At 35.9% G+C, this 58,273-nt stretch overlaps 2 protein-coding genes across 4 annotated transcripts in view; one reads left to right on the top strand and one right to left on the bottom strand.

Moving 5' to 3' along the window:
- Positions 1 to 1,003: 1,003 nt before the first annotated feature.
- pfkmb (phosphofructokinase, muscle b) lies at positions 1,004 to 20,610 on the bottom strand. Its single transcript, XM_051113124.1, has 25 exons — positions 20,370 to 20,610; positions 18,439 to 18,489; positions 16,242 to 16,319; positions 15,690 to 15,788; positions 13,215 to 13,288; positions 12,961 to 13,038; positions 10,143 to 10,332; positions 9,169 to 9,334; positions 9,038 to 9,082; positions 8,451 to 8,559; positions 8,258 to 8,353; positions 8,062 to 8,154; positions 7,841 to 7,966; positions 6,311 to 6,375; positions 6,172 to 6,235; positions 5,893 to 6,039; positions 5,734 to 5,804; positions 5,494 to 5,581; positions 5,230 to 5,382; positions 4,579 to 4,743; positions 4,421 to 4,482; positions 4,193 to 4,304; positions 3,979 to 4,078; positions 2,632 to 2,737; positions 1,004 to 2,524 (listed from the first exon to the last, which is right to left on the bottom strand). Exons 1-25 carry the CDS (start codon positions 20,593 to 20,595, stop codon positions 2,389 to 2,391), a joined length of 2,700 nt encoding a protein of 899 aa, XP_050969081.1. The 5' UTR covers positions 20,596 to 20,610; the 3' UTR covers positions 1,004 to 2,388.
- Positions 20,611 to 44,685: 24,075 nt separating this feature from the next.
- c1ql4b (complement component 1, q subcomponent-like 4b) overlaps positions 44,686 to 58,273 on the top strand; it is a 13,639-nt gene continuing 51 nt past the window's right edge. The window contains exons 1-4 of one of the 3 annotated variants that reach the window (XM_051111393.1): positions 44,686 to 45,134; positions 45,639 to 46,142; positions 46,497 to 47,152; positions 56,105 to 58,273. The exon at positions 56,105 to 58,273 is cut by the window's right edge and continues 51 nt beyond it. In XM_051111393.1, the coding sequence (XP_050967350.1) occupies positions 46,610 to 47,152; positions 56,105 to 56,284 (723 nt within the window). In that variant the 5' untranslated portion in view covers positions 44,686 to 45,134; positions 45,639 to 46,142; positions 46,497 to 46,609 and the 3' untranslated portion in view covers positions 56,285 to 58,273. Of the gene's footprint in view, positions 45,135 to 45,638; positions 47,153 to 56,104 lie in introns of all 3 variants that reach the window. The other 2 variants (XM_051111394.1, XM_051111392.1) reach the window with 2 other exon arrangements.

Below are 58,273 nucleotides of genomic sequence, written 5' to 3' on the forward strand. Positions count from 1 at the left end.
GCTGCACGTTGTTATTCTTCTCTTTTCACAAGCGTCATCAATCGGCCATATTGGCGGCACTGAACATAATGCCACTGAACCGAACGGAACTAGCTAATTTTGCTGATTATTAATGTTTTCGGCTCTACTAATTAGTCAGACCAGGAAAAACATTTCGAGTACTATAGACTGCCAAAAGTTATAACAGATCTGGGAGAAGAGTGCAAAAAACTGTTTGAGGAACTAGCAATGTCTGTGGTTGGTCAAACTGAACCAGGATTTCCAGGGCAAGAATCTTGACAACATTCGTGTTTGTTCTTATTTCTGGTCAGGTAGGTGAAATATTAGGCTAATTTCTTAATTTATACTACTCAGATGTATCTTTACCACCTGTTAACTTATAGTTTGTCAAAATATTGCACCCTTTCCTGCTAAGTCATTTTCTATATGATTTAGCAGCTTCCACACGTTTTTTTCTGTTGTTTTGACAGCATAAATAAGCATAACAACGTATTCAGTAGTACATTAAAGGTGTGCTATTATGCTTTTTCACTTTTTTAACTTTAGTCAGTGTGTGGTGTGTATCTTTGGACATAAAAAAAGATCTACAGAGTTTCAAATCTCAAAGTCCACTCCAAAAGGAGATGTTTCGTTTTTAAAAAATCCCTTTTCAAGAACTACAACGAACGGCTCCTTTGGACTACAAGTTTGTTTTCCGCATGCAATGATGTCACAAAACGGTCTATTATAATATCATTAAATTAAATCCCGCCCACGGAAATTCGAATTGTTGGAGGGAGGGTAGGGACAAGGTGAGGGATTAGCCTAACATTAGCGATGCAGCGTTGAGAACCGCTTCAATGAGCCACAGCGCGGTGGGTATAAACACAAGCATTGACTAAAGTGTCCGCTTCAGGGCACCAACGCGCCGCAGACGCGTGCAGTACAGGGCGTCGAAACACGTGCCGAAGCTGTGGTCTACTCCGCTTGACACCTCAGAGCCATAACGCGCCACAGACGTGTGCAGTGTGTGGTAATTGATTTATTCATCATACAATGTAGATAACATTAGCTTCACTTATAACACAAGTGTTTTTTAAAATGCATAAACTTGCACTAGAATAGGCTAGGCTGATCAGTGATGATGTTCTTTGATAATGTTAGGCTGCTTTTAGCCTTATGCTGGAGCTGGTATCTGGCGATTAAAATAATTATGTAAATAATTAAATATATTAGCATGATAATATTGTGTATTGCCCATCTCCCAAGCTGATGATAGGACCCAACACTACTGTAGCGTATTATTTACTCACCCTCCATGCATCCTAGGTGTATATGATTTCCTTCTTTCAGACGAATGCAATCGGAGTTATATTGAAATTTATCCTAGCACTCCCAAGATTTAGAATGGCATAGACGGGTGTTTCCCCTTAGCAGTCCAAAACAAGTCCAATAAAATGCATCCATCCATAATAAAAAGTACCTCACACGGCTCTGGTGGGTTAATAAAGGCCTCCTGTAATGAATCTATGCATTTTTGTAAGAAAAATATCCATAATTAAAACGTAAGAATCATTTCAATCTAGCTTGCGCTAACAGTTGTACACAGAACTTGCTTCTTTGACAAGGGGCGTGGCAGTACTGAAATATGTCTAAGCTGTTCGCCAATCACAATGCAGTGGGGCAGCTAACCAATCACAACACATTTCGTTTTTTGGAAGGCGGGCCTTCATTAAACCTGGAACTAATCGAGCCTTATGTGCCAGGCTGGGAGAGATGTATTGTAATAATGTAAATTACGTTAAAAATAATGCGTTCTTCAAACCACCAAGCATGAAAGCATGTTCTAATACACCCCCAAAACAAAATCAAGACTTTGTAAAATAGCATAATAGGACCTCTTTAACTGTGCAGTCAATGCTGTTGTTTACATCCAAGAATATGGCTGTGCATCTGGTTAACTTAGTGTAAACCATCTACAGGGGCTAATGAACCGGAAGTCTCACCCGTAGGCTTACTTCCACATTAAAAAAATGTTTTTCTTCAGCAATTGATATTAATATGACTGTTCAAGTATCTCTTTTCTGTGTTCAGTGAATATGCAGGTTGCATTTAGTCGGTTTTATTTATTTTCAAACAATAGTACATTTTAGTGATGACAGAATTCAAAATTAAAAATCCAATTGATACTGAAAAAATGTCTATTAGTGGGGTTTTGTTCTTGAAGGCATAGTTCACCCAAAAATTAAAATTCTGTCATTATTTGCTCACTCATGTTATCCATATTTCCTTTTGTGTTCATACTGTTTTGGAAGAACATGAGGGTGATCAACTGAATGTTCTTTTATACTAAGATCATATGGCTCATAAACCTTTCTATCTCACTGTAATTGTGTATGTGTGTGTTGTCTAGACTGCTCCTCGCTTCTTGATAACGTGCTCCATCGTAGCTGTCTCTGAGGTGTCCAAATTGATCTTGTATTTGGCCAGAATCTTAAGAATGGGCCTGAGCTTCAGCCACCACTGAGTCTTCGGTATACGATGTCTGGAACAGAAACAGGCAGCGTGAGCACATGAGGATGCAGTGATAAGGTAGGATTCACTCAGTGAATGACAATGTGTACAATGAAATGAAACAGAGGGATCACTCACTCAAAGTCAGTGTCCTCTTTGAGATCAGAGAGAGGCTGGAAGATCATGGCTCTCTTCTTCATTCCCAGAACACAGGCAGAGTCCGGTGTGTTAGCAAATATACGGCCTGCTCATATGATGATATGAGTGAAAGACATTTAAGGAAAGACAAAAAGAGAACATTATTCACACAAACAGGTCAGGTTCATATGTAATGTATTTTAAATGAATACGGTATACTTTGGTGCCCCGTTGGTTTTACGTGCATTAAAGGGATAGTTCACCCAAAAATGAAAAGCCATTCTAGGTGTATATGACTTTCTTCTTTCAGACGAATACAACTGGAGTTATATTTAAAAAAAAAAAAGCTTTATAATGGCAGTGAATGGGTGTTGGAATTTTGAATTCCAATAAAGTGTATTCATCCATCATAAAAAGTGCTCCACACAGCACCAGTGATTTAATAAAGGCCTTCTGAAGTGAATCCATGCAGTTGTGTGACAAAAATATCCACAATTAAAACTTTATAAATTTTAATCTCTAGCTTCATCAGTTTACAGAGTTTTAAATAAGGATATTTTTCTTATACAAACACATCGATTCACTTGAGAAAGCATTTATTCACCCCTGGAGCCAAATGGAGCACTTTTTATGATGGATAGGCACACTTTATTGGACTCCAAAACCTCAACAGCCATTCACTGCCAATATATAGCTTGGAAAAGCCAGGACATTTTTTTTATATAACTCCGACTGTATTCGTCTGAAAGAAGAAAGTCATATACAACTGGGTTACCATGGCTTGAGGGTGAATAAATCACTGGGTAATATTCATTTTTGGGTGAACCATCATTTTAAAGGTTGTGAGAACTATTAGATGTGTTACACTATTTTCTAAGATAAAATTAACCTAATATGAAAATTAGATAGTTAAAACACATTAAATGTCATTTTGGCCTTTAAACCCTTCTTAACTATAACCATCAATTAAAACCCAGTTAAACCATAATTTTGGCACTAATATTCAATTCATTATAGTTAAACATGTTATTTGTATATTTTCTCATAATTTAAAATATTTATATTTAAGATAAAAATGTTTAACGTTTAAAAAATAGTTCATAAAATGAATACAAAATAACACTTGAATCTACAAACATCTCATATAATATTTATTTCAACCTCCTAAAGTTGACTGTTAAAATTTAATATACATTTTATGACATTTTTATCAAATCTTATAATTCTCTCTCTCTGTTCAGTTACTATTTTTACATGGCCAGTGGTAATTTAAATTTAAACACAATTCAAATCCGGTTAAAATCCCTTTCCTCAGCTGTCCACTTACTGAAATGACTGTTCACTCACCATGTCTGTAACACTCCTTCAGTTTATCAGTCAACCATAACACTGCTTTAGCACCCATCTTTGTGCCAAAGTTCCTATCAAATGGTGTAGGGGTTCCACCCTTAAAAAAATACCATGAGAAAAATTAGTAATTGAGCCCAGAGATAATGACAGAAATCTCTTCTCAGTTTTAATGTTAAAAACAAAGAACACTATCAATAGTATAAACACACACCTGCTGCATGTGGCCAAGCACATTCTTGCGGCAGTCGAAAACACCTTTGCCCTCTTCCGAGTACAAGTTGAAGAGAAAATCTGTGGTGTAGTTTGCATTACATTTCTCATTCCTGAGGGAATGACAGAAAAAAAACAGTTTGATGTTATTTATGCTGGTACAAGTTGTTTGTCTAGATTACTGGAGAAGTAAAGATGTAAAAACAGATTATGTGACAGAATGACCAACCTAAGGATGAGGCCTCTTTTCACTGTGGTCTTCATCTTCTCCAATAAGTGCTCCACATTTGTCTACCAACCAGACATTTAATAGTTAAAAACAAGCAAAATTATATTATATATATACACACATTCAATCAAGCATAAATCTAACCAAACATGTTTTACCTCCAGGTCATGAATGCCAAATGGGTCTTCATAGATATAAGCAGCATCAGCGCCTGCAGCCAGTCCTGCCATGGTTGCCAGATATCCACAGTATCCCCCCATTGTTTCAATGATGAAAACTCTACGCTTTGTTCCAGCAGCAGATTGCTTGATCCTATCGCATGTCTTAAAAGACACAAAACAGATACATATGTGACCCTGAACCACAAAACCAGTCATAAGTAGCATGTTTGTATATTTATAGCAATATCCAACAATACATTGTATGGGTCAAAATTATCGATTTTTCTTTTATGCCAAAAATCATTAGAATATTAAGTAAAGATCATGTTCCATTAAGACATTTTGTAAATTTCCTATGATAAATATATCAAAACCTAATTTTTGATTAGTAATATACATTGCTAAGAACTTCAGTTGGACGGCTTTAAAGGTAATTTTCTCAATATTTAGATTTTTTTGCACCGTCAGACTGCACATTTTCAAATAGTTGTATCTTAGCCATCATTGTCTTATCCTAGCTTTCAGATGATGTATAAATCTCAATTTCAAAAAAACTGACCCCTATGACTGGTTTTGTGGTCCAGGGTCACATAAAGTTAGTGAGAAGCATGTCTGTGAATTGTATATTAATTTTTTATAGTTTCTCACAGTTGTGATAGTATTGAGAGCAGTATCAGCACCGATGCTGAAGTCTGATCCAGGAACGTTATTAGACACAGTAGCTGGAATAACAACAAGGGGAATACACAACTCCTCATATTTTTCTCTGGCAGTCACCAATTCCAAACCTCCAACAAAAGCCTAAACAAAAGAAAGAGCATGTAAGAAGGAAACAGAAAGACGAGATAGCAGATGGACAAATAAAAAATAATGTTTTTCTTCATATTGGAAGTAGAATTAGATTTTTTTCACCTCAAACCCTCCAATGATAACAAGGGCATGAATGTTAAACTTGGCTATATTCAGACTGATCTCTTCTATCATACTAGCTGGCAGTGACCTGCAGGGAGAAACAAAAACAACAACCAAGAAAAAACCCTTACTAATCTATTACTAATGCCCAAACCCTAATGTGGTTAGGTTGCAATATTAAAGCACTCTACAGAGCTATAAAATGAATTAATATGAATTAAATGAACAGCTCTGTTGTACCGCTTGGTTCCTAAATTAGAACCGCCTTTGCCTGTCCAGCCTCCCACGCATCCCCATGTCATTGGTTCAATCTGTGAAAAGCAGGAGACAGATGAAATCACATAGACTGAAGTTCTTTATATGGATTCATGGATTCTTCATTTATGTTAAATACTTTACAGTTCCGTTTGCAAGTCCATCGAACCCGTCATGTACGGCAAGCATGTTGTGTCCTTGAAGGATACCGATCCTGACTGCTGAACGGACTGCTGCGTTCATTCCTGCACACGGAGCTCCCACGTTCAGGATAGCTATGTTTATATTACTCTAAACAAGGAGAGAAAGATAGAAAGAGAAAGCTAATGAAATTACAAATATATATAGATAAAAGGTATTGAAATCTGGAGTAAAGCCTAACAAAGGGATAAACTGCATAATAAATTGATGCTTGTTACACACCTTAACGTCTCGGGCGGTCACATGGGCCAAGAGTTTATATGTGTTCCAATTGTTCTCAAAACTCCTGCAGAAGAGAAACAGCAAATAAATCATAAGATTCATTTGTTATATTAGAAAGAAAGAAAGATAAAGAACTCACTTTCCCCTGAGCTTAACAGCTTCCTCAAATCTGCCCTCTGCCATCGCTTTGGTCACTTCTTTTGTCTAAAAACAAGAACAGGAAGATATTACATATTAAATTGCTTAACAATGGTATAAACCGACAAAAAAAAAACCCATTTGCATCAAATACCGTATGCCTCTGTAAAAAGGATAATACATTAAAACCAATATATAATTATACTACATTTTTACCATAAATGTTTTGGAGTCAGTAAGGTTTTTTAAAACAAATTAATACTTTTATTCAGCAAGGATGCCTTAAACTGGATTCCACAAGAATATTAAGCAGCATAAGTGTTTTTTAACATTGATAATAATAAGAAATGTTTCTTAAACACCAAATCAGCATATTAAAATGATTTCTGAAGGATCATGGGACATTGAAGAATAAAGTAATGATGCTGAAAATTCAGCTTAGCATCACAGAAAAAATTTTCAAATATTAAAAAAGAAAAAAAGTCATTTTAAACTGTATTAATATTTCACAAAATTACTGTTCTTTTTATTTTGTTGGCTGTTTGGCTGTATTTTTGCTCAAATAAAAGCAGTATTGGTAAGTATAGGAGACTTTTTTCAAAAACATTTTTATATAAACTGTTGACTGTAGTTGATATAAAATTATATAGAAAAATAACTTATGAACTATGAAGTATGTAAATAAATTTACATTCAAATAATATTTGAATAGAAAATAGGCATATACTGCCGTTCAAAAGTTTGGGATCATTAAGGTATTTTTTGTTTTTAAATAAGTCTTTTTTGCTCATCAAGGCTGTGTTTATTTGATTAAAAACACAGTAAAAAAACTGTAATATTGTGAAATATTATTGCAATTTAAAATAGTTATTTTCTATTTGAATATACTTTAAAATAGAATTTATTCCTGTGATGCAAAGCTGAATTTTCAGCATCATTACTTTAATCTTTAGTGTCACATGATCCTTCAGAAACCATTCTAATATGCTGATTTATATACTTTTCAGGATTCTTTGATGAATAAAATGTTAAAAAGAACAGCATTATACTGTATATTGTTACAAAAGATTTCTATTTTAAACAAATGCTGTTCTTTTTAATGTTTTATTTATCAAACAATCATGAAAAAAGTATCCCAGGTTCAAAAAATATATTAAGCAGTACAACTGTTTTCAACACTGATAATAAATCAGCATATCAGAATGATTTCTGAAAGATCATGTGACACTGAAAACTGGAGTAATGATGCTGAAAATTCAGCTTTGCATCACAGGAATAAATTCTATTTGAAAGTATTTTAAAATATAAAACCAGTATTTTAAATTACAATAATATTTCACAATTATTTTAATCAAATAAATGCTGTCTTTTGAAAACATTAAAAATCTTACCGATCATAAACTTTTGAACGGCAGTATATACTGTTCATTTCTAGTTTGGGAGAACAGCATGCTGATTTGGATGACCACAACAAAACAAATCAAATAAGAAAGTTATGCAGCCAAATCAGGATGTGTCTATGCCTGCTCACCACTTGCACACACTCCATGAGGGGCAGTCGAACAGCCATGTTTCCAGAGAGACTGACCACACATGCAGGGGTGTCAGGAGTGGCCTCTAGCAATGCCATCACAGCTTCCACTCCCATCCTACTGCCCTGTGAACAAGACAGAAAGACAGACGAGGGAAGACCTTGTTACAGATGCATCAAATAAACAAAAAATACTTTCCAAATCTGAGTTCTGATCATACCAAGATTCTGTCGAAGGCCGAAGGTGTTCCTCCTCTCTGCACATGACCCAGAATAGTGGCACGTGTGTCAAAGCCGAGCTTTTTAGTGACCAGCTAAAGAAACGGACAAATGTGAAGAATTAGTCAATGTCACGTTAAGCACCATCTGATAAAAAATGACAATGATCATATTTATATGCAGCAATGAGGGGCTTACGTGCTTGATAATATCACAAGTGATAGGTTTGCCGTGGCGATCCAAAGCACCCTCTGCCACAATGATGACATTCAAACGATTCCCAATGCTTCTTTGCTGCACAATGAAGACAGCATATTAGCAAAGACATTAGACAGATGATGATGTTGACTATGATGATAAATAAGGCAGTTATAATGTGTATAGATGTTACATAGGTAAGTCTCCTGCACAGATGATCCTCCCATCCTTCATCTGGAGGCATTTCAGGAATAAAAACCCAATCAGCACCACATGACAGGGCAGTGACTAAGGCCAAATATCTATATACACACATAAACATATACTCTTGGTTAATGGCAGAACATAAGAGAAATATTGCATTAAAAAAAGTTTAAAAAATTGTTTACATAAAAAATAAATTATACAAAAAATTATTTATTCTACTTTCCAAACCAGAACTATAACTTAATGTACTGAAAGAGCAAACTAATAAAATAATAACTAATAAAATAAACAAAATAGTAACTAATAAAAATGACACAAACACACCTAAACTTTAAAAAATTAAACTGAAACTAAAACTCAAAATATTTAAAGAAAAAAAAATAACTTAATGATACTAAAATAACACTGGCTGTATCCTTGTGTATAAACAATATTACTGCAACTAATTCATGATCAATCAAGTCAAATTACAAAACACTGATTGGCATGAGATATGGATTTTGTTGTAAAAAAGATAATATGGAAACATACAATAACAAAATGACATGTCCATGCATCCATACTGCAACATACCCACAATGCCTCCCCATCACTTCCAGAATGAAGGCTCTTTGATGACTGCAAAAGGTGAGATAAGTACAGACAAATCAATGTGTTGCCAACTGTGTAGTGCCATATGCACATGCATGTGTGTTTGTATGTACCTCTGAGCTGTTGTTGTGATGGCATCCACTACTTCCATGATCCTGTGCAGAGCTGAATCAGTGCCAATGGTCATGTCTGTGCCACAGAAATCATTGTCGATGGAGCCAACCATCCCGACGATGTTCAGATGAGATGAACGTTTAGCCTCTTCTGCTGTGATTTTACCTGTGAGCAAAGCCAAACAAACATGTGTTTCTCTCTAAATCTCTATGAGAAACTGACAATAATATATACAGTTGAAACTAGAAGTGTACATACACCTTGCAGAATCTGCAAAATGTTAATTATTTTGCCAAAATAAGATGCAACTATTACAGAAGGTTCAAACACTCACTGATGCTCCAGAAGGAAAAACAATGCATTGAGAGCCGGGGGGGTGAAAACTTTTGAACAGAATGAATCTGTGTGCATTTTTCTTATTTTGCATAAATATCTTTTTTTTATTATTAAGTACTGCCCTTCAGAAGCTACAGAAGATACTTACATGTTTTCCAGAAGACAAAGTAAGTTAAATTTACCCTGATCTTCAAATTCAGAAAGTTTTCACCCCCCGGCTCTTAATGCATTGTGTTTCCTTCTGGAGCATCAGTGATAGTTTGAAAGAATCTGTGGGACCTGAAGGACTTTTCTGAAGAACAGCAGGCAGTTTAACAGTTCATGAGCAACTATTACTAAACAAAAAAAAAAAAAAAACATCATTCAGGTAACAACACAGTAGCAGAAATCAAGTGTATGTAAACTTTTGAACAGGATCATTTTTATAAATTCAACTATTATTTTCTCTTGTGGACTATATGTAAATGTCTTTTTTGTGAAATATCTTATTCAGGTCAGTACTAAATAAAAAATAACATAAGCATTTTGTATGATCCCTCTTATTTCGCTAAAATAATTAACATACTGCAGATTCTGCAAACTGTATGTAAACTTCTGGTTTCAACTGTATATATATAACTGTGTAATGTAGTCCTACCTGCTTTCAGCAAGATTTGGAGCAGTTCACTCCACTCATTGCGAAACTCATTGGCGCCTGTCAGGCTTCCATCTCCACCAATAACACACAGATTAGTGATACCCAACTTTACCAGGTTACACGCTGCTTTAGCTCTACCCTCCTTAGAGCGAAAGTCCTGACAGCGAGCACTGCCAATCACTGTGCCACCCTGACAAAATAATCAGAGATAAATAAGAAAGAAACACAAACAACAAAAATGGCAAACATTAAAATAACCTAAGATGTTGGCAGAGAAACATACGTGTGGTGGATGGTTACTGTGGTTGAGACAGTACTACTCGGGCTACTGCATTAGGGTTAAGGTTTGGCTGGTTAGCAAGAGACTGCTCATGCTCTTGTGGTGCCATTAGCCAATCAGCATTGTCATGATGTCATTTGGTCATTTGTCTGCAGCTCATGTGATTTCTCACTTGGAATATGTGGTGTGGGCAGTAGCGCGTGTGTGTATGTAACATTACCCTAAGTCTCAGGGTGAACTCTGGCATTTTGTGCTAGACCATAGTGGTTAGACCATGTAACATGATCGCTTACATGTGTACACAAATAACCTGATGCACTCATCCGTTATTATGTTGATGTGTACGCGATAATAAACACAATGGGCCTCATTCTTGAAACATGAGCAAAATGAAATTTTGTGTAGAAAGCCCCTCTGATGTAAAGTTTCGAATTCATGAAAATGTTTGCCATTCTGTTTGCCATATTTTTTTTAAAAAAAATATTAGTTTGTATGAAAGTAATGTACACGTGCTCCCTGTCACGTGTAAATGGTGCATTAAATATTCTGTGCTCTTTTTGGCAAACTAATGACACAAAATTTTGATGCACTACCATAATAATAAGTTCATTTGCCCCAGGGTTGCCATGCTTTCACAACAAAACCAGACCCAACTGCTAATCAAAACTAGCCTAATCGTGTTTTGGAGAAGGTCGGGGGTAAAATACACATTTTTTGATGGGGTTCCACTTGTACTGCGGGGCTTAATATCACGTTATTGGGGTCAATTCAACCCGTGTACATAAAAAACAACTGCAACAGTGTTAAAGTAGCCAAGTTCCAAGGGAAAACTGCGGACTTGGCAACACTGATTTGTCACGTTTTACCCAGCTGTGCAATTAATGGAGGAGGGGACAATACCAATACTACACCTACCAACCATTACCATTCTATTTGCACAACGACCGAACAACAATTGAGTTGAGAAGTTGAGAAGCGCCACCAGCTGGCCATTCTCAGAAGGCATTTTTTCAGCTGGCTAAAAAGGCTTTGGTGGACAGACACGGTAATTGAATATTATTTTTAGGTATATGGCCTATTAGTCTTTTTTGCAATATACTGGAGCCAAACTTGAGGAGATTCCACTGTGTTTTCGGGACACATGAATTACGTAGTTGTATAGGCAGGGATTATGCTAACTGTAAATGAGTGAACGTGAATGATTCGAATTCATTAACATACATGTTTAACTACCAAATGGGCAAAATACTTTGAATTTACTCATATAAATCAGCTAAAAGCCATCTCTGTCAGAAATTAGAAAATGATACTGAGTAAATGCTCCTGACAAGTAGTATACGTCCATCAAATATTTTTACTTCAAACTCACTAAATTCCAGCCTCAGACCAATCAGAAGTACCAGTACTTCTTTGTATAGAAACCTATACAAAGTAGTCAGAAAGAAATGCTAATTTTAAATAAATACGTCAGATGGATCTAGAGGCTTTTGCATCTGAACTCTTCATATATATATATATATATATATATACACGCCAGTTTCATGAATGAGGCCCATTGAGCAAAAATGTTTGTTGAAAGCAGAAGTGTTTCTAGCCTTCCATTAACAGTTTTTTTACGACGCGTCAACAATTGTCCATATTGGCGGCCCTAAACATAAACAATGCCACTGAACTGAACAGAACTCGCAATTTTTGCTGATTATTACTGCTGAAGATGGTCAATTATTGTCATGTTTTGGGTTATACTAATCGGTTGGATCGAGAAAAAACATTTAAAGTACTATTAACTGCCAAAAGTTAAAACAAATCAAGGAGAAGAGTGCAAAAAACTGTCTGAAAAGGTGTTTTTGGTTGGCCAAACTGAACCAAGATTTCCAAGGCAAGAATCTTGACAGCATTCGTGTTTGTTTTTGTCATTTCTGGTCATGTAGGTGAAATATTAGGCTAATATCTTAATTAATACTACTCGTATGTATCTTTACCACCTATTAACTTTAGTTTGTCAAAATATTACACGCTTTCCTGCTTAGAAAGTCATTCTCTATATGATTTAGCAGCTTTAGCAGTTTTTTCCATGGTTTAGACAACATAAATTAGCAGAACAACATATTCAGTAGTACATTAACCATACAATCAATGCTGATGTTTACATCCGAGTATCTCTGATATGGCCGCACATCCAAGTAACTGACCAAAAACGTGGCGTAAGTGCAAACCCTCTATACTGGGACACAGGCATTCAATCAATAAGTGTTCTAATATTGTGAAACTTTTCTATAATGCTGTTTTATGGATATAAATTGTCTCATGTTCACAAGCAATAAAGAGCAGCTTCATCCCTGACACATGAATTATATTAGACATTTGTGAGTTTTGTGTCCTACAATTGACTGCGGGTAAATTTGCCCTCATCCAGTGCTATTTTTGTGTTCTCTTTTATAAAGCATGAGTGAACTGTTTGAACTGTTTTGTGCCCCAGTAAAAAAGGGTGTAGTTATGCCCCAGGCTGAAGGTGAAGGAAGGTGATGAGTTGAATACCAGCTGCAGCATCATTGACACGCTCTCCCAAGTTGCTTGTCGGATGTTATCTCCTCCATCGACTAGGCCCTGATAACCCTAGATGCACACAAAGATTGGAGGATGTGTAATTGAACGCACACGCTTTACATAAGACACCAGTTTTTGAAAAGAATGAGTGGATTTAGAATTGAGCAAGAGTGAATTAGAAAGCGGGAGTGTGCAGCGAATGCCATTCTTTCACTTTTAATTTGTGTGTGCTTAGATGTACAAACCTCATGTACAAAATAGACTTTCGCACCGGTGTAGATCCCAACCCTCACCGTGGCTCGGACAGCAGCATTCATACCTGAAATATAATAATTAAAGATTCATAATTATTGCACATAGACTTGATTTGCTAGACATTTACATATCAGAACTAGAGGTCTAAGGTTGTCTTTAATTTGTCACAAGCATTACTTTAATTAAGATTTGATGACTGCTTGTGAAACATATCAAGAAAGCTACTAATTAACTGGAATGTGTGTGAGAAAAACTGCTTTTGGTTTTATTCTAAACCTGTTATCTTGTCATCTGGACACACAAACACACATGGTGGTTAAGTCCCATTGAAAAGGGCAATCTAAGTGGCTCGGGTTTCATTTAAGATTGAACCGGAGAGGACAACAGGCAAGCTTCATTGCCCAGCTCTCTAAAGCAACCACATTTCCCCAAAGGTCACCGGCTAAATATAACACCCCTCAGACAGAGAGAGAGACAGAGAGATCATGGGGAGGAATTGAGTGAGAGGGAGAGGGAATGATGGGACGACCATAGTTAAGGTTCTTATAGGACTAGTTGACATTACACAGTTATTTGACTTATTCTCCAGCTGGTACCAGATAAGGTTAAAGGTTGCTTCTTTTTCCTACTGCTAAAGGTTGGATAAAAGGTCAGTGTGAAAGCTTTAGCACCTCTCATGACCTCTCTGATATACGATTCCTGTTGCTCATTCAACATGGCTGCTATAGTAAATGAGAAGGTGGTAGTTCAATCAGGTAATCAAGCATCCAACAAAACCACTTCAAATTGTCATCTATCAAGTCATGCCCGAATTCAATACCACACACATGTGACTGTACGCCTTGCATTTTAATGCAAAAGAGGAGGAAACTGCATATCGCTCTTGATAATACAGACAAAAACCTTCCCAAATGACAAACACTGCTATTCTTCTCACTCTGCAAAATCGAAACTCTATTTCAAAGGTATAGTTCTTCCAAAACTGAAATGATGTCATAATTTGCTTACTCTCATGTCATTCTGAACACATAATCCTTCATACTGTGACATACAAGAGATGTTCAGAGGAATGTCCCTGCTGCTCTTTTCCATATAACAAAAGTGGACAGTGATTTTACGCAACAACGAGGAGGAACAGAAGAACGCGCACCAATTTTGTAATGCACAAAAGCATGAAGAAGATTTGTATCAAACATTTTTATGTGAAATTTTATAGTGTTTTGTTGGACCTTGATGATATAAACATCTCTTTTAGCATTCCAAAAATATATAGGTTTTGAATACATACTGTATATGGGAAAGTATATTTCAGCCTCAGCTTGCATCAATAAAAAAAAAATTATATATATATATATTTTTTTTATTGATGCAATATATATATATATATATATATATACATTTCTTTTCTTTTTTTTTAAATTGATGTAATTTATAGATTTTACCTATTAAATACTGATGCATCTTTAATATACTCATAAACATGTTATGCATCAACTACCCAAAAACAGCTACACTTCTAGTCAGCAGTTTGGGGTCAGTAAGATTTTTTTGTAATAAATGAATATTTTTATTAAACAAGGATGTGATAAATTGATCGAAAGTGACAGTAAAGACATGTATAATGCTATAAAAAGATTATTTTAAATATATTAATAAAAGAATCTTAAAAACGTCACTATATTACAATTAAATCCCAGTCTAATCATGACAAACTATATATTGTTGGAAAGGTCTAAGACTCCTAAATAGATATTTTACCACTGTTTTTCTTACAAATAATTTAGGAAAAATAATAGATTAATTTATAACAAGAGTGCACCTTAAAAATCTACATCATAACAGGAGTCCTGACCTTTTTCATTGCCTTTTTCCCTATCATGTTTTAGAAATGATCATAAATTATATATCAATTGAAAGTTAAAAACCTCATTCATCCTTTGAAACCCGTTTTAAAATCTGACATTGCATTACCACTGAAATGGTAATTCATATTACTTCATATTATATTAGTACTTCAAATCATATTAGAAAATGTATTTGTTCATGGATTATAACAATTTAAGTTTGGATAGTGCACTTTTATGTCTATATTCAAAAATGGGGGTGACAGTTAAAGGGTTAACTGTGCTAATGCTAAGATCTGTTTCCTGAGAAACAAATCAGCATATTAGAATGATTCCTGAAGGATCATGTGATACTAAAAATTTAAAAAACTTACCAACCCTAAATTGTTGAATGGGTGTGTACATACACAGAAACTTAATAACCAATGGCAGATTATTTAAGTTGTCACATCATAAAAATGTGGAAAATGTTCTAAGGCACAAAATTTGGTAGTTACACTATTAGAAATTACGATAAAGAAACAGTGCACCCCAAAACTTTTTAAAGCCCTGAGGTGAGTATCTGCCTTCAGAGTTGGTCTCCATAAAGGCCCATACATAAAAAAATACACACTTCCTCACCTTGTGCATCTCCTCCAGAGGTGAGGACGGCGATGGCCTTTCCAATGCCCATCTTCGTGGGGTCCACAGGTGCTGAACGTTGCATATTGATGAGATGGCCTGGGAATTACAAGAGAAACTGTAACCGTCACCTTTCTCTATCAGACCACACACTTCAAGACTGATTGAGAAAGTGGAGTGGAAACGTGACAGCAGTATGAACTCCCTCTACTCTGGCATGCAGTGTCACAGACAGTGTCCACCCCCTTCATAACTAAATTTAAAATTATCTGCAGTGGCACCACTTGCTGCTAGTGTTCGGACTAAAACAAACACACATAGACATTTACTGTCAGTTGAATCCCATGTCATGTGATCTTTATGCACAAACAAAACCAGATACAAACACAAAACACTCACACAGACAAACAAAAGCATACGGTCATGGTTAGACATGCATACACCAACACACAGCAACATGACCTTTATGCTATCTTTTCCCATAGGACATACTAAGAATATGCGGTGCAACAAAATACTCACACATGCACATACACACGCACACAGACTTACAGCCATTGTGTAGGGTGTTGGAACAGCTGAGGACGTTCGGGGATCTGTCTAAATACTTTGTAGAAGTGGGCTTCCCATCTACAACACAAGGGCATTGAAAAAAGCTTAATTTACTTCTTCATCCTTGAATAATCAATGCAGCTCTGGCATGAATAAATTATTTATAGTACACTTCCATCTGATCTTTCTAAGAAAACACTCAATGTTATGAACACAATATCATGATTATATGGAGAAGAGGTGTGTGCGTTTGTCTTTGTGTGTTTAGTGCTGTAACTAGTACAGATGACCCTTACTATAAAGGGCACAAGGAAGGACTTTTATCAAGCTCAAGGCTTGATAAATCACAGCTGTTTTGCACCACATACCATTGTTATCCAACAACACATTAATATGGATTCATTCAATTTTATGGTCTTAAATAATAATTGTGTAATTAAATTATGTAATTAATCAAATAAATGATATCCAGATTTAAATCTATCGATCTATAAATATAGTAAAAACTCATTATCCACCCAGTTCAGTAAATACTGTATATCTTATGTTTCTCCATTTACAAACAGGAAGGCTTCTAGTCACCAAGATTAGTGTCTTAATGAGATTATAGTAAAATCCGGGTTAAACTCTATGACTCTAGAGTCCCAGTGTGCAACAGCTGCTGGTTGTTGGATGACTTTGTTGTTAGATGTCCAGACGTATGTTACTGTCCACTGATCGAATGCTGCTGTGGATCAGGGTCAGCAGACTAATCAGAGTTGTTGTTGTTTTTGCTTACACTCAGCCAGTCACGTCTCAATTAGTTGTTACAGGTTAGAGAAGCTGACCACTATGAACCTGCCAATCCTGTTTTGAACAAGTTATTTACAGTGTTGAGTTAAACCTCCTTAACACCAGATAATTCTCTTCAGCAACATTAAATGTAGTACGATCAGTTCTCTATAAAACGTCTGATTATTTTGACCACAATTTAGAAAAATTCTTTTTTAATCCTTTAAGATACTGTAATAGGAGACGTAATGTAATACGATGTGATCTCAAGGCAGATTGTGCAATGTGTACAGTGTTTTATGCCAAATGAAATCCTTTACGGTCACAGAAAATTGTCTCAGATGGCAAAGTCAAGGCTAAAGTGTACAGCATACACAGGGCTTTATTCAGAATAATAATTTGCTTCATATACACCACCAATCAAAAGTTTTTGAACGGTTAGATTTTTATTGTTTTTAAGGAAGTTTCATCTGCTCAACATGCCTGCATTTATTTGATCCAAAGTACAGCAAAAACATTTTGAAATGTTTTTACTATTTAAAAATAATTATTTCTGTTTAAATATATTTTAAATTGCAATTTATTCCTGTGATTTCAAAGCTGAATTTTTATAATCATTATTCCAGTCACAATTCTTCAGAAATCATTTTAATATTCTGACTTGCTGTTCAAAAAACATTTATTATTATGTTGAAAACAGATTTTTTTTTCAGGTTTCTTTGATGAATAGAATGTTCAGACAAACAGCATTTATCTGAAATCTTTTGTAACATTATAAATGTCTTTATCATCACTTTTGATCAGTTTAAAAGGTATTAATTTCTGTAATTTCTTTCCAAAAAAACAAAAAAACAAACTTATACTGTGTAATGTTACAGAAGCTTTTTATTTCAGACAAATACTGAACTTACTGATCTTTGTATTCATCAAAGAATCCTAAAAACATACTCAACTGTTTTAAATATTGATAATATTAATGAAAAGTAATGATGCAGAGTAATGAAGAGTAATGATGCTGAAAATCTAACTTTGATCACAGAAATAAATCACAATATATTCAACTAGAAAGCAGTTATTTTAAATAGTACAAATATTTCACATATTACTGCTTTTGCTGTATTTTGGATTAAATAAATGCAGGCTTCGTGAGCAGAAGAGACTTACTTAAAACCATTAAAAATCTTACTGTTCAAAAAGTTTTGACTGGTAGTGTATTTATTTATGTATGTATAAGTTTTTTAAAACTAAAATGGTCTAAAAATTTTGTCTCCTTAATTTTTAAATCTAGTCTCTGATAAAGAATGCAGGGCTGGCGGGCAATCCCAAAACTTAGGTGAAATGACTTCTTAGAAGAACTTGACCTAACTACATTATGTTTGTGAAATTAATTACCAAAATACTACTACACTTTCTAGAGAAGCCTTACCAGCACATAGTTGGGACTTTGATTCAACACTGCTACTTGAAATTTTTGCTCCTGTTTACAAAAAAGAATAAATAAAAAAAAACACTTTTAAATTAATTCATTTACGACTCTTTCTTTGTGTTACATCATTACACCAGTTGGTGGCAACTTTTTTGAGTATTAGGAGTCTTTGAATCACTGTTTCTTAATAGATTAATTAAATTCAGATTCATAACAATGCTACTTTTAAAAATAGATTTTTAGGGGATAGTTCACCCAAAAATGAAAATTCTGTCATATATTACTCAATTACTCATATTTTTTATGAAATGCTTTCTGACCCTACATGGACAGTAACGCAACTACCACATTCAAGGCCCAGAAAGGTAGTAAGGACATTGATAAAACTGCCCATGTGACAGTGGTTCAACCATAATGTTATGAAACTTTTGTGGATAAAGATAATAAAAATAATGTCTTTATTTAATAATTCATTCTCTCCCATGACAGTCTTTGATGTACGTGCATAAGAGTACCACAAAGTATGCGTGTGCATTCCTTTCATCCGGGTTCGACTGAACACATGGCGAAGATATTTGAGTATGCTTGTAGCTTCATAAGAGTACGTTTAACTGTTTCCACCTCAGCTGACATAGTCTTCTCTGAGTTTTCTAAAATAAGATATTTTGAGGAATTGGTAACCAAACAGTTTCGGGTCCTGTTGATTTTATTTGTATTCATAGAACTTTCAATGAAAGTCAATGGGAACTAAAACTGTCTGGTTACCAACAATCTTCAAAATGTTTTCTTCTTGTTTTCAACATCCCTCTTTTATGTTTCACTGAAGAAAGAAAGTCACAAATGTCTGGAACAAAATTATGTTCGAATTTTTTTTTTGGGTAAACTATGCCTTTAAGCTAAGCGACTGTGCGTTTACAAAGAATATACCTATGTAATTTTAAAAGGAAATGTCAAGATATTGTGCCATTCATACTATCAATCATGTTACTGTAAAATATACTATACACAGCAGACAGTTTATTGCAAGACACTGCCAATTGCCTTTAAAATAAGATAATTTCATTCCCAGTTCGCAGTTTACTCAAAAATTAAATTAATTCTGTCATTAATTACTCACCCTCATGTCGTTCCAAACCCGTAAGACCTTTGTTCATCTTCAGAACACAAATTAAGATACTTTTGATGGAATCCAAAAGCTTTCTGACCCTGCATAGACAGCAACGCAACTACCATGTTCAAGGCCCAAAAAGGTAGTAAGGACATTGATAAAATAGTCCATGTGACATCACTTTTTGTGCTCAAAGAAAACAAAATAGTGACTTTATTCAACAATTTCTTGATTGAATTGAATTTCTTGATTGAATGAACAATTGCTGATTTAGAATGAAATGAGGGTGAGTAATTAATGACAGAATTAAGAGTCAAGTAGATTCCAATTCTTGAAGTTGATTTCAAAAATTCCAAAATTCTTAAATCAAATAGCCCTTAATATTTAGAATAGTTAATAAGCCACTCCCATTTTAAGAATATGTGACCCAGGATCACAAAACCAGTCATATGGTTCAATATTTCAAAATTGAGATTAATACATCATTTGAAAGCTGAATAAGCTTTCCATTGATGTATGGTTTGTTGGGATAGGGCAATATACAACTATTTTAAAACCTGGTTTTGTGGTCCAGGGTCACAAATATCCTCCTATGAGCAATGATTTCTTACTGTGACATCAGAACATTAAAGTGCTGTGTCATTTGGTCATCTGGCTGCTTGACCGCTGAGACATGGCATCTAGTATTCAACACACAAATATAAACTCTAACACATGCACACACAAGGCTACATACAGCCACAACAAAGTACAGACATAAAACAACATGCAGTTTATTATTTTCACACACATATAAATGCAAACACACAAACACTATGCGTACCGTAGACATGATTAGCATCAAATTCAATCTTCCTGTGTGTGAACTGCCAGATGAACACCGCCAGCCCAATATGAGGGATCCAGTGGAACAGGAGTAAAGACAGTTGCAGAATACACACGCACAGCTCTACCAAACAAGAACTAATCTGACACACGCATACAAACACATCCCAAACGCATACACACACCTGCCAGACACACACACAGCTGTCCAACACTGCCTCCATTCTTTCTAGAAGAGTGAGATGGTGTGGTGGCCATGACAAGGTCTTATCAGTATTATTAGAACTGACCTCACGTTCCTACTCACGTTTTTTTTTTCTCTCGCCTTCCCTCGTTTTCTACCTTTCAATGCACCATCCTCATTCTTTCAGCATTTTCCAGCAAATCTCTCTCTGACTGTCTGGTCTTTTAAATCTGCATTTGTCGGCTGGTCTGTTTCTGCTAAGTTTTTTTTCTTTAAATTAACAAATAGTATTTTAGTGCTGGCTCAATACTTAGAAATAAGCTGGACTCACAGCAGTAGAGGAAGTCTAATACTGTAATAGGATTGCATGCAACAGAGTTCACGTGCAGATTTTATTGGATCAAAGCAGGAGTTAACGCAGGTAATGTGCTACTATGTTAGGGTAAACTAAAGGTTAGTAAAAAAACAGACCACACTTTTGACTAACATGATTAGTATAGTCTTTTTTCTTTCTTAAAAGGCTCGAAATTTTGGTGGCCTGTTTTTTTATTTTTTGCCTTGCAATCCAACTGTTTGATTTCTTTTGACACAGTGTGCAAGAGAAGATACTAGAGAAGTGTAAGTTATTTTTTTTATTTTCCAAATCCTGAATAAATATTTATTTTGTAATACTCTAATAAATATTACTACATCTAATAAATATATTTAAATAAACATTAATATTGTAATAAAATCAATTGATTAATTAAACTGTACCTTTACCTCCAAAATAAAATAATAGTAAAATAAAAATCTATAATTTAATTAATTCATTTATTTTTATTTTATTTGATTATTTTTTAGGGGGAAAGATAACATGTAATGAAAATTATATATTTTTCTGTCACAAAAAAATATGCTGCCAAGAATAAAATAATTTGATAATTTTTTTAAGGGGCCTGTGAAAATATACGCAAATGCAAATCTGAACTAATGGTTCAACAGAGTGATTAGAAAAAAAAAATAATTCCTTATTGAGCCCTGCCCTACTGTGTAGTGAAACTTTTATGATGAAAATAGCAACTTTTTGAACATTTATTGGACATTTTTTATCAGATTTTTATTATACACTTCAGTTTTGACCTGGAAAAAAGGCAAATACTACAGACATGATTATGTTAATTTATTTCTAAATAACTTAATATTGACAAGCTAGGGCTGCATTATGCAAAGTAACACCCATATTACATATAGTATAATAGGACAAAAATTCCAGTTGTTTTCAGTATCTCTCTCTATTTTCTCAGTTTCATTTAACAGGGCGCAATACTATTTCTTACCAGTGGGTGGAAATAGATACTACTTCCTTAAAATCTTTTCACAGCTGTACAGAGAGGGTACAAAATATTCAATATGTTAAAACCACACTATAATGATTCCCACCATAAAAGAAAAAAATGATTCTTTCATTTGCTCAGTTAGAAATTTAAAGGGTTACTGCTGCAATTCTGTAATAATGCATTTCTGTAGCTTTTATTTTCCAGTCTTCTCTCTCTCTCTCTCTCTCTCTGAGATGTATACCTCATACTGTATTGCTGTTTCCTCTTCCAGCTACTTTATTTATTCATCATGTCTGCTATTTTCACTTGATTCATTCCCCCATATTTAATTTCTCTTTAGCCTTTTCACCATCTCTCTTTTTCTCCATTTATCTTCTCAATAAATTTTTCTGTTTGTCCTCTTCCCCTCCTCCTCCACCGCCCAACTTCATTTTAGTGACTTGCCCTCTCCTAACTTCCCTTCTTTCGTGATCTTTCTCTTATCCCCACTCTTCCTGTTTTTAATTGTATGCTAAATGAAATGCTAAACCTACACACCCTTGACATTTAAAGCACACACACTTGAGAATGCACACACACACAAACACACACACACACTGTATTTTGCGTTGCATATCAAATGAATACGCGTGGCCGTGTAGGAAATAAAATGAAGGGTGTTTGTGTAGCCGGGCTGGGTATGCAATTTTGAAATCCTGAAACTTTGTGTACGTGTGAACATGAGTTGGCAATACAAACTAATTAGGAAACAAACTTTTATTATTGTTTATACTTAGGGTTCAGGGTTATGTATTACTTAAATGATCCAATCAATGATTTTTGCCTTATGGAAAATAAAAAAGGGCACAGAGTTTGAAGGCGGCATGTGCCCGAATAGAGGTTTGGTCATTTACCCAGATGCACGGCCATATTGGAGATACTCGGATGTGAACAACAGCATGGACTGCACAGTTAATGTACTACTGAATACATTGTTCTGCTAATTTATGCTGTCTAAACTACAGAAAAACGTGGAAGCTGCTAAATCATATAGAGAAGGACTTAGTAAGCAGGGTGCAATATGTTGACAAACTAAAGTTAATAGGTGGCAAAGATATGTAGAGAATTCAAGAGTTGCTCGCGCACAGCAAAACTGACGAGTTTCAGCGATGACTCATCTGGACGCCTATGATTGGCCATTGCATGCCTTAGCTCAACAGAATCATGTGTGATTGGTTTTAATGCGCAATACTGTAAAACCGTATAATTACGGTGCAACATGAGCAGATCTTAATTTAACACCGCAGTCGACACTTTCTATTCATTTTTACTTTGTTATCAACAAACGTGATAGATTAAATTTGTTTGTGCAGGCGGCATTTTTGTCCAAATTTTTCTTCCCCAGCCTTACACACTCCACCTATGGGACACAAAATTATAAATGTCTTTACAGTCACTTCTTGATAAATGTAACAGGTCCTTGTTAAAATAAAATAAAAACTTTAATTTCTTTAGAGGACAATGGATAACACCGAGACTTCACCGTGTCTGCTGTCAGGTACCTTCATGATATCATTGTTCACTCAGAGAACTGGACAGAACATCTCTGGAAGGCTGCTATAGATGAGCTTTAGAAGCTGTACTGATCACCAACCCATGAAACACTGTCTAGGGCTGTCAGAAGAATGTTACATGGGAGTTGGATGAGGGCTGATAAGACCTACTGAGAAAAAGGTAGAAGAAAGATTAGGAAGAAAATACTGGTTTGGAAAGACAGGAGGGTGAGAAAATGATGATAATTTTAATTTCTGACCAAACTATAACTTTAGAATTGATACTAAAAAACAGACAGTGGTAACATTCGGTCATCTTGATCAGGTCTGGTGGAATTGTGCATAATAAACACACCTTCTCTGTTAAACCTATTTTTGGAAAGACGCTACAAAAACAAAACAATAATGATACTTGCTGAGAAGGGCAGCATATGTGGCCAGAATGGGGGGGATAATCAGCATGTGCTTTTTCAAATTCTCTTTCTCATTCTTAGATGCATAGGCATATGCACACACAAGCTAACAAACATTCATGCTACTTTGCCCATAAGGATTTGAGCTAACTTTCATGCTAACACACACACAAACACACCGTTTCCCAGTTTGACACCTAACAACTGTGTGGTAACAAGCCAAATCTATTCAATTACAGCAACAAATCCCCTCACTCTTCCATTTTTCCTTCTCCATCTTTCCATTCTTTTTATCTTGCCACTAACAAGCGTGCATTTAGTCTACACCCAAGAACATTTCTTGGGGTTTCAGTGTGGTGCTAGCTGTTACATTTTGAAACTGTTGGTATGTTTTGTTGATTTTTTTTGTTTAACTTGTCCTTTGTTCTTAAATGTCAAACCCAAATCACCCAAGGTACCTGTGTCTTTGAACAACGATGGTCATGGCGAGCGGTACAACGCTGATTTGAGAGATAAATGAGATGATTAAAAGAGCAATTATTTTGTTGCATCATTATTTTTGGCTACAATATACATTCAAGATGTTCATAATATGCAAGTTCATTAGAACAAGTGAATTGATCAGAGAAAGAATGATTGAGCGTTACCTAATTAATCCTTATAAACTAAGACTTCACCATGTCGTAACATCACAACCAGACTTTTTGACTCTTCTGCTTAAAACTTGTTCAGCCAAGACTCAAAGTGGTGCCAATGCATATGAATATTTTCTCAGCATCAAAAGATTTCAAATAACATAAAAGAGCAAATAAACAAGGTAAAAGTAATTTATTTCAGCTAATAAACAGTATTGGGGTATCTGTCCTGGCTTGAACTGGCTGCTTGCGTTATGCTTTCAACTCCCCATGTCTCAGTCCACCCCAGTGGGTATTGACTGCAACCTGACAGACACACATTGCAGAGCATAGTTCAAATACCATAGTCTGCACGGTTCTGAATGTGTGAAGATATTCAGTTGCGCCGCTCTGTTTTTTAATAACACACAGAATATATCAGTGAGGATATTGATTGTTAGCACCAAAGGAATTATTAATTAACAACAGGTATAAGCTCAGTAAAAAAAAGCTCAGTAAAATCTAACAGTATCTGAAGAGTGGTTACAAGAAGAACAAGACTGGATAAAAAGCTCTGAAATTCACTAAATTAAACCTCTGCCATACTGGCTTTAAGTGGTCAAACAACATGGCAAAATCCTTATAACTATCAAAAAGAATTCTGTTGAAGGCCTCTCCATACAACACTTCTCATGGAGTCTTTAACAAGTGATCCACACCCCCATCCACCTTTTTCTTTAATGCAGAAGTAAGTCTATGGTGAGACTTCTGGTTCATTAGCTGCTAATCTGAAATAACAAGAAGAATAACAATATACAGTAAACGCAGTAAAATAATATGGTACAACACACCAATTTGCAATATCAAGCAGCAAAACAAGGTGTATTGTACAGCTAAAAATATATGAACGTGTATAAGACTGGAAGCCAAATCCATAAAATTTACGAATCGCCGCACCAACTCTTATGAAAAAAGGAAATAAAAAAAAAGATGGATAGGGAGTTTACCCAAATAGCACACATACATCATGAAGACGTCTATTTGACATCTGTATTTACATCTGGAAGATGTATTTTTTAGAGTGTTTGCTCATCTACAATTCGTCTATGGGACGTTTTCTTTTAGATGTCAATAGACATCTATTATATGTCTTTAAGATGTTTATGATTTAAAATGTACGTAAAACTGACAACTTACAGACGTCTGTCAGACTTACAGACGTCTGTCAGAAGTTTGTACACAGCAGATGCTTTCCAATTCAAGTGATCTTTAACAGACATCTTGCAGACGTACGTGTGCTATCTGGGTATGGTAGTACTGCATGTGTACATAATAATAAACGTAATTAGGTCCAACATTGGCGGTTTGACCAAAAATCTGTATACATTTGTATAATCGATTCTGGCAGTTTCACGGTTTATTATGTTTTTTTCCCTAACTGTGCCTTTATATGAATCAGAATACACGAAACAGTTGCAGAACCACTCTTTTTTTATCACGTATGTTACATGTAGTCAGAGATGTATCGTTACTGTACTTAAGTAGATTTTTCTGGTATCAGTTCTTTACTTCACTATTTATTTTTCTGACTACCTTTTACTTTTACTCCTTACATTTTTACACAAATATCTGTACTTTTTACTTCTTACATTTTCAAACCAGGCTCGTTACATTAGTTTTAAAATTCGAAAACAAATCTGTAATAAATCATGGATCGGTTAGTCTTGACTGGCAACGCGATTCGGCTCGTGCACGCTCCGCGTCTCTGCCAAACTGTTTCTTACAGCAGTAGTACTATAAACGAATCTTAATTAAATTACTATCATTACCCAAAATACTCTATGCTAAAGGACATAATTATTATCTACTATAAAGTTACAGTAGTAATTTAGCAAACAAATGTTATAAAACATCATTTTGTAATACGTAGGGAGCTAGGGCAGATAACAATACAACCCTTACGAAAATTAAAACCAAAATCTATGGTTACTATAGTTAAAGCATGGTAACCACAAATGAACCATGGCTTTGCTACACCATGGTTAATTTTGGTAAGAGAAAAATGTGACTCATAAAATATGACTGACTGACGTAAGTTATTTTGTATTAATGTGTAAATATGACGTGAGGACCAGTCACCAGCATGACACTAAAACAGGTAGCAGTAATGAGTACTTTTTACTTAAGTACATGTCTGAGCTCATACGTCTTTAATTTAAGTAAAAAAGTGTAGTCAGTACTTCTACTTTTACCTGAGTATTTTTAAACATGAGTGTCTGTACTTTTACTTGAGTGAAGGATGTGTGTACTTTTGCCATCTCTGCATGTAGAATGAGCAGTTTTTGATGTACATTAGATTGTAATTTCAAAATTTAAAGCAAAAACAGAATGGTCTGAATTGTAAATGGTAAAATTATTATACATTAAACATAACTGCACATAACAAAAACAGCAGACGGGCTGAATGAAAATGCAAATTCACTCTGTGACAGCAGGTGGCGCTTATGGAACAGCATTTGCTTGGTTACTGCTGTAAACATAGTAGGTAAGATGAGAAGAAAATACTATCTAAACTAGCCACTTGTATCGGTATGCTATTTTTTTTTGAAAATTCACAAGGTGTGCGTGAAGAAAAAAAGTGAAGTAATGACTATCACAGAAAAAAAGTTATTTTTTTAATATTTATATACTTTTTATCAAATAAATGCAGACTTGGTGAGCATATGAGATTATTTCTTATTCTTATTTAAAAAAGAATCTTACCGGGCCCAGACATATGAACAACAGTGTTTATGCATGTAATTTAAATGAAATAACACAACACAAATTTGGATGTCTTTGTAAATGATAGAGTTTGTTGCATCCCTGATCCCCATAACATTTCTAAAGGCTTGGTGCTGGACTATCTACAAAAGCGTAACTGTTCACCAAACTGCTGCTTTTTCATGATGGAAAGCAAACTTTTTAATGGGCATCATTTCTTCTCATAAACAAGCGGTGCGTGCGGATGCAAGCGCGTGAGATGCAGTTTATTCTGGTATTTGGTGTTGTCATTGATAAAAGATGAGCAAGATTATGTGCAAGAGAGTTATGGAAAGCGATTAACTTTTGAATTATCTGATCGTGAGTTCAGCTACTGAACCATAAATCCTAACCATCCCTTGAGTCTCTTTGGCGCTCCTCTTCTCCCTCGCTTTATTTTGTTCTCTCTCCCTGGTAGACTGTTTGTTTTCTTTTTACACTCAATTTATGTCTCAGACTAAAAGAGAGAAGGACAGTTCTGCAGTTGCTTTAGGTTTATCCAAATGACAGGTCACAATTTAATTTAGTGTGAATTTGTATGTATATTTATTATGTGTTTTTTAAAATGTCATTAAATGCACGTATTGATTCACCTGGACATTACTTCTCTCCAAGGCTGTCTATTCTGTACTTGTGCGTTTATTCTCAAATATTAGTTGTTTGGTTTATTCTTTGCATCATACTACAGTATGATCAATTGCTTGTCTGCATTAATGCCCTTTAAATTTTCCTCTGCATTTTAATTTCAAATCCTTGGCCGTCTTTTAACATCAACTTTAATACTATGCTATTAAAATGTTTAATTTGCCAGTAGTCTTCAGCAATTTATCCATCCAAGTGTGAGTCTGTAATACCCACACACATTCAGCTGAACCCCTTGTGTCTCCTAAGCCAATAACAGAAGCGCTGAAGTGTGTATTTGTCTGTTTGTCTACTCAGGAGCAATGGGGAAAAAAGAAATATGGCTAAATAATACATGCAGCTGTGTGTGTATATGTGTCTGGCCCTGGTCTGCATTAGTCAGCTAAGCTATAAATGATTAAGTGTGTGTTATTAAAATTTGAGCCTTAATTAACCCTGAGTCTTTATCATATCATTGTGATGAGCATCTACAACTATGTATTTCTTATAGTTTAGATCTATAATAGCGTTTGGCTATGGAGTGAACAGTTTTCTTTGCACAAATTCTGATTAAATGATGTACACTAAATTCTGTTATTTCATTTGATATATACATATGGACCTCAACATCCCAAACTAACACCACTTAACACAGATTTGTCTGATAATTAGGTCTATTTTTATGATCAATTTATTGATATATGCTTAATTTAAATTAGAACTCCACTTCTAGAACAAACAGTTTCCTTTAAACCATTTTATTTTATTTTTTTTATGAACAATGGCACAATTGCAAGTGTCACATTGCTTTTATATAACAGTTTAACACACAAGAATATAAAGTTAATAACTTACGTTTTGGATGTTTCCTTTAGTTACTTTGTCTGTATTCACTCTACCAATGTAAACAGATCTAAACAAAGCCACAATGAACCCTGGAGTCTCCAAGCAACACACAGTAGTAGCGTTTTTAAATAAATTTGTATTTTTGAATCGGTTAAGCGAATAATTCAATGATTCACTCATAAAAACAGTCTGAAGCAACATTTTTGAACGAATCGGTTAAATGAATCATTTAATATTGTAATAACAGTCCCTTGCCAAAGGGAAACGATGAAATATGAAGAAAGATATGGACATATCAGCTTACTTATAATTTTTATCATTTACTCCAACCCCAAAACCAAGTCTTAAATTAAATTAACTAAATTTAAACATCTCTCAATTATTTCTAGAACGTTTTATCTTTCGCTTTGACAAAAAAAAATCTTCTTGTCAGTCAGCAGGCTTAGTCTTTAAAGACTTAAAAGAATCAATGAATGTGGGTCAAGTGAGCAAACATTCATGTTACATTTTATGACAGGATCAATTATGAACCAGAAATTACCTACTCCTGTGGCCGACCAACCCTGGTCTCCTCAACATCTTATATCCTTATTCAAGGCTTGATTTAAATCAACTGTGACGGCTAATGTTAATGATATTGCATCCACACACCTTACTACATAATATGCAAGCCCTTCATTTGGGCAGGGTGTACGTGTAGGGCATTGGGAATACGTGTATTAGTGTCAGTGTAAACACTGTGCATGTGAGTGTTTGTGTGTGTGTGTGTGTATGTGTGTGTAATTGCCGTGACGGGACAAGATGTTGGAAGTTCGTTAGTGCGTGGCGGTGGAGCGCTTGAACGCACCACAGCAGGTCCGGGGAGAGGGATCACACAGAGACAGACGGAGAGAGAAGAAGAATAAAAAAAGAGTAAAAGTATCAAACAATAGAAAAAAGAATAAAGAAGACAGAGAGATCCCTGATATGTGTTGAAAATGAATTACTTTGCTGTTTCTTTGCTTGAATATGTTTCTGAGTAAACCAATATTAATCAGATGCATTATTTCCTTAAGAAATATATACTAGGTCACTGTTGCATTGAACATATTATAGTAAGCAAAAAGAAAGAGGAAACATTTTCTGTATATTTTGTTGTCGTGGACAAGCATCATGGTGCAAAATCATGTCACTGTTTATGTGACACTGTTAAATTAAGTAGATGACAACACAGACAGGTTGCTTGACAAGTATTCATCCTCAAAAACCATGAAAAATTTCACAAGGTAAAATAAAATATGACCCAGACTACATTAAATAGAATTCTGAGTTTTGCACTCAGAATTATTGGCTTCTGAGAAAAGTAAACCATCAGAAGTCATTTAAAAAACCATACACTTGAAATGTAAAAACAAAGCTCATCCAAGATGAGTTTGTTTCTGAATATACAGTACTTTGCAAAAGTATTCATACCCCTTTCATATTTTGTCATGTTGCTGGCATATGTTATAGTGCCTTAAATGACTTTTTTTACCACATCAATCTATACTCCATACACCATAATGGCAAAGCAAAAACAGGTTTTTAACATAATTGCAAATTTGTTGGAAATAAAAAACTTAAATGATTTCATTATCTGGGACAGTTGAAATTTCGCTCAGGAGCACTCGTATATGTAGATGTTACTACACTTTGAGTGGAGTTAACCTGTGGCAAATTCAATTGACTTGGTATGATTTGGAAAGGCACACTGTAGTTGTACAGTGTAGGGAAAATGTCTTAATAAAAGGTCCAACAGCTGAAAATGCATATCAGAGCAAAAGCCAAGTCCTGAGGGGAAAAACTGCCTGTAGTGCTCACAAACAGGGTTGCATAAAGCCACACATCTGGGGAGGAGTTCAGAAAACATTCTACTGCACTGAAGGTTCACAGAAGCATGTAGTCTCCATTACCCTTAATGGAAAAAGTTTGAAATAACCAGGTCTCTTCCTAGAGCTGGCCTCCTGGCCAAACTGAGCAATTGATGGAGAAGGGCTTTGGTTAAAGTGGTGACCAAGGTCCTGATGGTCACTCTGGTTAAACTCTATGATCATATATGGAGATAGGAGAAACTTACAGAAGGACAAACATCATTGCAACACTCCACCAATCTAAACCATCCAAGCTGACAGAGCTTGAGAGGTGAAGAGGTGAGGAGAAGAATGGCAGATAATTGCCAAATGCTGATGTGCAAAGCTTGTCGCATCATACCCAAAAAGATTTGAGGCTGTAAAGGTGCTTCAGCTAAGTACTGAGTTAAGGGTATGAATACTTATGCAATGCACTTTTTTTTCTTCTTAAATACATTTACGAGGTTGTGACAAATCTGTTTTTGCTTTGTCATAATGCTGTATGGAGTGTAGATTGATGTGGGAAACAGGTAATTTAAAGCAGTTTAACATAAGGCAGCAACTTGAAAAAATGTGAAAAAAATGAAGGGGTATGAATACTTTTGCAAGGCACTGTAGCATGACGCATCACTTGCTCACCAGTGGATCCTCTGCGGTGAATGGGTGCCGTCAGACAGCTACTAAAAACATCACAAAAATCCAATCCACACTCCAATCCAATCAATTAACATATTCCATTCCATGGATCCATTTGTGAGCAAGTGATGCAATGCTAAATTTCTCCAAATCTGTTCCAATGAAGAAACAAACTCATCTACATCTTGGTTAGCCTAAGGATGTTTACATTTTCAGCAGATTTTCATTTTTGGGTGTACTATACCTTTAATTAAAAACATTTAATTAAATACATTTTAATGTTAGGTTTTAAAGACATTTTTGTACAGTTTGTACATTAATACAACATTCATTGATATAGGCTGTTATTATGGATTTTTTTTATATATGAATGTCAGGCAAGTTTTGTGTCTGAGATTGAGGTAAAAGTCATTTTGACGTGAAAAACTGGAGCACTGTAAATAGATCACAGAGACCACAGAGCAAGAACGACCTTTGTAATTCATACTGAATTATTTGAGTGCATGGCCACGGTTTAGCAGTAAAATATGACACACAGATACTAGCGTGATGTTGAATGGATTGATGTGTCCTGGCATCATTCTGACGGAATGACGGTAAATATTTTGACGTATTTGTCTTTGTTCCCCTTCTTCTGTCTGATTCTGTTCCTTTTCTTTCACCTCCTTTTTTCCTGTTCCTCAGTCTTCCTTTTTTCTCTTTCTTTCAAAGGCGTTTTTGAAATGGCTGACAGAGGGCCAGAGAGAGATGGGGGAGGGTAGAGGTGGAAAGAGAAACAGTGAGAAAGAAAGAGAGAAATGGAGTGACAGTCAGTGACGGTGGGTACAAACCGTGACCTTAAGAGCAGAAGCAAGGGAGCATGACGGAGAAGGAGAGAGAGACTCTATAGCTTTTCTTAAAACAAACATTTTCCCTTGTGTTGCCAGAAAAGGCCACTTCCTTCCACCAAATCAGCATCAGCGGAAGACTCAAACCAGCTGCTGCCAAATTAACTGATGAAGATAAAGGGCACAACGAGTCTCACTGACTTCGCAATTCAAATACTTGCATTTTCACATGTCCACTTTGACAGCAACAGCTGGCTAACACTATACACACACTAGAAATTATTTTATACTATTTTAATTTAATTAAAATGAGCTAGTGCAAACAACTTGAAATTGTTAGAAAGGTCGATAAATAAAAAGATGCTGTAAATATCACCATCAACCAGAAAAACTTGACTCATGTCAGCTTGAATGTTATTACTAGCACGAGTCTATTTTTTAAAACTGTCTTTATTAATTAATCTGAATGCATGAAGTTCTTGCTACTTGTAATTAAAGCATCACAAGTAACGGCGTGTTGTCAAGGTGAATGAACCGTCATTCTCACACACGCACACACACGCATAGGCTACAAAAATACAGTCCTCAGTGATATTTCATCTTGTCATTGTGGACAAGGGCAGGCCCACGTGTTGAAATGTCCGCTGTATTATTTTCAGGCAGTGATTTCTGTCAATACCATCAAGCTCTGTAAGATATCCTGTCAACAGTGTCTGATTCTCACACGCATGCAAACGCGCCACATACGCGGTATGACAGATCCTTCTGTTAAGTGAAGGCTCCTGCTTGCATTCACATTCAAGGGGTAAAGCTCCTGACACAATCTGCTTCTTTCTCTCTCACTATCTTTCTCTTTTTACTCCTTTCATCCTGATCCTTCTTCCCAGTCTGCAGAGACCGTCTATCCAACAGAGCGTTTCACTTCTTTTTTCTCTTGCACAGTCAGTCTTTCCATTCCCAACAAGCACTTTCTACACTACACTATTGAGGGGAGAATGTACAACAATAGAAAATCTAAAAAAAAGAAAAATCCGTAAGACAAACTTTTATTTTTTGGCTTTTTTTATTTGAATAGGACAGTGTAGATAGACAGGAAGTGAAGTGGGGGAGAGAGAGAAGGGGGTGGGATCGGGAAAAGTCCACGAGTTGGGAATCGAACAGCGCTATATGTCGACATGCTAACCACAAGGCTATTGGTGCTGACAAGACAAACTTTTATTATGGCTTTGTGCCTTGGCTTTGAGATTAAAAAGCCTTTAATGGGATAGTTCACCCAAAATGAAAATTCTGTTATCATTTACTTAAAATTTCAATGGACGTCTTGGGAAGTTTTGGGATATTTGATATTTGTCAGTGTAGGGAAAACCATTAAGATCCATAATAATCCATATATCACAAAACAAGCTTAACAGAGAAGTCCACTTCCAAAACAAAGATTCACATATAATGTACTCACCCCCTCATGAAGTGGATTTCTCCTTTAAGAACTGTGCAGAGATTAGGGGCTGTAGTCTAAAACCCCTAGCAAAAGTTTCATTTAAAATGTTGATCCCAGGTTAGGGATTTTTTCAGAACAACATTATGACTAACTACAATAGTGTGTTGGTTTTGTAAAGTCACCAAGAACATCTCGGTGGTTAGGAAAGACTGTTAGGAGGAAATGGGACAGGAACTGGAAATGCATGAAGCCAGAGAGTGAAGGAGAGACATGAGTAGGGGAAATTAATTGGCTCTGAAAGATGTTCCTAACAGCACTACGGAAGACTGTGTAGAATTTCAATGAGAGTCAGCGGGAGGGAAGCGTGTGTTTGCGAGAGAGCGGTTTCCTGTAGGACCCAAGAGCAGTTTGCCCTTTTACATTTATTTTCTATTTACCGAAGCAGTATCTTTGCAAAAGAGGGCAATTATCTCAACAGCCAAGTCCTCAACCGTACTTGTTTAACTAGCTCACAAACAGAGCACCCTTAGCTATTTGGAGTCTGCACATTTACAACGAAGATATTCTGTTATTTTTAACATTTTTTATTTTTGTTTTAATTTAAGTATTTATTTCATTATGTGTTTGAAGCGTTGCTCTTTACTCTGTCAAATGAAATACTTGCATCTGATATCAAGATGTACAATAAAGTGTTTTCACAACGCGTAATCAGACGTCCATATTGGTGGCACTGAATGTAATCAATGCCACTGAACCGAACGAAACTCGCAAATTTGACTGATTATTGCTGCTGAAAATGGTCAGTTAAAAACCAGGAAAAACATGTGGAGTACTATAGACTGCTAAAAGTTATACTCTTCAAAAGAAGAGTGCAAAAAAACTGTCTGAGGAACAAAAGGCATTTGTGGTTGGCCAAACTAATTAAGGATTTCCAGGACAAAAATCTTACCATTCGTGTTTGTTCTTATCATTTCTGGCCAGGTAGGTGAAATATTAGGCTAATATTTTAATTAATACTGCTTGTACATATCTTTACCACCTATTAACTTTAGTTTGTCAAAATACTGCGCTTTTTCCTTCTTACTAAATTCTTCTCTGTATGATTTAGCAGCTTAAACACGCTTTTTCCCTGATTTAGACAGCATAATTTAGCAGAACAATATATTCAGTAGTACATTTAACTGCGCAATCCATGCTGTTGTTTACATCCGAGTATTTCCACTATGGCGTGCAACTGGGTAATCGTGACGTAACTGCAAACCCTCTATTGAGGGGAGAGCCAAAAACAGCGTAAAGCCCAATGCTAGGGATGGGTGTACCGATCCTGAAGTATCGATATATCGATACAGATGTAAGTATCGAAGGTATCGATACTCAAACAAAAAAATATCAATACTAAGGTGTGTTTTATTTATCAGGTTTATGTAGCAAAAAAATAATGCGTACAGTATGCACTGAATTGGACATATAATCTATGTTAGCGAATAATTATGCAGAATATAATTATTTTCCTGCTCATCTGAACACATGCAAATATTGCAAGACAGAACCAATCAATAAAAGAGTGCATTCAAACAGGGCTGTGTTTCCCAAAAGCATCATAAGAAAGCATTGATGCTTTTGGGAATGGCAGCCCAGAACAATGCTCATCAGAGGACAGAAAAAAATGTTTGAGTTATTTCACACTAAACAAATTGAAATTGTAGCCTACATAATTTGTGCAATTACATTTATTTAAATTAACGTTTAAAGTTCATTGATCATGTTCTATGTTGTAGTAATGTTAATATAAATCATACCCTGCCAGAAAAAAAAAAATGTTGTATTTTATGTGTGCAACAGCCTGTCACTGGCAGCTCCTTATGAAACGAAGTATTTTCAACTATAGGTTTTGTAGTTACAGTAAATATATTTTAACCATGTGTAAAAAAAAAATATAAGTTGCAATTAAGGCATATTAAATGTTAAATTACACATTTTACTCTTAATCTTAGTAATTTAATAAATGTAATAATTTAGGTGTTAAGTTTAGAAGTATCGTATCTGTATCTGTATCTGTATCGATATCGATGATACTGGCCTTAAAAGTATCGGTATTGTATCGAAAACAAAATAAGTGGTATCGCCCAGCCCTATGCAAGATTTAGCCTTGTCAGTCTTTCATTTTTTTCTTTTACATAAAGGCATATAACGAACCAAACAATGTTTATTGCAAATAATCAGCTTTCTAAGATAAATCATCAACTTTCAAGCATGTTTTCTTTCGCATATTCAAATCAACAGCACGATTGCAAGTTTGATATTGCAAAATAAATACAACAGTTCAAAAACAATAAGTTAATATTGAGTAACTTACATTTTAGACACCATATTGACAGCTTGCTTCACAAATATAGTTCTTCCAAACAAAGCCACAACAAAACCGTTCAGTGTCTCCGAACAACACGTGAATCGTGTTATTGAATGAATCAAATGAGTGAATGATTTGACGACACACTTGTTTAGATTCTGAATGAATATAAAATGTAATATAATATATAATATAAATAATATATATAATATAAATGATTCAATGACTCGCCCACACAGTAACTTATCGCCACCTATTGGTGAATCGATGAAACATTATAAAGTGTTACTGAAAATCACCACTACTAATACACAAACCGACAGGCTAATTTTTTTTTAAATTAGCTTATCAACATGCTCGAGGCAATTCAAATTCTACTGAAAACATTTTGGTCTAAATGAGAGTCAAAACTGGCCATTAATTAATGGATGGATTTATAACCATGCTGGGGTATGAAACTGGCCAGTTTTTGTCCACTATAGTCGGTTAACAATGAAAGTTGAAATGCAGGTGTCAGCAGAACGACGGAGAGAAAGAAAATGGGGGAAAGCAGAAAGAAAGAGAAAGACGGCAATTATCTGAGGTTAGCCTGGTGCGTCTGGTTTTGTTCGTGTTTACAGTGCTGTGTTCTGAACACTAACGAGACAGACAACACTCGTTAATAATAAATTGGGCAGGAGGTGACAGAGAGGGACAGAAAGACAGAGGAAGAAGAGAAAGTGAAGGTGGGAGTTCTTTGGATGATCTCTTAAATTAGATGCATTAATTAAAAACCTTAGACACAAATAATAATCTAGATCAGAGAGCTCAGACGCTGTACTTAACAAAATCAGTTTACATAAAATGCACCCCAGCAGTGCTGATTCAGGTTCACATTACGCTGATGTTGGTCATACCAGTAATTTTACCTACTCTGACGCTTTCAGACATACATTTTCATTAAACCGCCATAAACACAATCTCAAACTACACATCAGTTGGTACAAACCTCCGACTTCCATTACAAAAATGCTTTAAGCTTTACTCAAAAACATTCTTATCCATCAAAATCAATATTAGGCTTCGAGAGAAACACAAAACCCAGCAAATGCACAGACCACTGCATTGCCCATAACACACCATTTAGATCACTGTCTGATCATGAAAAAAATTGGACTCTCACTGTCTGGCTTTCCTTGTTGTTATTTTTTTTTGTGTGTGTGTGTGGAAAAAAATGTTTTTGATCATTTTTGGGTTTTGTGTTTGATAGTTTGTAGGTGTTGCACTAAAAGAATGAACACTATCAATTGAGAAAAACTATTATAATCTGTAGTCATAAAGTGTATTATGGCTAATGTCTGTTTAAATTGTTTACATAGGAGACGTGAGTGTGTGTTGCAAGTGAAGGAAGATAAGTGCAAAGAATCACTGTCTGTTACTCTTGTCAGTCCTGCTGGATGTTCCCTCATTTTCTCTTCTCCCCCGCTGTCTTTCTATCCCTTGTCATGCTTTGGAGATTCCTCTTTTATCTTTTTAGTTTTTGTACTCATGCAACAGTGTTATTTTTTTCTCAAAAAGTTCAGTGTCATCATTTCTTCCAGTGTTCACTGAAAGTATTCTTTTGTTTGTGTATTTCTTCTGTGGATGTACAAGGTCTTTTCCTCTTTGACAGTCACAAAATATATTGTCATAAACAGATGATGAAAGTCGGTTTCTGCACAGATGCATAGCTTGTCTAGAAAAAGGTACTGAAACATTTCCAACATCATTGTCTAGGAAAAGGTTCATTGAAAAAATTTTGTAAAATGTAATATATAAAGTTTGTATATAACGTACAAAAATATCAAACCGTTGTTTTTGCCAACACGTATTGTAAATAAATTCTAAACTCTAAAGTCTAAACATTAAGAAAATGTGACTTCAACTTGAAATTCATGAAATAACCTTGCTTGAATGGATGATAATGTGATTTTGTTGCGTTCACTTGTATACTTCAATAAACAGCTATGGCAAACATGGTATGGAAATGTATAGTTTAGAGGACAATTTTTTACAAAAAATGAATTTCATTTAAGATTTAATTTCCAAAAGGTTTGAACTATAACCAACATACAAAACCATACATTATAGCATCAAACTAATTTAATTTCATCATCATTTCATAATGTTTATTTTTCTCCCACCAGAGCATTTTCATCTGTCTAAACAAATTTGGATCAGTGAGTGCCATTACTGATCCTGGATGCATTATTTTATTAAGCTTTCCATAAGCCATATATCTCTTTGTAAATTCTGTGAATGTACTTTACACCGGTTGACCTTAGATAATAAGCTTGAATTAGGAAGAACTAGTATACAAAAAAATAAATATGAACTAATGCACATGCTTAAAAACTGATGATTTGCACATCCTCCTCATCACATTCTTAAAGTAATATTAATAGATGAAAATCTAATTTTATATATATGTCTTTTTCTTCAACATGCTGGTTTTGTGAGACTCTAACATGCATTGCTATAAGTAATAAATAAAAGCATAAGAGGCATAAAATTGCTTTAAGATCAGTTTTAGCAAAAACATTTTTATAAAAACAGCAAAGATGAATTTGAATAAACAGAATTCTAAATGGAAAGTGATTATTGTTAAGTCTTTATCTTCCTATTAATTTTATCTTCAAATATTCCTATTTGAATTAATTGAAAAATTATTTTTTTTTATAAAGTATGAATGCCAGTACAGTTTACTCAAGTACAACAGTTTATCTAACCTTCATATTTCAATAGAATTAAAATGTAGGAAAGGTGGCCTTCTCAATCTTCATGCTGAGAAGGACACGAGAGGCAGGTGGAATGGGCAGATTTGGAACAGGAGAGGGGTGAATCGGACGTGATGCAGGAGATGATGGGAGAAAAGGAGAGAGAGAGATGGGCAGAGGTGTTTACGGAGAGAAAGACTGAAAGAGAGGGAGAGAGAGAAGGGGGGAACGAGCAGATGACAAATTGAGATGAATAGATGTAGTCCGGTGCAACAGTGGGAAGCTGTGGCTTATTAATAGAGAGAATTAGAAAAGCAGGCTGAGTCAATCTGCACCATGTCACCCTGTATCAGCAAGCAATCAGAGACACACAAATAAACACACACACACACACACTTCCCTTTTGCCCTTACTCTTCCTTATACTCTCTCATACATCCATCCATTGCACACATGCTTGTATACGTATATACATACATATTTATGTTACCTTAATATTATATAATACATTGTAGAATACATTTAGCCGAGCGTTATAGATCATAGATCATGTGGTCTTAATGTTTATGCAATAATAGATAGAAAAGTGAATTTATAGTCATTTATTACTACCAATTTTAGAAAATCCCCCAGACATAATTGTAAAATATTACGTTATTGTAACAGACAAAAACATTAAATAGCAATTAAAGTCATTTTAGAAGCCAAAACCAAACCAGAAAATTTGGGTGTTTTTTAGATGGTATATATTTGCATATATTTAATGATTTATGTACAGCGTTGAGTTGAGTTGCTTTAAAAGTTTTCATGAGTTAGTTATGCTAATGTGACCTCAGACACATCAAGCGGTTGCCAGTGTGAGAAGTTGACAAGGTGCATCATGGGAGGTGCTCTATTGATCAAGAGGCAAAATGGCGACAAGTCCTCGTTGGATCTGCCCCAATGAGCTTTAAGCAGGAGGAAACATGGACAGACATTCACAGAAACATGGGCAGACACATAGAATCATAAATAGGTGCTACGACAGTAGTTCTCAGTTGATTCAAAATTATTTGAGAGACTAAAACACTGAAGTAGCCCTATGAAACCTATGAAGAGATGGTGTAGAAAGGCTACAGTGTTACATGTGAGAGAGGATGACTGTCTTTTCTCTTCCAAGGCTTTAGGGTGGCCTTCTTCCTCTGTACTCCAGAAAACCATCAATAGAAGTATAAATGAGTGCCTTTTGTCTGTCAAGATGTCTTTTAATTGCAAGGATTCAACTAGAACGCTGTATTCCTCAAATTCATTCTGCAAGTGTTCAGTTTTGACTCAGCTGGTGTGCTATAAGAGTTTCAAATCCATAACTTTGTGGATTTAACTGACTTTTATAGGATAGTTCACCCAAAAATTAAAATTCTGTCAACAATTACTATTATTTTATATAAGGGCCATTCTACAGAATTGGTCTAAAGTCAGAGTTGGAAACATCTTGAAAAAAATGTTTGTTTGTTTTTAAATTTGTATGCAAATTGTTTAATATCCAAGGTACATATTTCTAGTAATTGTGCAGTTAATTCTCATATTGTATTTTCAGAAATTTTGGGAATATTTGTCCTCTCCGCAAATTTGTCACTACCAAAACACAGTAATAATAATTTAATTAAAAGGGTTTTATTGACCTGTTAGGATTTTGTTTACATCCACATTGTAAATATATTTTTTTGCTATTTTATAAAAAAAAAAAAAAAGGTATATCAATAACAATTACATTTTTTTGAGAATATTTCAAGTGTAATTTATGAGATTTGTTGTATTTTGAATGCAATTTTTCTTTGTAAAAGGCAAAAAGTTATCATACTGTTTTAAAGGAACACTCCACTTTTTGTGAAAATAGGCTCATTTTCCAACTCCCCAGACCGTTTTTAAATCCATTCAGCTGATCTCCGGGTCTGGTGGTAGCACTTTTAGCATAGCTTAGCATAGATCACTGAATCCGATTAGACTGTTAGCATCTCGCTCAAAAATTACCAAAGAGTTTAGATATTTTTCCTATATAAAACTGGACTCTTCTGTAGTTACATCATGTACAAAGACGGACGAAAAAAAAAAGTTGCAAATTTTCTAGGTCGATATGGCTAGGAACTATACTCTCATTTCGGCGTAATGATGCTGTCGTATCATGGGTGCAGCAGGCGCAATGATATTACGCAGCCGTCAACTCTGCCAACTGCAACTCTGCATCTACACAAACTTAAGTGACCCGGAGATCGACTGAAAGGATTCGAAAACGGTAAAACTCAACTGTTTAACTCTAGGGGAGTTGGAAAATGAGCCTATTTACAAAAAAAGTGGAGTGTTCCTTTAAAAATCATTAGTTTGAATATATATTGAACCAAAAACTATTATAACATTTTAGTTAATAATGCAGTATACTTTATTTTTAACAAAACATTCCATCTTTCAGTAGTGACTGCACATTTTTGGTAGTGACAGTAATGCTTTGGAAGCAACCACATCACATTACAGAATTTTAACTTGCATAAAACACTACTAAAACATACTAAAATTTTGTTTATTTCCCCCAAATATGAGGATTATTTGTTCCCCTTCGTCACTACCAAAACAATGATGACATTTTTCGGTCGTGACTGTTTTGGTATTGACAATTTTATGGGATAACACTCCAAAAAAAAAAAAAAAAAAAAAGTGACAATTTTAGATACTTTGAATCTAGTTCAAAGATGCTAATCAGCATATGGTTACAGTTCTGAACAGTTGTACACAAAAACTAAATGTTATGGAATAACTCCCAAAAAAGCGTGCTTAAGTGACGTTCCTTAAAGTTACACACAGATTTTTCAGATATTTGAACACATTCACCTCAAAATGATGGGGTCTATCTACCCACCACAAAGCTTTGAGAGAGAGTGACACATAAATATTTCCTGCCCATAAATGTAGTGGTGTAGTTAATATCAGTCTCAGCCAATGGACTTAAACTATCACTGTTTCGGTAGTGACATGAAAATGCAGGACACATTTTTTTTACATAAAGTTTCATAATTTACAAAGAAAATATAAAATAAATATATATGTATATTTTAACTTCACTTTTTAAAAAATACAAAAAATATTTTCAAAAACAACAATGGAAAAAAATACAAAACTGATTTCAATATCATTTTCAGAAATTAAAATTTAGCGGTTAGGGTTCGGGAGAGAACCACCTCCGAACTGAAAGTACTCAATAAATGATATGTATGCTTTTTAAATGTGTTTTTACATAGAGCACATTGAACATGGTAAAGGGAAACTCACTCACCATCACTGGTCACTAGTTATGGGACAAACTGGTCAAAACAGTGTAAATGCAGTGGTGAAATATAGTGTAAATCTATCTGTCTGTCTGTTTGTCTGTCTGTATATCTATCTATTGTCTGTCTACACTGAGAAAACTCTGAGAGTATATCATGTCAAGTTTAGCACCCACAATTTGTTCGAACATTACCATTTATCATTAAGAACAGTACAATCATCAATAATCAGAACAAATCAATGAAAACCGACAATGACAAAAACACAGAACTTAAATGGTAATCAGTGCCCACATGTGCAGGAACCGGCCCTTTAATTAGAATAAAATCACCTACACGTGATTTAACAAATAAAAACAATTTCATTGGTGACAAAGACCTCACATTAACAATGAAGTACACTGTAATCCAACAATGGAGGAGTAACAACCATGACTGATTCCAGCAGCACCAGAGATAAAACGAAAAAAGTATGATGAAAGCGAGAAGGAGAGGTGCTTTAGTACAACAGATAATAGTGACTGGTAAAGGGAAATGGTGATAGAGATATAAATGATGGTGAAAGTGGGATGATAGGGAAAGAGTAAGGTGAGAGCTAAAGTGTGTGGGGGAGGTTGTCAGTAGCAATGTGTCTATCACTGCTAATGAGCTCTGAAGGCTAAAGAAACAGAGACACTGACAACAGACTTGAAAACACAGCTAAACTGTCTTTCACCCTACACACTGTCATTCTCCCCCCATCCCCGTCAAGCTTTCTTATCCTTTTCTCCTCCCTCTACCTCTTTTAACATCACCACAGATGAATGCAAAGACGATTTCCGTTTTTTTATCATTCATGTAATGAACACATCTCATGCTACTTTAATTGATATAAGTGTAAAAATGCCTAAGCAGGTATTAACAAGTAAGCTGATATACTGTTCGCCATGGCAAGTGTGCTCTGCACTCAGGGCAGTCGACTCCTGAGGGACATGCAGTGAAGCGAGAGAGGGGTTAAAAAGGGGTTGAATTTTTTAAGACAGTCAATTTGTTTTTATAAATTCCTATAAGATGTCCTTACTTTAAGAGGTCTGTATGTAGAATAAGACAAACAAGTGTACATTTGCAAAATGCCTACAGGACATATTCATTTTCTTTGATTAGCCATGCAATTTATGCATTTGTCCTGCTCAGTTTATGCTAATACATCTCATTATGTTGAATTTAAACCACTGCTATATCTGTGCTTGTTGACTTTAATCAACTAGGCATACTTACATTCAAATTTAAAGCATTTCATATGATGTTTTTATGTGTACATATTGATCTCCTGCATTTGCTTCTAAAAATGATGTTTAAGGTTCTGTGTTGAGTATGATTCAGGTTAGATTTAAAAGTGAAGTCAATCTTGTAAGACTTGTTTGCTCTAAATATAGGGTCACACTCTTAAAGGGAACCCTGGGTATTAAGACTTGTATGGCTTAATATAACATAAATTATGTCTCTTTCTGAAATATGTAATAGAGAACACATGAAAAGATTGTTTTACACATATTTTGAACTATGAGTGGCGCCATTATTTTGATTATGTCAAATGGCTGCACTCGATGAGCTACCGGCGCTACCTGTTGCTATTTTTACCACATCTCGTAAAATAAAATAGTGATTTGATGACCACAGCTACTGATAGGCTTAAACCAAATTACGAACCATCAATTTTTCCCAATAAGAAGCCTAAACACCCCTGGATATTGAGTAAAATCCACGCTTAGAAACTCCTTCAGTGGCTGTGGCATCATGACAAGCATCGACATGTTTACATCCTGCCAGGATGGCATCTAGCATTTCTTGTCTCTGCCGTTTGTAAGCTTTTTCAGTAACTGTGGTCTACAAAAAGCTTCAAAGGCATCAAGGCTAAAGTGGAGAGAACAAAGCCACGTGTCTTAAGGAAGTTTTATTTGTCCACAGGCATCTTCCCATTTTTTTCTCCGCTGGGAAAGCAGTGAAGGCTTACATCGCTTCTCTTGTTGCCTTTAAACTGAAAATTACAACCAAAAGCCAGACAATTTGGCGTTGCATCAGTATTTAATTTTCAGAGTTGTGTTGCAGTAAAAATAGTGGCAGTAGCTCACCGAGTGCAACCACTGGACATAACGAAATAATGGCATTCCCCCATAGTTCAAAATATGTATAAAACAATGTGGATTTTTTAAAATAACATAAATCTTTCCTTTAAAAATAAAGGTTTCATAAGGGTGAGTTTCACAGCGATGCCACAGAAGAACCATTTTTGGTTCTCCAAAGAACCTTTCAGTAAACAATTAATTTTTTTTTTAGTGTGAAGAATATTTTAATAATCTGAAGAATCTATTTCCACAACCTTTAGTGCAATGGAAAGGTTCCATTGATTTTAAAAGTTCTTTACAGAACCATAGATATCAATGTTTATTTTTACGACTGCAATGGTCCCTTTGTGTGATTTTTAGATTTGTGCTGTAATAACAAAATAAAAATTAAAAAAAAAAAAAATAGAAAAATATCCCTAGTAATATATTATTCTGTACATGCTCGTCTCTAAATATGTAACAATTTAGCAGTGAATACACCTCGTTCATTAGACATTTCCCACATCCCCTGTACAGGCTAGTAGTTAAAGACAGCTAATTTACAGTCGGTCCTATATTTCTTGCTGCGACCATCCCTCACTCCTGCTAGTAGTGACAGCATACCAGTACAACCTGACTTATTTTTATAAGTACTAATTGGGTAGACAGCAACCCTATTAGGATGCACATCTCCTCGGGAAATCGATTTCTTGATCTGCGGAGACTGGTGAGAGTGAGCGCGGGCGCGTAATTGTGTGGAGGGCGGGGGAGCGCGCGACAGACATCCCGCGGGTGGAAGCGCCTTTTCCTCACACAAATCGAACAAGTGAGAAACTGTTGCTTCTTGCCGATATCTTAACAAAAATATCGCCACATTCGACTTTTACATAGTCATTTGGTTACAAACGAATTTTACAAGCGCCAGTTGTAGTTTAATGATCCATAAAGATATTGTACAATAGAAGTAGGCGTGTTTAAAGTGAACTGTCTTGAAGAAGCAGAAAGGGCTGTAAAGAAGCGGTAAAAGGACAAGACAAGAGATATTTCAAGCTGACAACGGTCAGAGCTGAGTGACCGTGAAAGAAAAACCCGAAGGCGCGGGATTCTCTGACATATTCTGAGCTGTTCGTGTAGAGAGAGGAGCTTCGGTGTTGTGCGGAGTTACTCATCAATTTTAATATTCTCTGGGAACTTATAAGGTAGGTAGAATTGTTTTACCATGGTCATTTGTTTCTCAGGCATGTTTTATGAACTTTTAATTTAATCTTTGGAGTATTTGCTTTTTAATTGGAATCAAAATTGAAAAAAAATTAATAAAAAGCCCACACCGTGCCATACAAAAGTTAATATGAGCATATAGTGACATGTGAGTGTAAATAGACAAGACCTGGAAACAACCATTGGTTGTTATCTGATTTTTTAAATTAATAAATCTGTGATTACTGATACTGTTTGTAGTTTCTTTGGAGAAGTAACATGTCTGTGATGTCAGACTCTGATGGCATGATTAAATTGAAGTTAGTTAAATTATACTGTATGCAACCTTGCATGTCACCAGGAGGCCTTAATGTGCATAAAAGCTTATTTTTACTGTAAATTGCCTAATATTGAACAGAAATAGCATCAGTGGATCCGTTGGCACCTCTTATATAATGTGTTGTAAGTTTTCCAGTTCATCTAATTTAGCTCTTTTTTGTCATCAGTGAAAACCATATCAAGATGCTAGAGGTGGTTGATCTTGGAACCTGAATTATATTCACCTGAAGACCAGCGGGGACTGAAAATCACCCAGAGTGCTGTGAGCCTGATTTAAAATTTTATCTTACCATCCATTTACCATCAGGCTTACAGGACGTTTACAAGCGAGGCACTTAAACTTATAAGCTTGAAGGTTTAAGGCTGTCACAAAAAGTCAAAATAATATTCAACGTGGATTGTTTTTGATCAATTTGAATCACAGTTTTCTTCTGTGAGAGGAGGGGCAGAGTTTGTTGAAATGCTGCAGTGGACATGGACTTTTCTGGGAATTCTCCAGAATGCTTCTTGAACTTCTCATGGAAAAATAAGCCACACGGTTGTCATTCCACCAATCTATAAGGAGACGCCACCGCCATAGAGCAACCCCTGAGAAATACACCTGATAGAATCTCCATCCACGGACGAACATTTGGAGGCACCAAATCCCACATGTTGCTTATATCAGACAAGTAATATATATTTATATGACAATATAAACCCACTGGATCATCCAGAATTGCTGTTTATATGGAGCGATAACTGGGTCCGGTGTGTGTCACTCAGAAGACGTAGTGGTTAGCGGGCTGGTGGTTATGATTTTGAAGTAGTAAATGAAAGCAAACGGGGAAAATAGCAGAAATTGAACACAAACATCCTTTAAGACTATTCCATATAGGATATTTGATTTGCTTGTTGCTGAAAGTGGATTTTTTAGTATCGGAAACAATTTCTTTTATCTCATTTCTCAGACACAAGCCACGTTTCATCGTATCGTACTCCCTCGTTAACTTTTCTATCTCACCTTAGTCCTTTTTCCTTCCCAGAGTTCATTCTGGCCGGGCCTGTTTCTTCTAAAGGGGAGGAGGACTTCCTCTCTATCGCTGCCTCGCGCCTCAGCCGCAGGAAGCGCGTTATTGGCGCGGCAGTGGGCGTGGCCATGGTGCTACTGCTACTGGTCGCGATTCCGCTATTGGTCCACAGCACCAAACTGGGTGGATCTGGAGGCGGAGGTACGCATTATGAGATGCTTGGAAGCTGCAAGATGGTCTGTGACTCTCTAACGCCCACCAATGAGCTAACACCAGTTTCACCTCCACCTCACGACACCCCTGGACGCAGAGGGGGAGGCAAGTCGGGTTTTCGTGGAAACCAAGGGCCACCAGGTCCCCCGGGCCCACGTGGGCCACCTGGAGAACCGGGAAAGCCAGGGCCACCTGGACCTCCAGGTCCAGGCCCTGGGGGATACATCCCATCATTCTACAGCCCCAAAATTGCCTTCTATGCTGGTCTGCGCAAGCAACATGAGGGGAGCGAGATACTCAAGTTTGATGATGTGGTGACAAATGTAGGGAATTACTATGAGCCTACCACAGGCAAGTTCACCTGCCCTCTTCCTGGAATCTACTTCTTCACCTATCACGTGCTCATGAGGGGCGGAGATGGAACTAGCATGTGGGCTGACCTCAAGAAGAATGGACAGGTAGGAGTAAACAGGATTCAGAATTTAATTATTAATTAATTAAAGGATTAGTTTAGAATTGAAATTTCCAGATTTCAGGTTTTACTCAGCCCTGCATCAGCCAAGATGTTCATGTCTTTCTTTCTTCAGTCAGAAATTAAGGTTTTTGAGGAAAACATTCCAGGATTCTTCTCCATATAGTGGACTTCAGTGGGAATCAACGGGTTGAAGGTCCAAATTGCAGTTTCAGTGCACCTTCAAAGCGTTCTACACAATCCCAGTCGAGGAATAAGGGTCATATTTAGCAAAACGATCTGCCATTTTTGGGGAAAAAAAGGCATATTTACTTTTTAACCACAAATGCTCGTCTTGCACTAGCTCAACTTCACGCATTACGTAGTCACATTGGAAAGGTCACGCATGACGTAGGCGAACAAAGTGAACATGCAAAGAAAGTCAAACAGTCTTTACAAAAAAGGTAAAACAACTATGTTGGACGATTTTGAAGTTGGAGGAGAAAATGACATGGAGTTTTTTGCCCTAGTCTACCTCTTTGAACCAAATTACACAGATGATGTACTAACCACGCGTGACTTTTGCACAATGCACAATGTTGTAGTGCACACCGCAGAGCTAGTGCAAGATGAGCATTTGTGGTTAAAAAGTATATCCACAGGTTTTCTATGCCACATGAGGCCTTGCGTCAAATGTGGGAGTGTCTTCTGGTTCGAAGTAAACAAGCGGGACGTGACACTCATTCATTCAACAACTGACAGTAGTGATGAGCAAATGAAGCCTCCTGAAGCACTGAAAATTTCCTCTGAAAAGATTAAAAGCTTTAATTGTCGAAAACAGCGCTATCTGGTGGTTAGTAAAAAATAAAGCAACCAAAAGCCAGTGAAAGAAACTCAGTCAGACTAAAACAGTGTGTGTTTGTTGAATTGCTGTCTCTAAAAAATTAATTTACATATTCAGCTGTGGCATTAAATGTTAGTATGGGAGTATCTATAGCAGGGGTGGCGAACGTCAGTCCTGGAGAGCCGCAGCCCTGCATAGTTTTGCTTCAACCCTAATCAAACGCACCTAATCAAGGTCTGAAGGGTTACTAGAAACCAACAGGCTGGTGAGTTTTAATTAGGGTTGGAGCTGAACTCTGCAGGGCTGCGACTCTCCAGGACCAGACTTCGCCACCCCTTATCTATATCATGTAATCGAATAATAATGTAAACATATATGAATTGCATATGGCAAATATTTAATTTTTCTGAGATAATTTGTATTTTTCATATTACTTGTATGACTGTTTTTTTTTTTCTTTAAATGTAATTAAGTCTGAATAAGTAGGATATGAGAAGGGGGTGTTGAACAATTCGACACAAAGTGAATCACGCGTGTGACTGGACAGAAAGTGAGGCTTCATTTGTCACTGGTTTTGTGATTACTACGTTAACAGCACAAGCCTCGAATCTAGGCTTCATCTGGCACACTTGGTAACACAAGCTCCGATGCCTGGGCTCAAACGTCACATCACTAGTTATTTAAGACTATCACTAGTCATTTAAGATGTAGCAATCCAAACTAGCTAACGATGTGTGAACGCAACTTCAAACAGCACATGTTGTCCCTGAGCTTCGTAATGACATCTTTCATAAAGGTTTGCAACTTTACAAAGTAAACAATGATCCGAAAAACACTCTTTGCTAATTATCACACAAAATACCATTGTATACTATTGGAAGTGGTACCCACATTCTTTTTTTACAGTAGTGCCCCCCAGAAACAGGTGAATAATTTTTTTTTAGAAAATGACCAATCTTTTCACTAGATAAGACCCTTATTCCTCATCTGGGATCGTGCAGAGCCCTTTGAAGCTGCACCGAAACTGCAATTTGGACCACTATATCGAGCAAAATTATGTTTTTCATCAAAAACCTTAATTTTTAGACATGAACATCTTGGATGACATGGGGGTGAGTAAATTATCAAGAAATTTTAATTTAGTAGTGAACTAATCCTTTAACTTTTGTAGACTATGGTAAAAGAAGACTTAATTTCCCAGAATCGCTGTGTTAAATTCAGTCTTTTTTGTCATTCCAATTTGAGTTTTTGTGGGCCGTGACCAATTCAATTCGAATTCTCACAAACTGAAAGACAGCCAGTTGTTCAACTCTTAGTTTCGCACATCCCTGGTGCAAACAGCCTTTGCATACATTCTGCTCAATGGAGGAGTTTGCTAACTAAGTTTTTTAGAGGTACTTTAACTAGACTAAGTCAGACGTGAATGAACTGTAAAAAACAAGAGTGTGATTTGACTGAAATATCAAACAAATATTAGATTCACCGGCAGGATTAAGGACTACATTTAACATTCAAATAGGATCCAGTAAGGCTGCTACTCAATTATTCAGCAGTCATTTTCTCAGCCTATCACTCGAAGCCTTGCTGTAGATAACTACAGAGGGGAAAAAAGACAATGCGAACATATATAAAACGAAAAATGCAGATTTAGAAGACAACATAGACTTGCATATCAAAGTGGGTTCAAATGTGATTTGAACAGTCCATTTAGGAATGTTTAACAGAAGAGAGTATGTTTTATTTTAAAAGTCCGAAATAGCAAAAGGTTAATAGTTTCCAATGAAAAGAGGACATTTGTAACACACACAAACAAGCTAACTCTCTTTGACTCTCTCTGGAGTGGAACGAAAGGCAACAGCTGGAGACAGTCCTCATAGGACCCATGGATTTAGAATAAATGAAAAAGTAAGGAGAGAAAAAAACCTCTCCATCTGGTGAAACATGACACGGATCTGGGATTCAGGCGCTCTCAACTCAACCGCTCAGTTTTGATTTTTAGTAGTGGAACAGAAAGCAGGGATTATCCAAAGAGATATAAAAATTCCCTTGGCAACATGTGTTTACATACACGCTGTGTCTCTGTCTTTCACACACACACACACAGATTCCTGGAGATTTTGGCCCTTTGTGACAGATATATCTGACAGGACGTGATGAAAACCCTTTAATGAGTCTGTAGCAACCTGTCAACTTCCCTTCATCGCACTTCCATTAATATGACATAACACCTGCCATTAATGCCCTTTGTCTGTTCATCATACATGATCCAGCAAAAAAGCAACTGACTGTAGTAAATCCACAGCTTTGTGATCCAAAGAGTGTATCTGTGAAATACTAGTGGTTGAACCTTCTCAGCTAAATGTATTGATTCAAGTGCACAAGCTCTGCATGTAAAGCCAATCTCATGCAGTGCATTCGCATTTTAAACAAGTGGATTTTTCCAACAAGTGGAAGCAAAATACACTGGATAAACTGAAAAATCAAGGTTCTGTTCAGATCTAATTTGAGAAACTCCTGCACAATGTCACTTTTTAAATATATTTAAAGGGCGAATTTAAACTTGTTTTTGACTGTAATATCAGATCAAAAGTTACCCGAACTGACTTCATGAGTAATCGCAAATATTTATACTGAATTTTGCTAACGCTGTTACTCATTTTGTCTCATAGAGAAGCAGAATGTCTCTGCTACTCATATACTAAAACATTTTATTGCTGAATATACAATAGCTCATGCGCTGCAGGCCAAATCCTAGACTGCTCGGGATTCAACACAGCCTCCATTAAGTGGAGGACGAGATGCGGAAAGTGAGAAGATGAGGAGAGTAAGCTTCGCCAGTGTATGGCATGCTGTATTGCATATATTGTCATTCCAGTGATCTCCTCTTGTGCTAAATCATTTATGTCTTTAAGATGAGATTCCCTCTTTTCCACCTGGGCCACACACAAACACACACACAGAGCCACAGCCAAATGTCTATCTCTGCCCTCATTAATTATCTCTCCCCTTAGCTAAATTATTTAACCCATCTCAAGGTCCTCTCAAAGCATTCTCACAAACATCCGCACCAACATGAGTTTGGATTCGCTCTTAAAGGGACGGTTCACCTAAAAATGACATTTCTGTCATCATTTACTCACCCTCATGTCATTCCAAACTTTTTCCGTCTAATAACACAAACAGTTCTGTCCAGAAATAAAGCCATACAACGACATGAGGGTGACAAAACAAGGACAGATTTTTATTTTGAAATGGCAGCTGTAGGAAAACCTCCCCATGCCACAGTTGTTTTAGGTGTAAATCAATATTTACACTATATTTATTATAGCTGTTTTAAAATGAAAAAGGCAAAGGCGAAATCTAAAACCGTGAGCCCACCCAGACGAGCAGGGCGTGCGACGGGAGGCGGAAAGATGGTGTGGGATGATAGAGAGATGAACGGAGGAGAGGAAGATGGATGGCTAATCAGAGGAGAGCCGACAGAGAGGTCGGGAGAAAGTGTTACTGCGAGGCCAGAGACACAGACAGCATCAGATCAGTGTAAGTAAGATAGATGAGCAAAACGACAGAAAGTGTGAGCGCATGTGTAAGTGAGAGAGAGAACGAGAAAGGGCTGCTGACCTCAATGCAGGTCATGGATTTGCACGAGATGATGCTACAAACGCAGTCTATGATCTTCCATGATCTTCTATCCAATACAGGTAGATTCCAACACAGTGTAACTGCAGTGAGGTTGTGGCAGTTAGTTTTATTTTTAGAGAACTCTGAATATTAATGTATTTGTGAAATGCCACTTATTAGTTGAAGTTTGGCTCCTCGTGGCAGGGATAGATTGCATGGGGCTGAATAAGAAACGAAAACAGCATCCTGAGGGGTGTAGCGGGGAGCGCAACGTCCACAAATTAATGTCACTCAAGTAGAATACCCAGCCAATTTGTTTCTCATTACAAATTCGATTAATTAATTCAGTAATTGATTCTTGGCTATGTAAACATGTCTCTTCTCATCCCACTGTACGACTAGCTTTTACTTTGGGTTCATCCTTAGCACTTCACCCCTCTGTCTCTCTCGAAAATCTCTCCCCGTTCGTGGTCTCGTCAGAGTAGCGCGGCACTAATTAAGGTGTGATGCAGAGAAGTTGTTAGAAAAGCCTCGAACATCCTGTCAATTACACAGCAGCTAATGAGTTTACATCCTCCAATTAATTAATTAATATAGTTAATGAGGTAATCCCACAGTACCTTGACAGGTTTTTGCAGCTGTTGCAATAGACACTTGTACACCCCGTTTCCCTGTTTACAGATCTGTGCTTTCGCCGCCTCTTGTTTTTTTTTTGTGTTTGTTTGTATCTCTAACTCTAATTTCCTGTGCTTGCGCTGCCCTTTGAATGGACAAAAGGTCGATCTAATACAAACTCTGAGATCACGTCAGTGTTTGTTTGAGAGGAGGCCCATTCAAGAGAGGACATACTGTACAGGAAATACATATATGAACCTGCAGCATTCAAGGCACTTACATTCTCAAGTATAGCCATTTTTACCAGTTAAAGGACATACTCTAATACACACACCTGGAGCCTTTAACCTTGAGGCAGGACTGTAAAAAGACAGAAAAATGAAGAATTATGGTATGGTACATTTTTAAATGTTTGTGGCAAACAATTTAGCGCGTTTGTTTCATTAATTCCCATGGGTGTAGGTTCATAAAGCAGTTTCCCTCATTGTTGTCAATGTCCACCTTTGCTCACACTACAGTTCAACAAAGATTTTTTTGAACAGACCACAGAACCAGCCATAAGTGTCAATTTTTCAGAAATTAAGATTTATACATCATCTGAACGCTGAATAAATAAGCGTTCCATTGATGTAAGGTTTGTTAGGATAGGACAATATTTGGCCGATATACAACTATTTGAAAATCTGGAATCTGAGGGTACAAAAAATCTAAATATTGAGAAAATCACCTAAAGTTATCAAAATGAAGTTCTTAGCAATGCATATTACTAATCAAAAATTAAGTTTTGTTATATTTACAGTAGAAAATGTACAAATTTTTTTCATGGAACATGATTTTTATTTAATATCCTAATGATTTTTGGCATAAAAGAAAAATCAGTAATTTTGACCCATACAATGTATTTTTGGCTGTTGCTACAAATACACCCGAGTTACTTAAGACTGGTTTTGTGGTCCAGGGTCACAAATGTACATATTGTCTGACAGCATAAAAGAAAGAGATGATTTTAAAATCGCATTGGCTTCTTCATATCCATCTTTGATTGTGTCACAAAACGGGTTGTTCTTATTTCTTTCTTTCCAGGCTTGTTTCTGACCAAGACATATTTGTAAAATTAAAGAGAGAACTTGCATCAGATAAGTGAAGCGCATCTTCAAGTGAAACCAGTCATACAGGGAGCCCTGCAGTCATATAACCAATTAGCCTCTTAAATGTTACTCAGAAACAGGGGATTTGTATGAATACAAAATTACAGGAGATAAATGGTTCATTCATGAATTCATAAATCACAGTGTTAACCTTTAGCAATGGAGAACATGATATATTTTGAGGTTACACACTGTGGTATAGTCACATGCCCTCTGTGCATGCGAGAGGACTGACATTCTAACCAAAAAATTATAATTATTTGATGAAAAGAAATATACTTATTTATATATATAATATTATGTACAGCACAGCTTAAATCTACAGTTTTTTTTTTTTGTTTGTTTGTTTATTTTTTTTCAACGGGAATAAACACATTTGTGTCCCTGGACCACAAAACCAGTCTTAAGTAGCACAGGTATTTTTTAGCAATAGCCAAAAATACATTGTATGGGTCAAAATGCTTGATTTTTCTTTTCTGCCAAAAATCATTAGGATATTAGGTAAAGATCATGTTCCATGAAGACATTTTGTACATTTTCTAGCATGAATGTATCAAACCTTAATTTTTGATTAGTAATATGCATTGCTAAGAACTTCATTTGGACATCTTTAAAGGCGATTTTTTCTTTCCTCAATGTTTAGATTTTTTTTTGCACCCTCAGATTCTACATGTTTAAATAGTTGTATCTCAGCCAAATATTGTCCTATCCTAACAAACCATTAAAAAAATACATTCAAATTTCCATTACGACTGGTTTTGTTGTCCAGGGTCACATTTATGAACTGTCAAACAAAATCCAAAGTAACATTATTTTAAAATAAAGATATTCTAGGAAAAATAAATAATAATAATATATTTAAAAGCAGCTGTAAGCCATATGTCATGTGTAGTTTATTTTATTGGCTTTCATAAAAGTCAAACAAAATAAATTACACCACAACCAAGCAAAATAAATTAGGTTCACAACCAATAATTTGTGTATTTCTCTCTTTATTTTCACTTCTGAGAATGTTTTTCTGCACATATTATTTGGTTCTTGAATTTATTTTAGGAATATGTTTGCATTATTATGCTTTTTCTGTCAGAAACTGTCTGTATAGTTTAAACCTAAGGCCTGCTATTTAATCTGATAACGGGTCGTTGAAATCACTGAGGGGAAACAACACAATGCACATGCTAGAAGTCTCTCTATTTCACTCTCTCTCTTTCACACACACACACAAACACACACTTAATACTTGGTGACTCCATTTGACCGGTGGTCGGTACGAGGATCCGTTTATTGTGATACAGTGGAGTTATTGAGGAGTGGGCCCCATTAGGAGCAACAGCCGAGCCACTACGCCGGGCAATTACTGAGCCAGCGAGGCCCCGACGCAGCCCCAGGCCTCCCGTGGGAGCTGCCACCTCGCGCCGTTAATCAATCCGATTTAGACTGGACAGGGACACGCGCCAACACGAGACGCGCAGTGGAGACACGCGCGTGACCTGCATTTTATTACGATTCCAGCAGAAAAAAAAGATGGATAGATGGTGCAAGGAATGAACAGATACGGGGGAAGAGGTGCTGGGAAAAGAAAGATGAGGGGGAGACAGGGATAATTAATGAGTAGATGTGAGAAGAATTAAGCACAACTCAAGAAAATGTCGATCAATCGGAGACGCGACTGAAATACATTTGGAAAACATTATTCTTCAAAAGTACAAAGTGTAATATGAGTAACGTAAAATAGACAAAAGATATAGATATGGTAACAGACTCCGGATGATAAGCAGTGAGAATTAGCTTTGATTTTTACATATACTAAGATCATACATTAATTTTCCCGTAAGTGTGGGCGTGGTCATTCGTAAATTTTATGTGCAAGGCTTCCGGTCTCATTAGAATCTAGCTATTGTTAGTTTTGCTGCTTGATGTTGCAAATGGCATGTTTTATTATTTTTATGTATTACCTTAATTATGAACACAGTGGTTTGTAGTGCAAACAGTTTTACTGTTTCCTGCGTTCTTCTTGCTATTTCCCTACAGCGACTAATGAACCGTAAGTTTTGCACATTCACAGAAAACGGCTTACTTCTGCGTTGAAAAATAAGGTGGACAGACATTAATTAGTGTTTTGACCTGAATTGTTTGAGACAGATGTGTTTATTTTAATGCTGTTTTTTTTTTTAAATAAAATATTAGGGGTTTTTTTTTACTCCTTTTATCTTACGCAATGTGTTTTTTAATAGCGTTGTTGGCATGACTGTAAGTAATTAAATATTCCCAAAGATTGATATATGCACAGGAAATAGCATTATATGAGTTCAACAATTTAACAAACTACGTTTGTGAATGACATAAAACCACAGTGTTTAACAGCCTTTCCAATGAATTACACACCACACAGAAGCGACACACAGATCAATAAGCCTTATTCCCTCGGACCTTGGTCTGTCTTGGTCTTTTGTTCTCTCTCTCTGTTCTGTGCATCCCATAGGGTACTTAGGTCTTAGGAAGGAGATGAAAAATCATAAAACTGTTTGTTAGAGAGAGAAAGATTGCTAGTTTCCAGTGAGGTTAAAGGATTTAAAGGCATCTGCTTACTGACAATGGGTAGAAACAGACTGATATGACATTAAAGCTGTTATTCACTGAACACTCTCCGCTTTCTCCTCCTGATGATGATGATTTACTCTTTCTTTTATCCAACATTAAAACCATTTTTTCTCTCTCGTCTGTCTCTCAGGTGAGGGCCAGTGCGATCGCTCAGGATGCAGATCAGAATTATGACTACGCCTCTAACAGTGTGATCCTTCATTTAGACGTGGGAGATGAGGTCTGCGTGCAGCTGGATGGCGGAAAAGTGCATGGAGGAAACACCAACAAATACAGCACATTCAGTGGCTTTCTCATCTACCCTGACTAACACATACACAAACATACAAAAATGCAAATATTTTATCACATATTTAACACCATCACATCAGGCTGATTGATAGACAACAACATCTGATACAGGCGATACAACATGATATAACTTCTAGAGGAAACACCTTCTTCTTTAGGGTGGAAGTAAGCCTAAGGGTGAGACTTCCGGTTCATTATCCACTATAAGTAAATAATGAGAAAAACAACAATGTGCAGTAAACTGTAAAACTGTTTGCACTACAAACCAGTATGCTCATAATTAAGATAATACATTAAAATAATATGGTAAGACACATTAATTTGCAATATCAAGTAGCAAAACAAGTTGTTTCGTACAGCTAAAAATAGCTGGACGCGGATGAGACTGGAAGCCAGACACATAAAATTTACAAATGGCTATGCCCACTCTTACGGAAAGAAAAAGGTGGATATTTTCTGATTATAGTCACAAAGTCAACAGCACTGACAGCCCATTTTACTTTCATAATATGATGTAAAACAGGATATTTAAAGAGATAGAAAGTATGCTGGGACTTGATTTTGTCCAATTAATTGGACTGTAAAAAGTGGGTATGAGTGGTGCACAAATTTTGTCTACTTCCATAAAAATGGATGTTTTAAGCATAAGCCTCAATAAATGTAATTTAACGTGAAAAAAATCTGTCTTAACAAGACTTGACTTGACAGGCTTAACAGCTAAAATATCAGTGTAACTAACCCATGAACCATATATGTGACCCTGGACCACAAAACCAGTCATAAGGGTCAAATTGTGCTTTATGAAATAAATAAGCTTTCCATTGATATATGATTTGTTAGGATTGGACAATATTTGTCCGAGATACAACTATTTGAAAATCTGGAATTTGAGGTTGCAAAAAAATCTAAATATTGAGAAAATCGCCTTTAAAGTTGTCCAAAAAAAGTTCTTAACAATGCAATATTACTAATCAAAATTGAGTTTTAAAAATATTTAAGGTAGGAAATGTACAAAATATCTTCATGGAATATGATCTTTACTAAATATCCTAATAATTCTGGCCATTAAAAAAATCAATAATTTTGAACAATGTATTTTTGGCTATTGTTAAATATACCTGTGCGACTTACGACTAGTTTTGTGGTCCAGGTTCACATATAATAACGTGCACAGATTAACTGATCACAATAACATCAAGAATGGGAATTAAGAACGTAAATAGAGTTTTTTTTTTTTTTCAAATTTAATGTCATGTTGACTTCAATCAAGTTGTAGATGCTTTGTATTGACTTGTATTGCTAACAGTCATCTTGGTCTGGTCATAGTGTGTTTGGTCCTTTTAAGGCAATTACTTTGAAACTTGAGAAACATGTAAGCCGGGTTTTATTTTTTTAATTCCGAGCCCACCAATGGTGAACCGAATGTTTATTTAGTTGATATTGTTAATGTAAATTCCCTGAATCACAGTGTCAGGCTTTTTCCAGTTAACACTCTTACAGTATGCTGTGTGCAAACTCATCCATTAGGCTAAAAAGATAACTACCTTTAAGGATTATTACCCAGAATTATCTTATTAAATTGCATTTTACTACTGTAGATCACCATTCTCCCTCTGCATCATGTGTATGTGTGTGCATAACTTGGAAAAGGCTATATGCATTTCATGGCATGGAAACTATGTTTTAACCTCTATGTCTACTAAGTATGTACACAGTGTTTATACTGGAGGAACTTTGAGATTATTGTGAAATTATAAATGATAAATCAATCTGTATATTGCCACAAACATCCTGTAGGATTATACATTTAAGACTATACATTTAAAAGTGACCTGATCCATCTGTAATCTGAAAACATTCAGTTTCTGTGTGTGTGTGTGAGTGTGTGTGCATGTATCAGCAATGTATGTGATTCACATGTGTGTCCATATCAATATAAAATTTGCTTCTAAATATCTGACTTGTAGATTGATTGCTGTTGTAAAGCCTTGCAGTTGTGTAATTAATC

This window comes from Labeo rohita, chromosome 6 (assembly GCF_022985175.1).
Source record: "Labeo rohita strain BAU-BD-2019 chromosome 6, IGBB_LRoh.1.0, whole genome shotgun sequence".
NCBI classification, from domain to species: Eukaryota; Metazoa; Chordata; class Actinopteri; order Cypriniformes; family Cyprinidae; genus Labeo; species Labeo rohita.

What these genes read in the sequence shown, in the direction of transcription:
- pfkmb (XM_051113124.1), bottom strand. Translation starts at nt 20,595, where the DNA reads ATGGAGGCAGTGTTGGACAGCTGTGTGTGTGTCTGGCAGGTGTGTGTA. An exon ending in TGATGCTAATCATGTCTACG is followed by an intron (nt 18,490 to 20,369) that starts GTACGCATAGTG and finishes TTTTGTAAACAG; the next exon opens with GAGCAAAAATTTCAAGTAGC. An exon ending in CTCTCAATACTATCACAACT is followed by an intron (nt 4,744 to 5,229) that starts GTGAGAAACTAT and finishes GTGTCTTTTAAG; the next exon opens with ACATGCGATAGGATCAAGCA.